The 68550-nt window shown below is 43.7% G+C and overlaps 2 long non-coding RNA genes across 5 annotated transcripts; one reads left to right on the top strand and one right to left on the bottom strand.

Moving 5' to 3' along the window:
* Window positions 1-8079: 8079 nt before the first annotated feature.
* Window positions 8080-52231, top strand: LOC125788881 (uncharacterized). 4 transcript variants are annotated; one of them, XR_007429840.1, is made up of 7 exons: window positions 8080-8194; window positions 10808-11064; window positions 16835-16922; window positions 17085-17149; window positions 43094-43146; window positions 51966-52019; window positions 52139-52231. It is a non-coding gene; the product is annotated as an uncharacterized LOC125788881 (long non-coding RNA). The 4 variants fall into 4 exon arrangements; XR_007429837.1 differs by having other exon boundaries at window positions 8085-8194; window positions 43094-43158; window positions 51848-52019; XR_007429839.1 differs by lacking the exons at window positions 8080-8194; window positions 10808-11064 and adding an exon at window positions 11071-11117 and having other exon boundaries at window positions 16846-16922; window positions 43094-43158; window positions 51848-52019.
* On the bottom strand, window positions 44677-47839 carry LOC125788898 (uncharacterized). The gene is made up of 2 exons (XR_007429870.1): window positions 47696-47839; window positions 44677-44922 (listed from the first exon to the last, which is right to left on the bottom strand). It is a non-coding gene; the product is annotated as an uncharacterized LOC125788898 (long non-coding RNA).
* Window positions 52232-68550: the final 16319 nt, after the last annotated feature.

Here is a 68550-nt window from a genome sequence, read left to right on the forward strand (position 1 = left end):
TGATCAAACAGAAAAGCAATGCTGTTTGACCACCAGGGGGTCGCAAAGCACCCTCTAGGGGTCCGCAGGCTCATCCTCAGAGGGATACTGTAGCTACACCGGTCTAATGGAATAATGGCCACGAGTCATACTGATGTCTTTTGAAGGTTTATTTCTCCTTTTCTCTCTCCCTCTCTCTGGTCCTTCATCGGACACCGTGAAAACTACACAAAACAAAGCAACCGTTCAGCATGTGCTAGCTAGCACAACAATACTGTGTACACATCAGAACACGAGATTAATTACAAAAAGCATATTAAACACATTAATAAACAATATTAAACAGATATACATTTACCGTGTGCGCCTTTAGACCTCGTGTTAGCTATAGTTCTTGTTCTCCCTCTGCTGCTTAGTTAGTCTTCTCTCTCTGCCGCCAAGTTAGTTCTGACCCACAATTCTCCAGTTACCCGCCTAACTAACTAACGTCACGTGACTCATTACGCTCCACAGTAAAGCAACAATAACCTAAAAGTCCTCTTTTTTTAACCAAATATTATTTTGGAGACGTATATTAATTAACACATTTTACCCTCATTTTTAGACCTTTTTAACAACCATATGAAATTAGATGACAATGAATTTATAATGATAAATGAACATAAATATCCTATTTAACATGTCACTCTGACAGTGACACTCCCACCAAATTACTTTGATTTATGATATTCCTTTCCAAAATGAATAAATCTAGTAATTTCCAGAACTGAGTATATAAAACCTTACACTGTAAACTCTGTACAAAAGTGTTTTTAAACTTTAGGAACGACTTTAGTTGTTCTCTACAAGTACAACTAATTTGTTAATTGGCCTTTCAAGAATAGATGTATTCATTACATTCTGTCCTGCTTTTCCTAGCTTTCTAGAGCCTAGTTGTATTGTGGCCTTTCGCACCAGTTCATCTTCGTCTTTACAAACATCAAGTACCCTTCCAAGTCTCCACTCATTGAGGGGAACCTCTTCTTCTTTGACAATGACAATATCCCCAATCTTTACGTTTCGTCTTGGAGAATGCCAGCGTTGTCTGAGGGTGATGTTTCCCAAATATTCCTTCCTCCATCTACTCCAAAATTGCTCAGTCAGATACTGCACTCTACGCCATCTCTTTCTGGCATACAGATCCTCTGCTACACATTTTCCTGGTGGAGGCAGGGGAACAGAACTTTTCATGGTGAGTAAATGATTAGGTGTGAGTGGTTCCAGGCTTTTGGGATCATTGATGTTGTTGGTAGCAAGTGGACGGCTGTTTATAATTGACATGGCTTTGTAGAAGAATGTCCTTAAAGAAGCATCATCTATTCTTCCAGTGCTCTGTGAGAGGACACAATTTAGGACGCTCCTAATAGTTCTGATCTGCCTCTCCCAAACACCTCCCATGTGACTAGCATCAGGTACGTTCATAATGAAGTCACATTGCTTTTCAGCAAGAAAGGCAGTCAGTCTGACTTGGTCCAGTTCCTTCAAAGCCTTTGCCAACTCATTTTTTGCCCCAACAAAATTGGTCCCTTGATCGGATCTGATTTGTCTCACAGCTCCACGGATAGCTATAAAACAGCGTAGTGCATTTATGAAGGCATCAGTTGTTAGATCTTCCAACATTTCAATGTGCACTGCCCTTGAGGATAGACAGGTGAATACAAGGCAATATCTCTTACTCTCTTTACGACCCTGTTTAGAATAAAAGGGTCCGAAACAATCCATCCCACAGAAGGAGAATGGTGGCGAAGGATTGACGCGATCTGCAGGTAGATCTACCATCTTTTGTGTTTCTGTTGGCCTGCGAGCTCTCCTGCATGTCACACATTGCTTAATGTGGTTTGCCACAACCTTGCTGCCACTTAAGACCCAGTAGCCATTTGCTCTCAGTTCATTAAGAGTTTGTCCTCTGCCTTGGTGCTGAGTTTTTTCATGGCAGTAATCTACAATCAGGCGTGTGACCTCACCATCTTTGGGTAGGATTACTGGATGCTTTAGGTCAAGAGGTAAAGAAGCATTCTTTAAGCGCCCTCCCACCCTGAGAACACCATCTAGAATTATTGGGTTAAGCTGATACAACTGATGAGTTTTGGGCAGTTTGCCATGACTCAGTATTTGCATTTCGTCTTCAAAGGCATCCTTTTGTGCCAATTTTACAAGTGCAAGACTAGCCTTTCTTCGATCTTCAACATTAAGAGGCTCTGCTGCCTTAGCTCCCTTTGCTAGATGTTGGATACGTGCAATGACATTCAGTGCTGTATGCCATTTTGAGAATTGTTTGAGTCTGTTTGTGAATTTTTTCTCTTCTGTTACATTTGTGTGTAGCGCTTGTGTCACTTTGACTTCAGGATCCCCCAACAGAAGCTGTGGAACTAACTTTGGTGCGACAATCTCTCTTTCCCACAAGAACTTGGGTCCAGTCAGTCAGTCTGAACTTATCAATTCTACCACCTTGAGGCCTCTGCTAGAGTGATCTGCTGGATTTTGATCAGTGTTGATATAGTGCCACTGAGCTGGGTCAGTCATTTCTCTGATTCTTTGAACTCGATTAGCTACGAAAACCTGAAATCTTTGAGCTTCATTGTTAATGTAGCCCAACACTACCTGTGAGTCAGTCCAAAAATACTCCTGATCAATTTTAAGCTCTAGCTCCTCTTTTAACATGCTGCTTACTGCTGCGGAGACCATGGCAGCAGTTAACTCTAGCCTTGGTATGGTTACCACTTTTGTGAGAGCAACTCTAGCTTTACCCATCACTAGTGAGCAGTGTACTTTGTCTTCGCTCACCACTCGAATGTATGAACACTGTCCATACCCATGGGTGCTAGCATCCGAAAAGTGATGTAGTTCTGTTCTCTGTTCTCTTTTCCTATTTCTTCTGGGATTAAGCACCTTGGTATCTGGAGCTTCTGTAGATTCTCTAGGTCACTAAGCCAGCTCTCCCATCGTGGCTTTAACTCTGTGGGCAGAGGTTCGTCCCACCCAATGCCTCTTTGACACATTTCCTGTAGAACTTTCTTTCCCAGCAGGAGGAAGGGAGCAAGGAAGCCCAGTGGGTCGAACACAGAAGCTACAGTTACAGTCGTGTTGCTGTTTTTTCATCCAAGGTGACCTTAAAGGAAAAGGTGTCACTGTTAGCACTCCACTTTACTCCCAACACACTTTGAACTGGGAGTTCTTCATAACTCAAGTCTACATCTTGAATTCCGCTAGCTCGTTTGGAATTGACTCCAAAACTTCTCTGTTGTTTGAGATGAATTTGTGGAGGTGTAATTTTCCTCTTGCACAGACATTTTGTGCATCTCTCTCTAGTTTGATGGCTGTGTCAACAGATTTTACGCTAAAAAGCCCGTCATCAACATAGAAATTCTTTTTGATAAAGATGGCGGCATCAGGATACTCTTTTTCATTTTGGCTTGCAAGATACTTCAATCCATAATTTGCGCAGCCAGGGGAGGATGCTGCTCCAAAAAGATGGACATTCATGCGGTATTCTTTTGTCACTGATTCTGTGTCACCTTTCTCCCACCACAGAAACCGTAAGTAATCTCTGTCTTCAGGGTTTACGTGAAACCTGTGAAACATTTTTTCCACACAACAAATGACTGCTATTGGATGTTTTCGGAATCTGCAGAGCACTCCTGTGAGCCCATTTGTAAGATCAGGTCCAGCCAGCAAGTGATCATTCAAAGCGGTGCCACCATACTTGCCAGAGCAGTCAAACACTACCCTAATTTTATCTGGCTTGCTAGGGTGATGGACCCCCTGGTGTGGTATATACCACACATTTCCCGCTTTGGGTTGGCATACAGCTCTCTCTGCTTCACCCTCCTTGAAGACACCTTCCATAAACTTGAGGTAGTCATCTCTGAATTTGGAATTCTTCTCAAATTTCCCTTTCAGGCGCTTCAGTCGAACCAGGGCCAAATGCTTGTTGTCTGGCAGTTGTGGATGTGTCTTAAAGGGAAGGGGCATTTCCAGGTGACCATCTGCAGTCTGATGTACTGTCTTATTCAGTAATTGCATGAACTGTATATCATCTTGTGATACACTCTTTTCACCAGGGCTTGTGTCTTTGAAGTCTGATTCGAGTGCTCTGATAACAGTGGCTGGTGTCAATGAGGGAATCTCTTTAACTGTTACACGATGGCACAAACCTGTCACTTCTGTTGACTTTGCAGCCTGTGGTGAACTACCGACAATGCTCCAACCCAGGTCAGTCCTGTTGGCGTATGGCTCATCATCACCTCCAGTGATAACTTGACGTGGAACCAATGCTCTGGAACAGTCATAGCCAATGAGGAGTCCAACCTCACAATCCATTAGTTCTGGCATGTCCTGGGCTATTCCTTTCAGATGTCTCCATCCTTTGGCAGTTTTAGGAGTAGGAATGTGAGAACGTTCAAGTGGAATGAAGTCTCTGGTGTAGGCAGGTGGCAAGTTAATAAAGCATGGTGAGGAAAACCCTCTAACTCTAAGCCCACTTACTCTTTCACTCTGAATGATGGAGTCCCTTCCCATCATAGTGGTAAGCTTTAATTTAACTGGCACTAAATCTGCCCCCATCTTCTCACATACCTCCTTGTCTACAAAGGTGTTGCTACTCTGGGTATCTAGTAAAGCGTAGGCTAAAGTCTCTGTTTCAGGAGAGGTGGTTGTGGAAATCCACACAGGAACTATCATGGAGGTGCTCCCACCATTACATCTGTCAAGACAGCAAGAAAGTGAAGATGTGTTCCCTGGTACTTGTCTAACAGAAGATGTGTTCGCAGAGACAGAGGAGCGGTCTTCATGAAGTGGAGTTGGATGATGTTTCTTGCATATGCCACAAGTAGCTTTATTCTTGCATTCCTTTGAATTGTGTCCCTTCCTAAGACAGCCAAAGCACAGGTTATTGTCAAAGATAAAGCTTCTCTTGTCTTTCATGGACTTGTTGGCAAACATCTGGCATGTGTGGATAGAATGGCTTTCTCCACAGCATATGCACGCATTCCTAGCTGTATTTGCATTTTCAGGTGCCTTCACATTTGTCATAAATGCATTAGCCTTTGGGCGCCTTGTGTCTCTACCAGGCCTTTCCTCAGTATGCTTCAGTGCATGAAAGGATGTCACAGGATTGCACGCAATCTCAGCTTCTTGTGCCATGAATTCAGTAAACTCTTTGAAACTGGGGTATTCCTCTGTTTGACGCAAGCACTTTGTGACGTGATGACTCCAGCGAGAGGTCACGCAGTCATTTAAGACCTGCAGCCCTTTGAAATGAGGCATTGCATTGCTACAGGCAGTTAGGAAATCGCTAAACTGTCTCAGTTTAACTGACTCTCTAGGACCGATCTTTGGCTAGTTGTTTAATTTTTCTCTAAATGCACGTTGAATTACAAATGGGTGGCCATAGCGAGTGTTCAGAGCCTCCCACGCTTGGTTGTAAGCTTCATCATCCTTTCTGTAGAAGCTGCCTTCTAACACGGACCTTGCCTCACCACCAATGTACTTCTGTAGGTAGAACAACCTGTCAGCTGGACTTGTGCATCTCTGTTCTATCAATGTCTTGAAACTTGTGCTCCACTCTAAGAACTTGAGTGGGTCTCCATAGAAGACAGCAGGCTCAGGTGCAGGAAGTCTGGTAAGGACTAGTGTGTCATGTAGGACTTGTGCTAATGACGCTTCATTGTTGAGATGAGCTGTTTGTTCAGTGCTATCATCCTGCCATGTTTGCTCCTTTTTAATTTCTTTTAAAGACAAAGGTATTTGAGGACAATTAGCCACCTTGTTGTGCACTGTTTTGCTTTCTTCGCAGTTCTGATCTGAGTCAGCTTCACTGTATGCTTGGAGCTTGGCAGCTAGAACTTGAAGATCTCTCTGATTTTCTAATTGCTTTAGTTCTTGCCTTTGTGAAGCTATGGCCTCCTCTATTTTTATTTCAGCCCTTTTTGCAGCAAATTGTGCGGCACACTCTGCTCATTTCGCTGCAATGCTTTGCTGTTCTGATGACTGAGAGTGGCTACTACCATCAGTAGATCTGGAGATTGTAGTCCCAAATATTGATTGGGCATACTCTCTATTGAGCACATTATGAAGTCTTGTGTTTTCTGCTTTAGCATCAAACTCCTCTAGCCCCACTTCACTCATCCGTATTTTCATGAGCCTCATAAGATCTGCTGTCACTGCTATGCAGGAATCCATCCTTCTTCTAATCTCAGGTGAAGGTGCTAGTTGAGTTTGTATATTTTCATACAACTCTTTCAATTTTGTCTGTAACCCTTCAATATCATCCATCATGTTAGCTAAATCACTGTCAGAGCACTCTTCCTTAAGTTTATTTCTTGAAGCTCTAAGTTGGTCTTTCCAGCGATCATACAGCTTGATGAATTTGCTCTCCCTATGAAAGGCCTCTTGTTCTTTCAATTCTAGCATTTTGGTGGTGTACTTTCTCTCACGTGAAGATTTTCTGGGTTCAACAGTCTCTGAGGTGGTGTGGGCAGGCTCTACCACTACTATCTTCTCTACTCCTAGGTTAGCTTGACTGTCACCTGTAAGTGACTCTAATCTTTCCTGTTCAACATCATCACATTGTGATTTTAACTGTTCACTAACTTCAACCTTTTTTAATTTTAATACAATTTTCTTCCTCTTACAGCTTATCCAGCAAATATAAACCCTGTCCTAATCATCTGCTTTCTTTTTCTCTCCCCATGTCCTGAGCTGCTGCTACCAGTGCCCATCCCACTCCAGCAGAGTTTTATAAAACCATTCTAACCCCTTTTTCTTCCCTCCCCTCTCTGTTCTCTCTCTCTATCTTTCTCACATGTGCTGAGACGCCTGGCCGGCCGGTCTTCCTGGATGCGTCCGTCTGTGGTTCCAGCTTTCAGGAATCAGCCCTGTCCTTCTACTCAGAATTATCACACAGCCCTTCTAACTTCTGCTTTTTGTTTCTCTTTCTTTCCTTTCTGTTTTCTCTATCTATCTCTTTTACATGTATGGAGATGCCCTGTTCCTGATGTTCCCAGCCTGGCTCTCCACTGCCCGCTGTGTCGTTCTCCGGCTCTGCAACCCTGCACTGATTACCATTAACACACTCAGTATCTGTTTCTGTATTAGCCATAGCTCTATAGTTTGTGCCCATCACATTCTTATATTCATAAATTAGTACCTGTTATATTAGCCATAGTTCACATTAATTCTCTGTACTGTTTTTGTTCTGTTATTTGTTTGTTGTTTGTTATTTGTTTGTACTGAGCGGGTCAACCCGAGTAGGATGGGTTCCTCTGACTGAGTCTTGGTTCCTTCCAAGGTTTCTTCCTCTTAAAGGGAGTTTTTCCTTGCCACTGTGTCACCATAAAATTGGCATCTCTGTGGTGCTGCTCATAAGAGGCGTGGACCTGTTTTTCCTGTAAAGCTGCTTTGTGACAACCTTTGTTGTAAAAAGCGCTATATAAATAAAATTGAATTGAATTGAATTAAAGTTTCTTCATGAATTGACATTGTACAATTTTTTAGAAATGACAGCTTTGTGTAAACATATAACCATACGACCTTAACAGTTATATAGTTGTCTGTTCAGTACATAACGTCAAGTATTTGTTTAAATATAACCCTTATTGAACTTCTTTTAACATGTTCTGTGAACTCTTACTTCAAAGTACCATCACATTATGCACAATAATCACACATTCATAAAACAGTAATGACAACTAGAAAAGGCAAAGTTCGTGAACGAACTTTAAGTTGGCTTGGAAAAGAACGCTAATAACGTTAAAAAGTTAAAATGGTTGCTAAGCTTTTTCCGTCTGAAGAGTGTGAAGAGTCATTGATATGCTGTTAACTTTTGGCTAAACGCTAAATGCTAAAAACGCTGAAATCTAAAAACATTTGGTTAAACGCTGAAATCTAAAAACATTTGGTTAAATGCTGAAATCTAAAAACGTTTGATTAAACGCTGAAATCTAAAAATGTTTGGTTAAACGCTGAAATCTAAAAACATTTAGTTAAACGCTGAAATCTAAAAACATTTGATTAAACGCTGAAATCTAAAAACGTTTGGTTAAACGCTGAAATCTAAAAACGTTTGATTAAACACTGAAATCTAAAAACGCTTGTTTAAATGCTGAAATCGTAAAACTTTTGGTTAAACTTTTGATTGCTAATGTGTTGCTAGGCAGTTGCTATCATTTCTGAAAAGGTTGCTAAGCTATTGCTAGGCAGTTGCTAATGTTTTCCAGGTGGTTGTTAAGCTATTGCTAACTGGTTGCTAGGCAGTTGCTGTCATTATTAAAGGGGTTGTTAAGCTGTTGCTAGGCAGTTGCTAACGTTTTCCAGGTAGTTGCTAAGGTTTTGCTAACTGGTTGCTAGGCAGTTCCTATAATTTCTAAAGTGGTTGCTAGGCAGTTGCTATCGTTTCTAAAGTGGTTGCTGAGCTGTTGCTAGGCAGTTGCTAACGTTTTCCTAGTGGTTGCTAAGGTGTTGCTAAGTGGTTGCTAGGCAGTTGCTATCATTTCTAAAGTGGTTGTTAAGTGGTTGCTAGGCAGTTGCTAACGTTTTCCTAGTGGTTGTTTAGGCGTTGCTAAGTGGTTGCTAGGCAGTTGCTATCGTTTCTAAAGTGGTTGCTAAGTGGTTGCTAGGCAGTTGCTAACGTTTTCCATGTGGTTGCTAAGTGGTTGCTAGGCAGTTGCTATCATTTCTAAAGTGGTTGCTAAGTGGTTGCTAGGCAGTTGCTATCATTTCTAAAGTGGTTGCTAAGTGGTTGCTAGGCAGTTGCCAACGTTTTCCACGTGGTTGCTAAGTGGTTGCTAGGCAGTTGCTAACGTTTTCCAGGTGGTTGCTAAGGTGTTGCTAAGTGGTTGCTAGGCAGTTGCTATCGTTTCTAAAGTGGTTGCTAAGTGGTTGCTAGGCAGTTGCTAACGTTTTCCAGGTGGTTGCTAAGGTGTTGCTAAGTGGTTGCTAGGCAGTTGCTATCGTTTCTAAAGTGGTTGCTAAGTGGTTGCTAGGCAGTTGCTAACGTTTTCCATGTGGTTGCTAAGTGGTTGCTAGGCAGTTGCTATCATTTCTAAAGTGGTTGCTAAGTGGTTGCTAGGCAGTTGCTAACGTTTTCCTAGTGGTTGTTAAGGTGTTGCTAAGTGGTTGCTAGGCAGTTGCTATCGTTTCTAAAGTGGTTGCTACGTGGTTGCTAGGCAGTTGCTAACGTTTTCCATGTGGTTGCTAAGTGGTTGCTAGGCAGTTGCTATCATTTCTAAAGTGGTTGCTAAGTGGTTGGTAGGCAGTTGCTATCATTTCTAAAGTGGTTGCTAAGTGTTTGCTTGGCAGTTGCTAACGTTTTCCAGGTGGTTGCTAAGTGGTTGCTAGGCAGTTGCTATCATTTCTAAAGTGGTTGCTAAGTGGTTGCTAGGCAGTTGCTAACGTTTTCCATGTGGTTGCTAAGTGGTTGCTAGGCAGTTGCTATCATTTCTAAAGTGGTTGCTAAGTGGTTGCTAGGCAGTTGCTAACATTTTCCTAGTGGTTGTTAAGGTGTTGCTAAGTGGTTGCTAGGCAGTTGCTATCGTTTCTAAAGTGGTTGCTACGTGGTTGCTAGGCAAATGCTAACGTTTTCCATGTGGTTGCTAAGTGGTTGCTAGGCAGTTGCTATCATTTCTAAAGTGGTTGCTAGGCAGTTGCTATCATTTCTAAAGTGGTTGCTAAGTGGTTGCTAGGCAGTTGCTAACGTTTTCCAGGTGGTTGCTAAGGTGTTGCTAAGTGGTTGCTAGGCAGTTGCTAACGTTTTCCAGGTGGTTGCTAAACAGTTAATAGATGGTTGCTAAACCCTGGCTGGGGTGCCGGGGTGTCCAAACTTTTGACTGATAGCTGCTCCATACAGCAGCTCCTCCATACACTCACAGTACTGGAGGAGCAGGGGAGAGAAGGGGTTCCGTGCGCAGAGCTGCTCGTGTGTGAGTTAGAACTCTGGGCCCCCCATTCATTTCAATGGGAAAACTTCGTACGACATTTGTACGAAAACCGTACGACGTATCGTCGAAACGTTAAAAATTTCGGAAAGAAAGCGCTAAGTTCTATAGACCGTCCGATTTTTGTGTTTGTATGTCAAAAATTGTTACCTACACAGACGTTCAAAGTTGTCCCCTATTCATTTCCTATGGGAAAAAAAAGCGCACGTTTACGAAGTTTTTACGAAAACCGTACGATGTATCGCTTAAAAAAGCACAAGCAACCTATTCGGGTATAGGTCCTACGATACTGCAAAATTTCGTGGTTCTACGTCAAAAGCCCTAGGAGGAGTAGTCGATTAAATTTTGAGCGCGGAATAATAATAATAACTAGAAAAGGTAAAGTTCGTGAACGAACTTTAAGTTGGCTTGGAAAAGAACGCTAATAACGTTTAAAAGTTAAAATGGTTGCTAAGCTTTTTCCGTCTGAAGAGTGTGAAGAGTCATTGATATGCTGTTAACTTTTGGCTAAACGCTAAATGCTAAAAACGCTGAAATCTAAAAACATTTGGTTAAACACTGAAATCTAAAAACATTTGGTTAAACGCTGAAATCTAAAAACGTTTGATTAAACGCTGAAATCTAAAAACGTTTGGTTAAACGCTGAAATCTAAAAACGTTTAGTTAAACGTTGAAATCTAAAAACGTTTGATTAAACGCTGAAATCTAAAAACGTTTGGTTAAACACTGAAATCTAAAAACGTTTGATTAAACACTGAAATCTAAAAACGCTTGTTTAAATGCTGAAACTGTAAAACTTTTGGTTGTACTTTTGATTGCTAATGTGTTGCTAGGCAGTTGCTATCATTTCTGAAAAGGTTGCTAAGCTGTTGCTAGGCAGTTGCTAATGTTTTCCAGGTGGTTGCTAAGCTATTGCTAACTGGTTGCTAGGCAATTGCTAACATATACCAGGTAGTTGCTAAGGTGTTGCTAGGTGGTTGCTAGGGTGTTGCTAGGTTGTTGCTAAGGTGTTGCTATGGTATCTGGGGTGGTTGCTAAGATGTTGCTACGTGGTTGCTAGGGTGTTGCTATGGTATCCGGGGTGGTTGCTAAGGTGTCGCTAGGTGGTTGCTAGGTGTTGCTATGGTATCTGGGGTGGTTGCTAAGGTGTTTCTAGGTGGTTGCTAGGTGGTTGCTAAGGTGTTGCTATGGTATCCGGGGTGGTTGCTAAGATGTTGCTAGGTGGTTGCTAAGGTGTTGCTATGCGGTTGCTAAGGTGTTGCTATGGTATCCGGGGTGGTTGCTAAGGTGTTGCTAGGTGGTTGCTAGGTGGTTGCTAAGGTGTTGCTAGGTGGTTGCTAAGGTGTTTCTATGGTGTCTGGGGTGGTTGCTAAGGTGTTGCTAGGTGGTTGCTAAGTGGTTGCTAGGTGGTTGCTAAGGTATTGCTAGGTGGTTGCTAAGGTGTTGCTATGGTAACCGGGTGGTTGCTAAGGTGTTGCTAGGTGGTTGCTAGGTGGTTGCTAAGGTGTTGCTAGGTGGTTGCTAAGGTGTTGCTATGGTATCTGGGGTGGTTGCTAAGGTGTTGCTAGGTGGTTGCTATGCAGTTGCTATCATTTCTAAAGTGGTTGCTAAGTGGTTGCTAGGCAGTTGCTAACGTTTTCCTAATGGTTGCTAAGGTGTTGGTAAGAGGTTGCTAGGCTGTTGCTATCATTTCTAAAGTGGTTGCTAGGCAGTTGCTATCGTTTCTAAGGTGGTTGCTAAGTGGTTGCTAACGTTTTCCTAGTGGTTGGTAAGGTGTTGCTAAGTGGTTGCTAGGCAGTTGCTAACGTTTTCCAGGTGTTTGCTAAGTGGTTGCTAACTGGTTGCTAGGCAGTTGCTATAATTTCTAAAGTGGTTGCTAAGTTGTTGCTAAGTGGTTGCTAGGCAGTTGCTAACGTTTTCCAGGTGGTTGCTAAGGTGTTGCTAAGTGGTTGCTAGGCAGTTGCTAACGTTTTCCAGGTGGTTGCTAAGGTGTTGCTAAGTGGTTGCTAGGCAGTTGCTAACGTTTTCCAGGTGGTTGCTAAGGTGGTTGCTAAGCAGTTATTAGGTGGTTGCTAAGCCCTGGCTGTGGTGCCGGGGTGTCCAAACTTTTGACTGATAACTGCTCCATACAGCAGCTCCTCCATACACTCACAGTACTGGAGGAGCAGGGGAGAGAAGGGGTTCCGTGCGCAGAGCTGCTCGTGTGTGAGATGGAACTCTGGGCCCCCCATTCATTTCTATGGGAAAACTTCGTACGACAATTGTACGAAAACCGTACGTCGTATCACTTCGCAACCTCCTATTAATTTAAAGATCTCGATAAGATCTATAAGCTCGCCGAATTTGGTGTTCGTATCTCAAAAATTGTGGCGGTTACGGACGTTTAAAATTTGGCCCCATTCATTCCTATGGGAAAAAAATGCGTACGTTTACGAAGTTTTTACGAAAACCGTACGATGTATCGCTTAAAAAAGCACAAGCAACCTATTCGGGTATAGGTCCTACGATACTGCAAAATTTCGTGGTTCTACGTCAAAAGCCCTAGGAGGAGATAGTGATTAAATTTTGAGCGCGGAATAATAATAATAATAATAAGAAGAAGATTACGAAGAACAATAAGTTGGCTTTTCCAAGCCAACTTAACTAGAAAAGGTAAAGTTCGTGAACGAACTTTAAGTTGGCTTGGAAAAGAACGCTAATAACGTTAAAAAGTTAAAATGGTTGCTAAGCTTTTTCTGTCTGAAGAGTGTGAAGAGTCATTGATATGCTGTTAACGCTAAATGCTAAAAACGCTGACATCTAAAAACATTTGGTTAAACGCTGAAATCTAAAAACATTTGGTTAAACGCTGAAATCTAAAAATGTTTGATTAAACGCTGAAATCTAAAAACGTTTGGTTAAACGATGAAATCTAAAAACATTTGGTTACACGCTGAAATCTAAAAACGCTTGATTAAACGCTGACATCTAAAAACGTTTGGTTAAACGCTGAAATCTAAAAACGCTTGATTAAACGCTGACATCTAAAAACGTTTGGTTAAACGCTGAAATCTAAAAACGCTTGTTTAAATGCTGAAATCGTAAAACTTTTGGTTAAACTTTTGATTGCTAATGTGTTGCTAGGCGGTTGCTATCATTTCTGAAAAGGTTGCTAAGCTGTTGCTAGGCAATTGCTAATGTTTTCCAGGTGGTTGCTAAGCTGTTGCTAACTGGTTGCTAGGCAATTGCTAACATATAACAGGTGGTTGCTAAGGTGTTGCTAGGTGGTTGCTAGGGTGTTGCTAGGTTGTTGCAATCATTTCTAAAGTGGTTGCTAAGTGGTTGCTAGGCAGTTGCTATCGTTTTCCTAGTGGTTGTTAAGGTGTTGCTAAGTGGTTGCTAGGCAGTTGCTATCATTTCTAAAGTGGTTGCTAAGTGGTTGCTAGGCAGTTGCTATCGTTTTCCTAGTGGTTGTTAAGGTGTTGCTAAGTGGTTGCTAGGCAGTTGCTATCATTTCTAAAGTGGTTGCTAGGCAGTTGCTAACGTTTTCCCAATGGTTGTTAAGGTGTTGCTAAGTGGTTGCTAGGCAGTTGCTTTGGTTTCTAAAGTGGTTGCTAAGTGGTTGCTAGGCAGTTGCTAACGTTTTCCAGGTGGTTGCTAAGTGGTTGCTAGGCAGTTGCTAACGTTTTCCAGGTGGTTGCTAGGCAGTTGCTAAGTGGTTGCTAGGCAGTTGCTAACGTTTTCCAAGTGGTTGCTAGGCAGTTGCTAAGTGGTTGCTAGGCAGTTGCTAACATTTTCCAGGTGGTTGCTAAGTGGTTGCTAGGTAGTTGCTAACATATTCCAGGTGGTTGCTAGGCAGCTGCTAATTGGTTGCTAGGCAGTTGCTAACGTTTTCCAGGTGGTTGCTAAGTGGTTGCTAGGCAGTTGCTAACGTTTTCCAGGTGGTTGCTAGGCAGTTGCTAAGTGGTTGCTAGGCAGTTGCTTATGTTTTCCAAGTGGTTAATAGGCAGTTGCTAAGTGGTTGCTAGGCAGTTGCTAACATTTTCCAGGTGGTTGCTAAGTGGTTGCTAGGCAGTTGCTAACGTTTTCCAGGTGGTTGCTAGGCAGTTGCTAAGTTGTTGCTAGGCAGTTGCTAACGTTTTCCAGGTGGTTGCTAAGTGGTTGCTAGGCAGTTGCTAACGTATTCCAGGTGGTTGCTAGGCAGTTGCTAAGTGGTTGCTAGGCAGTTGCTAACATTTTCCAGGTGGTTGCTCAGTGGTTGCTAGGCAGTTGCTAACGTTTTCCAGGTGGTTGCTAAGTGGTTGCTAGGCAGTTGCTAACGTATTCCAGGTGGTTGCTAGGCAGTTGCTAAGAGGTTGCTAGGCAGTGGCTAACGTTTTCCAAGTGGTTGCTAGGCAGTTGCTAAGTGGTTGCTAGGCAGTTGCTAACGTTTTCCAGGTGGTTGCTAAGTGGTTGCTAGGCAGTTGCTAACGTTTTCCAGGTGGTTGCTAGGCAGTTGCTAAGTGGTTACTAGGCAGTTGCTAACGTTTTCCAAGTGGTTGCTAGGCAGTTGCTAAGTGGTTGCTAGGCAGTTGCTAACGTTTTCCAGGTGGTTGCTAAGTGGTTGCTAGGCAGTTGCTAACATTTTCCAGGTGGTTGCTAGGCAGTTGCTAAGTTGTTGCTAGGCAGTTGCTAACGTTTTCCAGGTGGTTGCTAAGTGGTTGCTAGGCAGTTGCTAACGTTTTCCAGGTGGTTGCTAGGCAGTTGCTAAGTTGTTGCTAGGCAGTTGCTAACGTTTTCCAGGTGGTTGCTAAGTGGTTGCTAGGCAGTTGCTAACGTATTCCAGGTGGTTGCTAGGCAGTTGCTAAGTGGTTGCTAGGCAGTTGCTAACATTTTCCAGGTGGTTGCTCAGTGGTTGCTAGGCAGTTGCTAACGTTTTCCAGGTGGTTGCTAAGTGGTTGCTAGGCAGTTGCTAACGTATTCCAGGTGGTTGCTAGGCAGTTGCTAAGAGGTTGCTAGGCAGTGGCTAACGTTTTCCAAGTGGTTGCTAGGCAGTTGCTAAGTGGTTGCTAGGCAGTTGCTAACGTTTTCCAGGTGGTTGCTAAGTGGTTGCTAGGCAGTTGCTAACGTTTTCCAGGTGGTTGCTAGGCAGTTGCTAAGTGGTTACTAGGCAGTTGCTAACGTTTTCCAAGTGGTTGCTAGGCAGTTGCTAAGTGGTTGCTAGGCAGTTGCTAACGTTTTCCAGGTGGTTGCTAAGTGGTTGCTAGGCAGTTGCTAACATTTTCCAGGTGGTTGCTAGGCAGTTGCTAAGTTGTTGCTAGGCAGTTGCTAACGTTTTCCAGGTGGTTGCTAAGTGGTTGCTAGGCAGTTGCTAACGTATTCCAGGTGGTTGCTAGGCAGTTGCTAAGTGGTTGCTAGGCAGTTGCTAACGTTTTCCAGGTGGTTGCTCAGTGGTTGCTAGGCAGTTGCTAACGTTTTCCAGGTGGTTGCTAAGGTGTTGCTAAGTGGTTGCTAGGCAGTTGCTAACGTTTTCCAGGTGGTTGCTAAGGTGGTTGCTAAGCAGTTATTAGGTGGTTGCTAAGCCCTGGCTGGGGTGCCGGGGTGTCCAAACTTTTGACTGATAGCTGCTCCATACAGCAGCTCCTCCATACACTCACAGTACTGGAGGAGCAGGGGAGAGAAGGGGTTCCGTGCGCAGAGCTGCTCGTGTGTGAGATGGAACTCTGGGCCCCCCATTCATTTCTATGGGAAAACTTCGTACGACATTTGTACGAAAACCGTACGACGTATCGTCGAAACGTTAAAATTTTCGGAAAGAACGCGGTAAGTTCTATAGACCGTCCGATTTTTGTCTTTGTATGTCAAAAATTGTTACCTACACAGTCGTTCAAAGTTGTCCCCCATTCATTTCCTATGGGAAAAAAAAGCGTACGTTTACGAAGTTTTTACGAAAACCGTACGATGTATCTCTTAAAAAAGCACAAGCAACCTATTCGGGTATAGGTCCTACGATACTGCAAAATTTCGTGGTTCTACGTCAAAAGCCCTAGGAGGAGATAGTGATTAAATTTTGAGCGCGGAATAATAATAATAACTAGAAAAGGTAAAGTTCGTGAACGAACTTTAAGTTGGCTTGGAAAAGAACGCTAATAACGTTAAAAAGTTAAAATGGTTGCTAAGCTTTTTCCGTCTGAAGAGTGTGAAGAGTCATTGATATGCTGTTAACATTTGGCTAAACGCTAAATGCTAAAAACGCTGAAATCTAAAAACATTTGGTTAAACGCTGAAATCTAAAAACATTTGGTTAAATGCTGAAATCTAAAAACGTTTGATTACACGCTGAAATCTAAAAACGTTTGGTTAAACGCTGAAATCTAAAAACATTTAGTTAAACGCTGAAATCTAAAAACGTTTGATTAAACGCTGAAATCTAAAAACGTTTGGTTAAACGCTGAAATCTAAAAACGTTTGATTAAACAATGAAATCTAAAAACGCTTGTTTAAATGCTGAAATCGTAAAACTTTTGGTTAAACTTTTGATTGCTAATGTGTTGCTAGGCAGTTGCTATCATTTCTGAAAAGGTTGCTAAGCTGTTGCTAGGCAGTTGCTAATGTTTTCCAGGTGGTTGTTAAGCTATTGCTAACTGGTTGCTAGGCAATTGCTAACATATACCAGGTAGTTGCTAAGGTGTTGCTAGGTGGTTGCTAGGGTGTTGCTAGGTTGTTACTAAGGTGTTGCTATGGTATCTGGGGTGGTTGCTAAGATGTTGCTACGTGGTTGCTAGGGTGTTGCTATGGTATCCGGGGTGGTTGCTAAGGTGTTTCTAGGTGGTTGCTAGGTGGTTGCTAAGGTGTTGCTATGGTATCCGGGGTGGTTGCTAAGATGTTGCTAGGTGGTTGCTAAGGTGTTGCTATGCGGTTGCTAGGGTGTTGCTAGGTGGTTGCTAAGGTGTTGCTATGGTATCTGGGGTGGTTGCTAAGGTGTTTCTAAGTGGTTGCTAGGTGGTTGCTAAGGTGTTGCTATGGTATCCGGGGTGGTTGCTAAGATGTTGCTAGGTGGTTGCTAAGGTGTTTCTATGGTATCTGGGGTGGTTGCTAAGGTGTTTCTAGGTGGTTGCTAAGGTGTTGCTATGGTATCCGGGGTGGTTGCTAAGATGTTGCTAGGTGGCTGCTAAGGTGTTGCTATGGTATCTGGGGTGGTTGCTAAGGTGTTTCTAGGTGGTTGCTAGGTGGTTGCTAAGGTGTTGCTATGGTATCCGGGGTGGTTGCTAAGATGTTGCTAGGTGGTTGCTAAGGTGTTGCTATGCGGTTGCTAAGGTGTTGCTATGGTATCTGGGGTGGTTGCTACGGTGTTGCTAGGTGGTTGCTAAGGTGTTGCTAGGTGGTTGCTAAGGTGTTGCTAGGTGGTTGCTAGGCAGTTGCTATCATTTCTAAAGTGGTTGCTAAGTGGTTGCTAGGCAGTTGCTAACGTTTTCCTAATGGTTGCTAAGGTGTTGGTAAGTGGTTGCTAGGCAGTTGCTATCATTTCTAAAGTGGTTGCTAAGTGGTTGCTAGGCAGTTGCTAACGTTTTCCAGGTGGTTGCTAAGGTGTTGCTAAGTGGTTGCTAGGCAGTTGCTAACGTTTTCCAGGTGGTTGCTAAGGTGTTGCTAAGTGGTTGCTAGGCAGTTGCTATCGTTTCTAAAGTGGTTGCTAGGCAGTTGCTAACGTTTTCCATGTGGTTGCTAAGTGGTTGCTAGGCAGTTGCTATCACTTCTAAAGTGGTTGCTAAGTCGTTGCTAGGCAGTTGCTAACGTTTTCCTAGTGGTTGTTAAGGTGTTGCTAAGTGGTTGCTAGGCAGTTGCTATCATTTCTAAAGTGGTTGCTAGGCAGTTGCTAACGTTTTCCATGTGGTTGCTAAGTGGTTGCTAGGCAGTTGCTATCATTTCTAAAGTGGTTGCTAAGTGGTTGCTAGGCAGTTGCTAACATTTTCCAAGTGGTTGCTAGGCAGTTGCTAAGTGGTTGCTAGGCAGTTGCTAACATTTTCCAGGTGGTTGCTAAGTGGTTGCTAGGTAGTTGCTAACATATTCCAGGTGGTTGCTAGGCAGCTGCTAAGTGGTTGCTAGGCAGTTGAAAATGTTTTCCAGGTGGTTGCTAAGTGGTTGCTAGGCAGTTGCTAACGTTTTCCAGGTGGTTGCTAGGCAGTTGCTAAGTGGTTGCTAGGCAGTTGCTAACGTTTTCCAAGTGGTTGCTAGGCAGTTGCTAAGTGGTTGCTAGGCAGTTGCTAACGTTTTCCAGGTGGTTGCTAAGTGGTTGCTAGGCAGTTGCTAACGTTTTCCAGGTGGTTGCTAGGCAGTTGCTAAGTGGTTGCTAGGCAGTTGCTAACGTTTTCCAGGTGGTTGCTCAGTGGTTGCTAGGCAGTTGCTAACGTTTTCCAGGTGGTTGCTAAGTGGTTGCTAGGCAGTTGCTAACGTATTCCAGGTGGTTGCTAGGCAGTTGCTAAGTGGTTGCTAGGCAGTTGCTAAGTGGTTGCTAGGCAGTTGCTAACGTTTTCCAGGTGGTTGCTAAGTGGTTGCTAGGCAGTTGCTAACGTTTTCCAGGTGGTTGCTAGGCAGTTGCTAAGTGGTTGCTAGGCAGTTGCTAACGTTTTCCAAGTGGTTGCTAGGCAGTTGCTAAGTGGTTGCTAGGCAGTTGCTAACGTTTTCCAGGTGGTTGCTAAGGTGTTGCTAAGTGGTTGCTAGGCAGTTGCTAATGTTTTCCAGGTGGTTGCTAGGCAGTTGCTTTCATTTCTAAAGTGGTTGCTAAGTGGTTGCTAGGCAGTTGCTTTCATTTCTAAAGTGGTTGCTAAGCTGTAGCTAGGCAGTTTCTAACATTTTCCTGGTGGTTGCTAAGGTGTTGCTAACTGGTTGCTAAGCAGTTGCTATAATTTCTAAAGTGGTTGCTAAGTGGTTGCTAGGCAGTTGCTAACGTTTTCCAGGTGGTTGCTAAGGTGGTTGCTAAGCAGTTAATAGGTGGTTGCTAAGCCCTGGCTGGGGTGCCGGGGTGTCCAAACTTTTGACTGATAGCTGCTCCATACAGCAGCTCCTCCATACACTCACAGTACTGGAGGAGCAGGGGAGAGAAGGGGTTCCGTGCGCAGAGCTGCTCGTGTGCGAGATGGAACTCTGGGCCCCCATTCATTTCTATGGGAAAACTTCGTACGACAATTGTACGAAAACCATACGTCGCATCATTTCGTAAAGCATATTTTCGGAAAGAACGCGGTAAGATTTATAGACCAGCTGAATTACGTCTTCGTATCTCAAAAATTGTGACGTTCACGGCCGTTCAAAATTCTCCCCCATTCATTCCTATGGGAAAAAAAAGCGTACGTTTACGAAGTTTTTACGAAAACCGTACGATATATCGCTTCAAAAAGCACAAGCAACCTAATCGGGTATAGGTCCGACGATCCTGTAAAGTTTCGAGTTTCTACGTTAAAAGCCCTAGGAGGAGATAGTGATTAAATTTTGCGAAGAGAATAATAATAATAAAATGGAATAAGAAGATTACGAAGAACAATAAGTTGGCTTTTCCAAGCCAACTTAACTAGAAAAGGTAAAGTTCGTGAACGAACTTTAAGTTGGCTTGGAAAAGAACGCTAATAACGTTAAAAAGTTAAAATGGTTGCTAAGCTTTTTCCGTCTGAAGAGTGTGAAGAGTCATTGATATGCTGTTAACGCTAAATGCTAAAAACGCTGACATCTAAAAACATTTGGTTAAACGCTGAAATCTAAAAACGTTTGGTTAAACGCTGAAATCTAAAAATGTTTGATTAAACGCTGAAATCTAAAAACGTTTGGTTAAACGATGAAATCTAAATACATTTGGTTAAACGCTGAAATCTAAAAACCTTTGATTAAACGCTGACATCTAAAAACATTTCGTTAAACGCTGAAATCTAAAAACGCTTGTTTAAATGCTGAAATCGTAAAACTTTTGGTTAAACTTTTGATTGCTAATGTGTTGCTAGGCGGTTGCTATCATTTCTGAAAAGGTTGCTAAGCTGTTGCTAGGCAATTGCTAATGTTTTCCAGGTGGTTGCTAAGCTGTTACTAACTGGTTGCTAGGCAATTGCTAACATATAACAGGTGGTTGCTAAGGTGTTGCTAGGTGGTTGCTAGGGTGATGCTAGGTTGTTGCTATCATTTCTAAAGTGGTTGCTAAGTGGTTGCTAGACAGTTGCTATCGTTTTCCTAGTGGTTGTTAAGGTGTTGCTAAGTGGTTGCTAGGCAGTTGCTATCATTTCTAAAGTGGTTGCTAAGTGGTTGCTAGGCAGTTGCTATCGTTTTCCTAGTGGTTGTTAAGGTGGTGCTAAGTGGTTGCTAGGCAGTTGCTATCATTTCTAAAGTGGTTGCTAGGCAGTTGCTAACGTTTTCCCAATGGTTGTTAAGGTGTTGCTAAGTGGTTGCTAGGCAGTTGCTTTCGTTTTCCAGGTGGTTGCTAAGTGGTTGCTAGGCAGTTGCTAACGTTTTCCAGGTGGTTGCTAGGCAGTTGCTAAGTGGTTGCTAGGCAGTTGCTAACGTTTTCCAAGTGGTTGCTAGGCAGTTGCTAAGTGGTTGCTAGGCAGTTGCTAACATTTTCCAGGTGGTTGCTAAGTGGTTGCTAGGTAGTTGCTAACATATTCCAGGTGGTTGCTAGGCAGCTGCTAAGTGGTTGCTAGGCAGTTGCTAACGTTTTCCAGGTGGTTGCTAAGTGGTTGCTAGGCAGTTGCTAACGTTTTCCAGGTGGTTGCTAGGCAGTTGCTAAGTGGTTGCTAGGCAGTTGCTAACGTTTTCCAGGTGGTTGCTAAGTGGTTGCTAGGCAGTTGCTAACGTTTTCCAGGTGGTTGCTAGGCAGTTGCTAAGTTGTTGCTAGGCAGTTGCTAACGTTTTCCAGGTGGTTGCTAAGTGGTTGCTAGGCAGTTGCTAACGTTTTCCAGGTGGTTGCTAGGCAGTTGCTAAGTGGTTGCTAGGCAGTTGCTAACGTTTTCCAGGTGGTTGCTCAGTGGTTGCTAGGCAGTTGCTAACGTTTTCCAGGTGGTTGCTAAGTGGTTGCTAGGCAGTTGCTAACGTATTCCAGGTGGTTGCTAGGCAGTTGCTAAGTGGTTGCTAGGCAGTTGCTAACGTTTTCCAAGTGGTTGCTAGGCAGTTGCTAAGTGGTTGCTAGGCAGTTGCTAACGTTTTCCAGGTGGTTGCTAAGTGGTTGCTAGGCAGTTGCTAACGTTTTCCAGGTGGTTGCTAGGCAGTTGCTAAGTGGTTGCTAGGCAGTTGCTAACGTTTTCCAAGTGGTTGCTAGGCAGTTGCTAAGTGGTTGCTAGGCAGTTGCTAACGTTTTCCAGGTGGTTGCTAAGTGGTTGCTAGGCAGTTGCTAACATTTTCCAGGTGGTTGCTAGGCAGTTGCTAAGTTGTTGCTAGGCAGTTGCTAACGTTTTCCAGGTGGTTGCTAAGTGGTTGCTAGGCAGTTGCTAACGTATTCCAGGTGGTTGCTAGGCAGTTGCTAAGTGGTTGCTAGGCAGTTGCTAACGTTTTCCAGGTGGTTGCTCAGTGGTTGCTAGGCAGTTGCTAACGTTTTCCAGGTGGTTGCTAAGGTGTTGCTAAGTGGTTGCTAGGCAGTTGCTAACGTTTTCCAGGTGGTTGCTAAGGTGGTTGCTAAGCAGTTATTAGGTGGTTGCTAAGCCCTGGCTGGGGTGCCGGGGTGTCCAAACTTTTGACTGATAGCTGCTCCATAAAGCAGCTCCTCCATACACTCACAGTACTGGAGGAGCAGGGGAGAGAAGGGGTTCCGTGCGCAGAGCTGCTCGTGTGTGAGATGGAACTCTGGGCCCCCCATTCATTTCAATGGGAAAACTTCGTACGACATTTGTACGAAAACCGTACGACGTATCGTCAAAACGTTAAAAATTTCGGAAAGAACGCGGTAAGTTCTATAGACCGTCCGATTTTTGTCTTTGTATGTCAAAAATTGTTACCTACACAGACGTTCAAAGTTGTCCCCTATTCATTTCCTATGGGAAAAAAAAGCGCACGTTTACGAAGTTTTTACGAAAACCGTACGATATATCGCTTCAAAAAGCACAAGCAACCTATTCGGGTATAGGTCCTACGATACTGCAAAATTTCGTGGTTCTACGTCAAAAGCCCTAGGAGGAGTAGTCTATTAAATTTTGAGCGCGGAATAATAATAATAACTAGAAAAGGTAAAGTTCGTGAACGAACTTTAAGTTGGCTTGGAAAAGAACGCTAATAACGTTAAAAAGTTAAAATGGTTGCTAAGCTTTTTCCGTCTGAAGAGTGTGAAGAGTCATTGATATGCTGTTAACGCTAAATGCTAAAAACGCTGACATCTAAAAACATTTGGTTAAACGCTGAAATCTAAAAACGTTTGGTTAAACGCTGAAATCTAAAAATGTTTGATTAAACGCTGAAAGCTAAAAACGTTTGGTTAAACGATGAAATCTAAATACATTTGGTTAAACGCTGAAATCTAAAAACCTTTGATTAAACGCTGACATCTAAAAACATTTCGTTAAACGCTGAAATCTAAAAACGCTTGTTTAAATGCTGAAATCGTAAAACTTTTGGTTAAACTTTTGATTGCTAATGTGTTGCTAGGCGGTTGCTATCATTTCTGAAAAGGTTGCTAAGCTGTTGCTAGGCAATTGCTAATGTTTTCCAGGTGGTTGCTAAGCTGTTACTAACTGGTTGCTAGGCAATTGCTAACATATAACAGGTGGTTGCTAAGGTGTTGCTAGGTGGTTGCTAGGGTGATGCTAGGTTGTTGCTATCATTTCTAAAGTGGTTGCTAAGTGGTTGCTAGACAGTTGCTATCGTTTTCCTAGTGGTTGTTAAGGTGTTGCTAAGTGGTTGCTAGGCAGTTGCTATCATTTCTAAAGTGGTTGCTAAGTGGTTGCTAGGCAGTTGCTATCGTTTTCCTAGTGGTTGTTAAGGTGGTGCTAAGTGGTTGCTAGGCAGTTGCTATCATTTCTAAAGTGGTTGCTAGGCAGTTGCTAACGTTTTCCCAATGGTTGTTAAGGTGTTGCTAAGTGGTTGCTAGGCAGTTGCTTTCGTTTTCCAGGTGGTTGCTAAGTGGTTGCTAGGCAGTTGCTAACGTTTTCCAGGTGGTTGCTAGGCAGTTGCTAAGTGGTTGCTAGGCAGTTGCTAACGTTTTCCAAGTGGTTGCTAGGCAGTTGCTAAGTGGTTGCTAGGCAGTTGCTAACATTTTCCAGGTGGTTGCTAAGTGGTTGCTAGGTAGTTGCTAACATATTCCAGGTGGTTGCTAGGCAGCTGCTAAGTGGTTGCTAGGCAGTTGCTAACGTTGTCCAGGTGGTTGCTAAGTGGTTGCTAGGCAGTTGCTAACGTTTTCCAGGTGGTTGCTAGGCAGTTGCTAAGTGGTTGCTAGGCAGTTGCTAACGTTTTCCAGGTGGTTGCTAAGTGGTTGCTAGGCAGTTGCTAACGTTTTCCAGGTGGTTGCTAGGCAGTTGCTAAGTTGTTGCTAGGCAGTTGCTAACGTTTTCCAGGTGGTTGCTAAGTGGTTGCTAGGCAGTTGCTAACGTTTTCCAGGTGGTTGCTAGGCAGTTGCTAAGTGGTTGCTAGGCAGTTGCTAACGTTTTCCAGGTGGTTGCTCAGTGGTTGCTAGGCAGTTGCTAACGTTTTCCAGGTGGTTGCTAAGTGGTTGCTAGGCAGTTGCTAACGTATTCCAGGTGGTTGCTAGGCAGTTGCTAAGTGGTTGCTAGGCAGTTGCTAACGTTTTCCAAGTGGTTGCTAGGCAGTTGCTAAGTGGTTGCTAGGCAGTTGCTAACGTTTTCCAGGTGGTTGCTAAGTGGTTGCTAGGCAGTTGCTAACGTTTTCCAGGTGGTTGCTAGGCAGTTGCTAAGTGGTTGCTAGGCAGTTGCTAACGTTTTCCAAGTGGTTGCTAGGCAGTTGCTAAGTGGTTGCTAGGCAGTTGCTAACGTTTTCCAGGTGGTTGCTAAGTGGTTGCTAGGCAGTTGCTAACATTTTCCAGGTGGTTGCTAGGCAGTTGCTAAGTTGTTGCTAGGCAGTTGCTAACGTTTTCCAGGTGGTTGCTAAGTGGTTGCTAGGCAGTTGCTAACGTATTCCAGGTGGTTGCTAGGCAGTTGCTAAGTGGTTGCTAGGCAGTTGCTAACGTTTTCCAGGTGGTTGCTCAGTGGTTGCTAGGCAGTTGCTAACGTTTTCCAGGTGGTTGCTAAGGTGTTGCTAAGTGGTTGCTAGGCAGTTGCTAACGTTTTCCAGGTGGTTGCTAAGGTGGTTGCTAAGCAGTTATTAGGTGGTTGCTAAGCCCTGGCTTGGGTGCCGGGGTGTCCAAACTTTTGACTGATAGCTGCTCCATAAAGCAGCTCCTCCATACACTCACAGTACTGGAGGAGCAGGGGAGAGAAGGGGTTCCGTGCGCAGAGCTGCTCGTGTGTGAGATGGAACTCTGGGCCCCCCATTCATTTCAATGGGAAAACTTCGTACGACATTTGTACGAAAACCGTACGACGTATCGTCAAAACGTTAAAAATTTCGGAAAGAACGCGGTAAGTTCTATAGACCGTCCGATTTTTGTCTTTGTATGTCAAAAATTGTTACCTACACAGACGTTCAAAGTTGTCCCCTATTCATTTCCTATGGGAAAAAAAAGCGCACGTTTACGAAGTTTTTACGAAAACCGTACGATATATCGCTTCAAAAAGCACAAGCAACCTATTCGGGTATAGGTCCTACGATACTGCAAAATTTCGTGGTTCTACGTCAAAAGCCCTAGGAGGAGTAGTCGATTAAATTTTGAGCGCGGAATAATAATAATAACTAGAAAAGGTAAAGTTCGTGAACGAACTTTAAGTTGGCTTGGAAAAGAACGCTAATAACGTTAAAAAGTTAAAATGGTTGCTAAACGCTAAATGCCAAAAACACGGAAATTTAAAAATGTTTGGTTAAACGCTGAAAACTAAAAATGTTTGGTTAAACCCTGAAATCTAAAAACATTTGGATAAATGCTAAAATCTTGAAAGTGGTTGCTAGGCAGTTGCTAACGTCTTACAGGTGGTTGCTAAGCTGTTGCTAAGCGGTTGCTAGTTATTTGCTAATGTATTACACATGGTTGCTAAGTGGTTGCAAGGCGGTTGCTAAACAGTTGCTTACGTTTTCCAGGTGGTGGCTAAAATGTAGCTAACTGGTTGCTAGGCAGTTGCTAAGTGGTTGCTAGGCAGTTGCTAACGTTTTCCAGGTGGTTGCTAAGTGGTTCCTAGGCAGTTGCTAATGTTTTCCAGGTGGTTGCTAAGTGGTTGCTAGGCAGTTGCTAACATATTCCAGGTGGTTGCTAGGCAGTTGCTAAGTGGTTGCTAGGCAGTTGCTAACGTTTTCCAAGTGGTTGCTAGGCAGTTGCTTAGTGGTTGCTAGGCAGTTGCTAACGTTTTCCAGGTGGTTGCTAAGTGGTTGCTAGGCAGTTGCTAACATATTCCAGGTGGTTGCTAGGCAGTTGCTAAGTGGTTGCTAGGCAGTTGCTAACGTTTTCCAGGTGGTTGCTAAGTGGTTGCTAGGCAGTTGCTAACGTATTCCAGGTGGTTGCTAGGCAGTTGCTAAGTGGTTGCTAGGCAGTTGCTAACGTTTTCCAGGTGGTTGCTAAGTGGTTGCTAGGCAGTTGCTAACGTTTTCCAGGTGGTTGCTAAGTGGTTGCTAGGCAGTTGCTAACGTTTTCCAGGTGGTTGCTAGGCAGTTGCTAAGTGGTTGCTAGGCAGTTGCTAACGTTTTCCAAGTGGTTGCTAGGCAGTTGCTAACTGGTTGCTAGGCAGTTGCTAACATTTTCCAGGTGGTTGCTAAGTGGTTGCTAGGCAGTTGCTAACGTTTTCCAGGTGGTTGCTAGGCAGTTGCTAACGTTTTCCAGGTGGTTGCTAAGTGGTTGCTAGGCAGTTGCTAACGTATTCCAGGTGGTTGCTAGGCAGTTGCTAAGTGGTTGCTAGGCAGTTGCTAACGTTTTCCAGGTGGTTGCTCAGTGGTTGCTAGGCAGTTGCTAACGTTTTCCAGGTGGTTGCTAAGTGGTTGCTAGGCAGTTGCTAACGTATTCCAGGTGGTTGCTAGGCAGTTGCTAAGTGGTTGCTAGGCAGTTGCTAACGTTTTCCAAGTGGTTGCTAGGCAGTTGCTAAGTGGTTGCTAGGCAGTTGCTAACGTTTTCCAGGTGGTTGCTAGGCAGTTGCTAAGTGGTTGCTAGGCAGTTGCTAACGTTTTCCAAGTGGTTGCTAGGCAGTTGCTAAGTGGTTGCTAGGCAGTTGCTAACGTTTTCCAGGTGGTTGCTAAGTGGTTGCTAGGCAGTTGCTATAATTTCTAAAGTGGTTACTAAGTGGTTGCTAGGCAGTTGCTAACGTTTTCCAGGTGGTTGCTAGGCAGTTGCTAACGTTTTCCAGGTGGTTGCTAAGGTGGTTGCTAAGCAGTTATAAGGTGGTTGCTAAACCCTGGCTGGGGTGCAGGGGTGTCCAAACTTTTGACTGATAGCTGCTCCATACAGCAGCTCCTCCATACACTCACAGTACTGGAGGAGCAGGGGAGAGAAGGGGTTCCGTGCGCAGAGCTGCTCGTGTGTGAGTTAGAACTCTGGGCCCCCCATTCATTTCTATGGGAAAACTTCGTACGACATTTGTACGAAAACCGTACGACGTATCGTCAAAACGTTAAAATTTTCGGAAAGAACACGGTAAGTTCTATAGACCATCCGATTTTTGTCTTTGTATGTCAAAAATTGTTATCTACACAGACGTTCAAAGTTGTCCCCCATTCATTTCCTATGGGAAAAAAAAGCGTACGTTTACGAAGTTTTTACGAAAACCGTACGATGTATCGCTTAAAAAAGCACAAGCAACCTATTCGGGTATAGGTCCTACGATACTGCAAAGTTTCGTAGTTCTACGTCAAAAGCCCTAGGAGGAGATAGTGATTAAATTTTGAGCGCGGAATAATAATAATAATAATAATAACTAGAAAAGGCAAAGTTCGTGAACGAACTTTAAGTTGGCTTGGAAAAGAGCGCTAATAACGTTGAAAAGTTAAAATGGTTGACAGAAACTTAAAAAGCTGTTTCTGTCTGAAGAGTGTGAAGAGTCGTTGCTATGCTGTTAACTTTTGGCTAAAAGCTAAATACCAAAAACGCTGTAATCTAAAAACGTTTGGTTAAACGCTTAAATCTAAAAACATTTGGTTAAACGCTGAAATCTAAAAACCTTTGGTTAATTGCTTACATCTAGAAATGTTTTGTAAGATGCTGAAATCCAAAAACTTTTGGTTAAACACTGAAATCTTAAAACGTTTGTTTAACAGCTGAAATCTAAAAACTTTTGGTTAAACGCTGAAATCTTAAAACGTTTGTTTTTATGTTGAAATCTCGAAACTTTTGGTTAAATGCTGAAATCTAAAAACTTTTGGTTAAATGTTGAAATCTAAAAAATTTTGGTTAAGTGCTGAAATCTAAAACTTTTGGTTACATGCTGAAATCTAAAAACTTTCCAGGTGGTTGCTAAGGTGTTGCTATAGTATCTGGGGTGGTTGCTGAGGTGTTGCTAGGTGGTTGCTAAGGTGTTGCTATGGTATCCAGGGTGGTTGCTAAGGAGTTGCTAGGTGGTTGCTAAGGTGTTGCTATGGTATCCAGGGTGGTTGCTAAGGTGTTGCTATGGTATCCAGGGTGGTTGCTAAGGTGTTGCTAGGCAGTTGCTAAGTGGTTGCTAGGCAGTTGCTAACGTTTTCCAAGTGGTTGCTAGGCAGTTGCTAAGTGGTTGCTAGGCAGTTGCTAACATTTTCCAGGTGGTTGCTAAGTGGTTGCTAGGTAGTTGCTAACATATTCCAGGTGGTTGCTAGGCAGCTGCTAAGTGGTTGCTAGGCAGTTGCTAACGTTTTCCAGGTGGTTGCTAAGTGGTTGCTAGGCAGTTGCTAACGTTTTCCAGGTGGTTGCTAGGCAGTTGCTAAGTGGTTGCTAGGCAGTTGCTAACGTTTTCCAAGTGGTTGCTAGGCAGTTGCTAAGTGGTTGCTAGGCAGTTGCTAACGTTTTCCAGGTGGTTGCTAAGTGGTTGCTAACTGGTTGCTAGGCAGTTGCTATCATTTCTAAAGTAGTTGCTAAGTGGTTGCTAGGCAGTTGCTAACGTTTTCCTAGTGGTTGCTAAGTGGTTGCTAGGTAGTTGCTAACATATTCCAGGTGGTTGCTAGGCAGCTGCTAAGTGGTTGCTAGGCAGTTGCTAACGTTTTCCAGGTGGTTGCTAAGTGGTTGCTAGGCAGTTGCTAACGTTTTCCAGGTGGTTGCTAGGCAGTTGCTAAGTGGTTGCTAGGCAGTTGCTAACGTTTTCCAAGTGGTTGCTAGGCAGTTGCTAAGTGGTTGCTAGGCAGTTGCTAACGTTTTCCAGGTGGTTGCTAAGTGGTTGCTAGGCAGTTGCTAACGTTTTCCAGGTGGTTGCTAGGCAGTTGCTAAGTGGTTGCTAGGCAGTTGCTAACGTTTTCCAGGTGGTTGCTCAGTGGTTGCTAGGCAGTTGCTAACGTTTTCCAGGTGGTTGCTAAGTGGTTGCTAGGCAGTTGCTAACCTATTCCAGGTGGTTGCTAGGCAGTTGCTTAGTGGTTGCTAGGCAGTTGCTAACATTTTCCAAGTGGTTGCTAGGCAGTTGCTAAGTGGTTGCTAGGCAGTTGCTAACGTTTTCCAGGTGGTTGCTAAGTGGTTGTTAGGCAGTTGCTAACATTTTCCAGGTGGTTGCTAGGCAGTTGCTAAGTGGTTGCTAGGCAGTTGCTAACGTTTTCCAAGTGGTTGCTAGGCAGTTGCTAAGTGGTTGCTAGACAGTTGCTAACGTTTTCCAGGTGGTTGCTAAGTGGTTGCTAGGCAGTTGCTAACATTTTCCAGGTGGTTGCTAGGCAGTTGCTAAGTTGTTGCTAGGCAGTTGCTAACGTTTTCCAGGTGGTTGCTAAGTGGTTGCTAGGCAGTTGCTAACGTATTCCAGGTGGTTGCTAGGCAGTTGCTAAGTGGTTGCTAGGCAGTTGCTAACGTTTTCCAGGTGGTTGCTAGGCAGTTGCTAGGCAGTTGCTAATGTTTTCCAGGTGGTTGCTAAGTGGTTGCTAGGCAGTTGCTAACGTATTCCAGGTGGTTGCTAGGCAGTTGCTAAGTGGTTGCTAGGCAGTTGCTAACGTTTTCCAAGTGGTTGCTAGGCAGTTGCTAAGTGGTTGCTAGGCAGTTGCTAACGTTTTCCAGGTGGTTGCTAAGGTGTTGCTAAGTGGTTGCTAGGCAGTTGCTAACGTTTTCCAGGTGGTTGCTAAGGTGGTTGCTAAGCAGTTATTAGGTGGTTGCTAAGCCCTGGCTGGGGTGCCGGGGTGTCCAAACTTTTGACTGATAGCTGCTCCATACAGCAGCTCCTCCATACACTCACAGTACTGGAGGAGCAGGGGAGAGAAGGGGTTCCGTGCGCAGAGCTGCTCGTGTGTGAGATGGAACTCTGGGCCCCCCATTCATTTCTATGGGAAAACTTCGTACGACATTTGTACAAAAACCGTACGACGTATCGTCGAAACGTTAAAATTTTCGGAAAGAACGCGCTAAGTTCTATAGACCGTCCGATTTTTATCTTTGTATGTCAAAAATTGTTACCTACACAAACGTTCAAAGTTGTCCCCCATTCATTTCCTATGGGAAAAAAAAGCGTACGTTTACGAAGTTTTTACGAAAACCGTACGACGTATCGCTTAAAAAAGCACAAGCAACCTATTCGGGTATAGGTCCTACGATACTGCAAAGTTTCGTGGTTCTACGTCAAAAGCCCTAGGAGGAGATGCGTATAGAAATTTGAGCGCGGAATAATAATAATAACTAGAAAAGGAAAGTTCGATAACGAACTTTAAGTTGGCTTGGAAAAGTACGTTAATAACGTTGAAAAAGTTAAAATGGTTGCTAAGATATTTCTGTCTAAAGCGTGTGAAGAGTGGTTGCTTTGCTGTTGACTTTCAGCTAAATGTTAAAGTCCAAAAAGTTTTGGCTAACATGGTGAAAAGCTAATAATTGTCTTATAAAGTAATATAAACACTTTACTTTATATATACCTATATAAAGTAAAGTGTTGCTAAGTGGTTGCTAGGTAGTTACTAGGCAGTTGCTAATGTATTCCACATCGTTGCTTAGTGTTTGCTAATTGGTTGCTAAGCAGATTCTTACATATTCCAGGTGTTTGCTAAGCTGTTGCTAACTGGTTGCTAGGCAATTGCTAATGTATTCCACATGGTTGTTAAGTGGTTGCTAGGCAGTTTCTAATATTTTCCAGGTGGTTGCTAAGTGGTTGCTAACTGGTTGCTATGCAGTTGCTAACATATTCCACATGGTTTCCAAGTGGTTGCTAAGGTGTTGATATGGTATCCGGGTTGGTTGCTAAGGTGTTGCTAGGTGGTTGCTAAGGTGTTGCTATGGTATCCAGGGTGGTTGGTAAGGTGTTGCTAGGTGGTTGCTAGGTGGTTGCTAAGGTGTTGCTATGGTATCCGGGGTGTTGCCAAGGTGTTGCTAGGTGGTTGCTAAGGTGTTGCTATGCGGTTGCTAAGGTGTTGCTATGGTATCTGCGGTGGTTGCTAAGGTGTTGCTAGGTGGTTGTTAGGGTGTTGCTATGGTATCTGGGGTGGTTGCTAAGGTGTTGCTAGATGGTTGCTAAGGTGTTGCTATGGTATCCGGGGTGGTTGCTAAGGTGTTGCTAGGTGGTTGCTAAGGTGTTGTTATGGTATCCTGGGTGGTTGCTAAGGTGTTGCTAGGTGGTTGCTAGGCGGTTGCTAAGGTGTTGTTATGGTATCCAGGGTGGTTGCCAAGGTGTTGCTAGGTGGTTGCTAGGGTGTTGCTAGGCGGTTGCTAAGCGGTTGCTATGGTATCCGGGGTGGTTGCTAAGGTGTTGCTAGGTGGTTGCTAAGGTGTTGCTAGGTGGTTGCTAAAGTGTTGCTATGGTATCCGGGATGCTTGCTAAGGTGTTGCTAGGCGGTTGCTATGGTATCCGGGTTAGTTGCTAAGGAGTTGCTAGGTGGTTGCTAGGTGGTTGCTAAGGTGTTGCTAGATGGTTGCTAAGGTGTTGCTATGGTATCCGGGGTGGCTGCTAAGGTGTTGCTAGGTGGTTGCTAGGTGGTTGCTATGGTATCCGGGGTGGTTGCTAAGGTGTTGCTAGGTGGTTGCTAGGCGGTTGCTAAGGTGTTGCTATGGTATCCGAGGTGGTTGCTAAATGGTTACTAGGCAGTTGCTAACGTATTCCACATGGTTGCTAAGTGGTTGCTAGGCACTTGCTAATGTTTTCCAGGTGGTTGCTAAGGTGTATCTAAATGGTTGCTAGGCAGTTGCTAATATTTCTAAAGTGGTTGCTAAGCAGTTGCTAGGCAGTTGCTAACGTTTTCCAGGTGGTTGCTAAGGTGTTGCTAACTGGTTGCTAGGCAGTTGCTAACGTATTCCACATGGTTGCTAAGTGGTTGCTAGGCAGTTGTGATCATTTCTAAAGTGGTTGCTAAGTGGTTTCTAGGCAGTTGCTAACATTTTCCAGGTGGTTGCTAAGGTGTTGCTAACTGGTTGCTAGGCAGTTGCTAACATATTCCAGATGGTTGCTGAGCGGTTGTGATCATTTCTAAAGTGGTTGCTAGGCAGTTGCTAATGTTTACCAGGTGGTTGCTAAGGTGTTGATAACTGGTTGCTAGGTTGTTGCTATCATTTCTAAAATGGTTGAAGTAGAGAAAAAGAGAGAGTGTTAAATGTAGAAGTACAGAAAAAGGGAGAGCAAGAAATAAAGAAGTAGGGAGAAAATCGCGAGAAAAAGAGAAAGAACACGCGAGAATGTGAGAAAAAGAGTGACAAGTTGAGAGAAATATTGAGCGAGAAAAAGAGAATTAGAGAAAAAGGGACATCGAGAAATAAAGAAGTAGAGAAAGAAAGAGGAAGTAGTAGAGAGATAGATAGAAAGAGAAAGCAAGACATAGAAAAGTAGAGTGAAAGAGAAGTAGAGAGAAGAGCGAGAAATAAAGAAAGAGTAAGAGAGAATAGAGAAATAGAAAAGTAGCGAGAAAGAGAAATTGAGACGTAGAGAGAGAGAGTGAGAAAGAGAGAAAGAAAGAGTGAGAAATAGAGAAGTAGAGAGTAAAAGAGAGAGTGAGAAATAGAGACGTAGAGAGAGAGTGAGAAAGAGAGTGAGAAATTCAGAAGTAGAGTGAGAAAGAGAGTGAGAAATAGAGAAGTAGAGAGCAAAAGAGAGTGAGAAATAGAGAAGTAGAGAGAGAGTGAGAAAGAGAGAAAGAGAGAGTGAGAAATAAAGAAATGTAAAGAGCAAAAGAGAGAGTGAGAAATAGAGAAGTAGAGAGAAAAAGATATAGAGACATAGAGCGTGAGAAAGAGATATATAGAGAGCAAAAGAGAGTGAGAAATAGAGAAGTAGAGAGCAAAAGAGAGAGTGAGAAATAGAGACGTAGAGAGAGAGTGAGAAAGAGAGAGTGAGAAATAGAGAAGTAGAGAGCAAAACAGAGAGTGAGAAGTAGAGAGCAAAAGAGAGAGCGAGAAGCAGAGAGCAAAAGAGAGAGTGAGAAATAGAGAAGTAGAAAGCAAAAGAGAGTGAGAAATAGAGAAGTAGAGAGCAAAAGAGAGTGTGAGAAGTAGAGAGCAAAAGAGAGAGTGAGAAATAGAGAAGCAGAGAGCAAAAGAGAGAGTGAGAAGTAGAGAGCAAAAGAGAGAGTGAGAAGTAGATAAGTAGAGAGCAAAAGAGAGAGTGAAAAGTAGAGAGAGAGTGAGAAAGAGAGAGTGAGAGAAGTAGAGAGAGAGTGAGAAAGAGAGAGTGAGAGAAGTAGAGAGAGAGTGAGAAAGAGAGAGTGGTTGCTAAACAGTTAATAGGTGGTTGCAAAGCGCTGGCTGGGGTGCCCGGGGTGTCCAAACTTTTGACTGATAGCTGCTCCATACAGCAGCTCCTCCATACACTCACAGTACTGGAGGAGCAGGGGAGAGAAGGGGTTCCGTGCGCAGAGCTGCTCGTCTGTGAGATGGAACTCTGGGCCCCCCATTCATTTCTATGGGAAAACTTCGTACGACAATTGTACGAAAACCGTACGTCGTATCGCTTCGCAACCTATTATTAATTTAAAGATCTTGATAAGATCTATTAGCTCGCCGAATTTGGTCTCCGTATCTCAAAAATTGTGACCGTCACGGACGTTCAAAATTCTCCCCCATTCATTCCTATGGGGAAAAAATGCGTACGTTTACGAAGTTTTTACGAAAACCGTACGATAAATCGCTCCAAAAAGCACAAGCAACGTAATTCACTATAGGTCCTACAATCCGTGAAAGTTTCGTGATTCTACGATAAAAGCTCTAGGAGGAGTAGCGTACAGAAAAAAAGGCGTAAGAATAATAATAATAACTAGAAAAGGAAAGTTCGATAACGAACTTTAAGTTGGCTTGGAAAAGTACGTTAATAACGTTGAAAAAGTTAAAATGGTTGCTAAGATATTTCTGTCTAAAGCGTGTGAAGAGTGGTTGCTTTGCTGTTGACTTTCAGCTAAATGTTAAAGTCTAAAAAGTTTTGGCTAACATGGTGAAAAGCTAATAATTGTCTTATAAAGTAATATAAACACTTTACTTTATATATACCTATATAAAGTAAAGTGTTGCTAAGTGGTTGCTAGGTAGTTACTAGGCAGTTGCTAATGTATTCCACATCGTTGCTTAGTGTTTGCTAATTGGTTGCTAAGCAGATTCTTACATATTCCAGGTGTTTGCTAAGCTGTTGCTAACTGGTTGCTAGGCAATTGCTAATGTATTCCACATGGTTGTTAAGTGGTTGCTAGGCAGTTTCTAATATTTTCCAGGTGGTTGCTAAGTGGTTGCTAACTGGTTGCTATGCAGTTGCTAACATATTCCACATGGTTTCCAAGTGGTTGCTAAGGTGTTGATATGGTATCCGGGTTGGTTGCTAAGGTGTTGCTAGGTGGTTGCTAAGGTGTTGCTATGGTATCCAGGGTGGTTGGTAAGGTGTTGCTAGGTGGTTGCTAGGTGGTTGCTAAGGTGTTGCTATGGTATCCGGGGTGTTGCCAAGGTGTTGCTAGGTGGTTGCTAAGGTGTTGCTATGCGGTTGCTAAGGTGTTGCTATGGTATCTGGGGTGGTTGCTAAGGTGTTGCTAGGTGGTTGTTAGGGTGTTGCTATGGTATCTGGGGTGGTTGCTAAGGTGTTGCTAGATGGTTGCTAAGGTGTTGCTATGGTATCCGGGGTGGTTGCTAAGGTGTTGCTAGGTGGTTGCTAAGGTGTTGCTAGGTGGTTGCTAGGCGGTTGCTAAGGTGTTGTTATGGTATCCAGGGTGGTTGCCAAGGTGTTGCTAGGTGGTTGCTAGGGTGTTGCTAGGCGTTTGCTAAGCGGTTGCTATGGTATCCGGGGTGGTTGCTAAGGTGTTGCTAGGTGGTTGCTAAGGTGTTGCTAGGTGGTTGCTAAAGTGTTGCTATGGTATCCGGGATGCTTGCTAAGGTGTTGCTAGGCGGTTGCTATGGTATCCGGGTTAGTTGCTAAGGAGTTGCTAGGTGGTTGCTAGGTGGTTGCTAAGGTGTTGCTAGATGGTTGCTAAGGTGTTGCTATGGTATCCGGGGTGGCTGCTAAGGTGTTGCTAGGTGGTTGCTAGGTGGTTGCTATGGTATCCGGGGTGGTTGCTAAGGTGTTGCTAGGTGGTTGCTAGGCGGTTGCTAAGGTGTTGCTATGGTATCCGAGGTGGTTGCTAAATGGTTACTAGGCAGTTGCTAACGTATTCCACATGGTTGCTAAGTGGTTGCTAGGCACTTGCTAATGTTTTCCAGGTGGTTGCTAAGGTGTATCTAACTGGTTGCTAGGCAGTTGCTAATATTTCTAAAGTGGTTGCTAAGCAGTTGCTAGGCAGTTGCTAACGTTTTCCAGGTGGTTGCTAAGGTGTTGCTAACTGGTTGCTAGGCAGTTGCTAACGTATTCCACATGGTTGCTAAGTGGTTGCTAGGCAGTTGTGATCATTTCTAAAGTGGTTGCTAAGTGGTTTCTAGGCAGTTGCTAACATTTTCCAGGTGGTTGCTAAGGTGTTGCTAACTGGTTGCTAGGCAGTTGCTAACATATTCCAGATGGTTGCTGAGCGGTTGTGATCATTTCTAAAGTGGTTGCTAGGCAGTTGCTAATGTTTACCAGGTGGTTGCTAAGGTGTTGATAACTGGTTGCTAGGTTGTTGCTATCATTTCTAAAATGGTTGAAGTAGAGAAAAAGAGAGAGTGTTAAATGTAGAAGTACAGAAAAAGGGAGAGCAAGAAATAAAGAAGTAGGGAGAAAATCGCGAGAAAAAGAGAAAGAACACGCGAGAATGTGAGAAAAAGAGTGACAAGTTGAGAGAAATATTGAGCGAGAAAAAGAGAATTAGAGAAAAAGGGACATCGAGAAATAAAGAAGTAGAGAAAGAAAGAGGAAGTAGTAGAGAGATAGATAGAAAGAGAAAGCAAGACATAGAAAAGTAGAGTGAAAGAGAAGTAGAGAGAAGAGCGAGAAATAAAGAAAGAGTAAGAGAGAATAGAGAAATAGAAAAGTAGCGAGAAAGAGAAATTGAGACGTAGAGAGAGAGAGTGAGAAAGAGAGAAAGAAAGAGTGAGAAATAGAGAAGTAGAGAGTAAAAGAGAGAGTGAGAAATAGAGACGTAGAGAGAGAGTGAGAAAGAGAGTGAGAAATTCAGAAGTAGAGTGAGAAAGAGAGTGAGAAATAGAGAAGTAGAGAGCAAAAGAGAGTGAGAAATAGAGAAGTAGAGAGAGAGTGAGAAAGAGAGAAAGAGAGAGTGAGAAATAAAGAAATGTAAAGAGCAAAAGAGAGAGTGAGAAATAGAGAAGTAGAGAGAAAAAGATATAGAGACATAGAGCGTGAGAAAGAGATATATAGAGAGCAAAAGAGAGTGAGAAATAGAGAAGTAGAGAGCAAAAGAGAGAGTGAGAAATAGAGACGTAGAGAGAGAGTGAGAAAGAGAGAGTGAGAAATAGAGAAGTAGAGAGCAAAACAGAGAGTGAGAAGTAGAGAGCAAAAGAGAGAGCGAGAAGCAGAGAGCAAAAGAGAGAGTGAGAAATAGAGAAGTAGAAAGCAAAAGAGAGTGAGAAATAGAGAAGTAGAGAGCAAAAGAGAGTGTGAGAAGTAGAGAGCAAAAGAGAGAGTGAGAAATAGAGAAGCAGAGAGCAAAAGAGAGAGTGAGAAGTAGAGAGCAAAAGAGAGAGTGAGAAGTAGATAAGTAGAGAGCAAAAGAGAGAGTGAAAAGTAGAGAGAGAGTGAGAAAGAGAGAGTGAGAGAAGTAGAGAGAGAGTGAGAAAGAGAGAGTGAGAGAAGTAGAGAGAGAGTGAGAAAGAGAGAGTGGTTGCTAAACAGTTAATAGGTGGTTGCAAAGCGCTGGCTGGGGTGCCCGGGGTGTCCAAACTTTTGACTGATAGCTGCTCCATACAGCAGCTCCTCCATACACTCACAGTACTGGAGGAGCAGGGGAGAGAAGGGGTTCCGTGCGCAGAGCTGCTCGTCTGTGAGATGGAACTCTGGGCCCCCCATTCATTTCTATGGGAAAACTTCGTACGACAATTGTACGAAAACCGTACGTCGTATCGCTTCGCAACCTATTATTAATTTAAAGATCTTGATAAGATCTATTAGCTCGCCGAATTTGGTCTCCGTATCTCAAAAATTGTGACCGTCACGGACGTTCAAAATTCTCCCCCATTCATTCCTATGGGGAAAAAATGCGTACGTTTACGAAGTTTTTACGAAAACCGTACGATAAATCGCTCCAAAAAGCACAAGCAACGTAATTCACTATAGGTCCTACAATCCGTGAAAGTTTCGTGATTCTACGATAAAAGCTCTAGGAGGAGTAGCGTACAGAAAAAAAGGCGTAAGAATAATAATAATAATAAGAAGAAAACGAAGAACAATAAGTTGGCTTTTCCAAAGCCAACTTAATAAGAAGAAAACGAAGAACAATAAGTTGGCTTTTCCAAAGCCAACTTAATAATAAGATTACGAAGAACAATAAGTTGGCTTTTCCAAGCCAACTTAACTAGAAAAGGTAAAGTTCGTGAACGAACTTTAAGTTGGCTTGGAAAAGAACGCTAATAACGTTAAAAAGTTAAAATGGTTGCTAAGCTTTTTCCGTCTGAAGAGTGTGAAGAGTCATTGATATGCTGTTAACGCTAAATGCTAAAAACGCTGACATCTAAAAACATTTGGTTAAACGCTGAAATCTAAAAGCATTTGGTTAAACGCTGAAATCTAAAAATGTTTGATTAAACGCTGAAATCTAAAAACGTTTGGTTAAACGATGAAATCTAAAAACATTTGGTTAAACGCTGAAATCTAAAAACGTTTGATTAAACGCTGACATCTAAAAACGTTTGGTTAAACGCTGAAATCTAAAAACGCTTGTTTAAATGCTGAAATCGTAAAAGGAGTTGTAATAGGCAGTTGGTATCGTTTCTAAAGTGGTTGCTAGGCAGTTGCTAACGTTTTCCAGGTGGTTGCTAAGGTGTTGCTAAGTGGTTGCTAGGCAGTTGCTATCGTTTCTAAAGTGGTTGCTAAGTGGTTGCTAGGCAGTTGCTAACATTTTCCACATGGTTGCTAAGTGGTTGCTAGGCAGTTGCTACCGTTTTCCAGGTGGTTGCTAAGGTGTTCCTAAGTGGTTGCTAGGCAGTTGGTATCGTTTCTAAAGTGGTTGCTAGGCAGTTGCTAACGTTTTCCAGGTGGTTGCTAAGGTGTTGCTAAGTGGTTGCTAGGCAGTTGCTATCGTTTCTAAAGTGGTTGCTAAGTGGTTGCTAGGCAGTTGCTAACGTTTTCCATGTGGTTGCTAAGTGGTTGCTATGCAGTTGCTATCATTTCTAAAGTGGTTGCTAAGTGGTTGCTAGGCAGTTGCTAACGTTTTCCTAGTGGTTGTTAAGGTGTTGCTAAGTGGTTGCTAGGCAGTTGCTATCGTTTCTAAAGTGGTTGCTACGTGGTTGCTAGGCAGTTGCTAACATTTTCCATGTGGTTGCTAAGTGGTTTCTAGGCAGTTGCTATCATTTCTAAAGTGGTTGCTAAGTGGTTGCTAGGCAGTTGCTATCATTTCTAAAGTGGTTGCTAAGTGTTTGCTTGGCAGTTGCTAACGTTTTCCAGGTGGTTGCTAAGTGGTTGCTAGGCAGTTGCTATCATTTCTAAAGTGGTTGCTAAGTGGTTGCTAGGCAGTTGCTAACATTTTCCACGTGGTTGCTAAGTGGTTGCTAGGCAGTTGCTACCGTTTTCCAGGTGGTTGCTAAGGTGTTCCTAAGTGGTTGCTAGGCAGTTGGTATCGTTTCTAAAGTGGTTGCTAGGCAGTTGCTAACGTTTTCCAGGTGGTTGCTAAGGTGTTGCTAAGTGGTTGCTAGGCAGTTGCTATCGTTTCTAAAGTGGTTGCTAAGTGGTTGCTAGGCAGTTGCTAACATTTTCCACGTGGTTGCTAAGTGGTTACTAGGCAGTTGCTACCGTTTTCCAGGTGGTTGCTAAGGTGTTCCTAAGTGGTTGCTAGGCAGTTGGTATCGTTTCTAAAGTGGTTGCTAGGCAGTTGCTAACGTTTTCCAGGTGGTTGCTAAGGTGTTGCTAAGTGGTTGCTAGGCAGTTGCTATCGTTTCTAAAGTGGTTGCTAAGTGGTTGCTAGGCAGTTGCTAACGTTTTCCATGTGGTTGCTAAGTGGTTGCTATGCAGTTGCTATCATTTCTAAAGTGGTTGCTAAGTGGTTGCTAGGCAGTTGCTAACGTTTTCCTAGTGGTTGTTAAGGTGTTGCTAAGTGGTTGCTAGGCAGTTGCTATCGTTTCTAAAGTGGTTGCTACGTGGTTGCTAGGCAGTTGCTAACATTTTCCATGTGGTTGCTAAGTGGTTTCTAGGCAGTTGCTATCATTTCTAAAGTGGTTGCTAAGTGGTTGCTAGGCAGTTGCTATCATTTCTAAAGTGGTTGCTAAGTGTTTGCTTGGCAGTTGCTAACGTTTTCCAGGTGGTTGCTAAGTGGTTGCTAGGCAGTTGCTATCATTTCTAAAGTGGTTGCTAAGTGGTTGCTAGGCAGTTGCTAACGTTTTCCATGTGGTTGCTAAGTGGTTGCTAGGCAGTTGCTATCATTTCCAAAGTGGTTGCTAAGTGGTTGCTAGGCAGTTGCTAACGTTTTCCTAGTGGTTGTTAAGGTGTTGCTAAGTGGTTGCTAGGCAGTTGCTATCGTTTCTAAAGTGGTTGCTACGTGGTTGCTAGGCAGTTGCTAACGTTTTCCATGTGGTTGCTAAGTGGTTGCTAGGCAGTTGCTATCATTTCTAAAGTGGTTGCTAAGTGGTTGCTAGGCAGTTGCTATCATTTCTAAAGTGGTTGCTAAGTGGTTGCTAGGCAGTTGCTAACGTTTTCCAGGTGGTTGCTAAGGTGTTGCTAAGTGGTTGCTAGGCAGTTGCTAACGTTTTCCAGGTGGTTGCTAAACAGTTAATAGATGGTTGCTAAACCCTGGCTGGGGTGCCGGGGTGTCCAAACTTTTGACTGATAGCTGCTCCATACAGCAGCTCCTCCATACACTCACAGTACTGGAGGAGCAGGGGAGAGAAGGGGTTCCGTGCGCAGAGCTGCTCGTGTGTGAGTTAGAACTCTGGGCCCCCCATTCATTTCAATGGGAAAACTTCGTACGACATTTGTACGAAAACCGTACGACGTATCGTCGAAACGTTAAAAATTTCGGAAAGAAAGCGGTAAGTTCTATAGACCGTCCGATTTTTGTCTTTGTATGTCAAAAATTGTTACCTACACAGACGTTCAAAGTTGTCCCCTATTCATTTCCTATGGGAAAAAAAAGCGCACGTTTACGAAGTTTTTACGAAAACCGTACGATGTATCGCTTAAAAAAGCACAAGCAACCTATTCGGGTATAGGTCCTACGATACTGCAAAATTTCGTGGTTCTACGTCAAAAGCCCTAGGAGGAGTAGTCGATTAAATTTTGAGCGCGGAATAATAATAATAACTAGAAAAGGTAAAGTTCGTGAACGAACTTTAAGTTGGCTTGGAAAAGAACGCTAATAACGTTAAAAAGTTAAAATGGTTGCTAAGCTTTTTCCGTCTGAAGAGTGTGAAGAGTCATTGATATGCTGTTAACGCTAAATGCTAAAAACGCTGACATCTAAAAACATTTGGTTAAACGCTGAAATCTAAAAACGTTTGGTTAAACGCTGAAATCTAAAAATGTTTGATTAAACGCTGAAATCTAAAAACGTTTGGTTAAACGATGAAATCTAAATACATTTGGTTAAACGCTGAAATCTAAAAACCTTTGATTAAACGCTGACATCTAAAAACATTTCGTTAAACGCTGAAATCTAAAAACGCTTGTTTAAATGCTGAAATCGTAAAACTTTTGGTTAAACTTTTGATTGCTAATGTGTTGCTAGGCGGTTGCTATCATTTCTGAAAAGGTTGCTAAGCTGTTGCTAGGCAATTGCTAATGTTTTCCAGGTGGTTGCTAAGCTGTTACTAACTGGTTGCTAGGCAATTGCTAACATATAACAGGTGGTTGCTAAGGTGTTGCTAGGTGGTTGCTAGGGTGATGCTAGGTTGTTGCTATCATTTCTAAAGTGGTTGCTAAGTGGTTGCTAGACAGTTGCTATCGTTTTCCTAGTGGTTGTTAAGGTGTTGCTAAGTGGTTGCTAGGCAGTTGCTATCATTTCTAAAGTGGTTGCTAAGTGGTTGCTAGGCAGTTGCTATCGTTTTCCTAGTGGTTGTTAAGGTGGTGCTAAGTGGTTGCTAGGCAGTTGCTATCATTTCTAAAGTGGTTGCTAGGCAGTTGCTAACGTTTTCCCAATGGTTGTTAAGGTGTTGCTAAGTGGTTGCTAGGCAGTTGCTTTCGTTTTCCAGGTGGTTGCTAAGTGGTTGCTAGGCAGTTGCTAACGTTTTCCAGGTGGTTGCTAGGCAGTTGCTAAGTGGTTGCTAGGCAGTTGCTAACGTTTTCCAAGTGGTTGCTAGGCAGTTGCTAAGTGGTTGCTAGGCAGTTGCTAACATTTTCCAGGTGGTTGCTAAGTGGTTGCTAGGTAGTTGCTAACATATTCCAGGTGGTTGCTAGGCAGCTGCTAAGTGGTTGCTAGGCAGTTGCTAACGTTTTCCAGGTGGTTGCTAAGTGGTTGCTAGGCAGTTGCTAACGTTTTCCAGGTGGTTGCTAGGCAGTTGCTAAGTGGTTGCTAGGCAGTTGCTAACGTTTTCCAGGTGGTTGCTAAGTGGTTGCTAGGCAGTTGCTAACGTTTTCCAGGTGGTTGCTAGGCAGTTGCTAAGTTGTTGCTAGGCAGTTGCTAACGTTTTCCAGGTGGTTGCTAAGTGGTTGCTAGGCAGTTGCTAACGTTTTCCAGGTGGTTGCTAGGCAGTTGCTAAGTGGTTGCTAGGCAGTTGCTAACGTTTTCCAGGTGGTTGCTCAGTGGTTGCTAGGCAGTTGCTAACGTTTTCCAGGTGGTTGCTAAGTGGTTGCTAGGCAGTTGCTAACGTATTCCAGGTGGTTGCTAGGCAGTTGCTAAGTGGTTGCTAGGCAGTTGCTAACGTTTTCCAAGTGGTTGCTAGGCAGTTGCTAAGTGGTTGCTAGGCAGTTGCTAACGTTTTCCAGGTGGTTGCTAAGTGGTTGCTAGGCAGTTGCTAACGTTTTCCAGGTGGTTGCTAGGCAGTTGCTAAGTGGTTGCTAGGCAGTTGCTAACGTTTTCCAAGTGGTTGCTAGGCAGTTGCTAAGTGGTTGCTAGGCAGTTGCTAACGTTTTCCAGGTGGTTGCTAAGTGGTTGCTAGGCAGTTGCTAACATTTTCCAGGTGGTTGCTAGGCAGTTGCTAAGTTGTTGCTAGGCAGTTGCTAACGTTTTCCAGGTGGTTGCTAAGTGGTTGCTAGGCAGTTGCTAACGTATTCCAGGTGGTTGCTAGGCAGTTGCTAAGTGGTTGCTAGGCAGTTGCTAACGTTTTCCAGGTGGTTGCTCAGTGGTTGCTAGGCAGTTGCTAACGTTTTCCAGGTGGTTGCTAAGGTGTTGCTAAGTGGTTGCTAGGCAGTTGCTAACGTTTTCCAGGTGGTTGCTAAGGTGGTTGCTAAGCAGTTATTAGGTGGTTGCTAAGCCCTGGCTGGGGTGCCGGGGTGTCCAAACTTTTGACTGATAGCTGCTCCATAAAGCAGCTCCTCCATACACTCACAGTACTGGAGGAGCAGGGGAGAGAAGGGGTTCCGTGCGCAGAGCTGCTCGTGTGTGAGATGGAACTCTGGGCCCCCCATTCATTTCAATGGGAAAACTTCGTACGACATTTGTACGAAAACCGTACGACGTATCGTCAAAACGTTAAAAATTTCGGAAAGAACGCGGTAAGTTCTATAGACCGTCCGATTTTTGTCTTTGTATGTCAAAAATTGTTACCTACACAGACGTTCAAAGTTGTCCCCTATTCATTTCCTATGGGAAAAAAAAGCGCACGTTTACGAAGTTTTTACGAAAACCGTACGATATATCGCTTCAAAAAGCACAAGCAACCTATTCGGGTATAGGTCCTACGATACTGCAAAATTTCGTGGTTCTACGTCAAAAGCCCTAGGAGGAGTAGTCGATTAAATTTTGAGCGCGGAATAATAATAATAATAAGAAGATTACGAAGAACAATAAGTTGGCTTTTCCAAGCCAACTTAACTAGAAAAGGTAAAGTTCGTGAACGAACTTTAAGTTGGCTTGGAAAAGAACGCTAATAACGTTAAAAAGTTAAAATGGTTGCTAAGCTTTTTCCGTCTGAAGAGTGTGAAGAGTCATTGACATGCTGTTAACTTTTGGCTAAACGCTAAATGCTAAAAACGCTGAAATCTAAAAACATTTGGTTAAACGCTGAAATCTAAAAACATTTGGTTAAATGCTGAAATCTAAAAACGTTTGATTAAACGCTGAAATCTAAAAACGTTTGGTTAAACGCTGAAATCTAAAAACGTTTGATTAAACACTGAAATCTAAAAACGCTTGTTTAAATGCTGAAATCGTAAAACTTTTGGTTAAACTTTTGATTGCTAATGTGTTGCTAGGCAGTTGCTATCATTTCTGAAAAGGTTGCTAAGCTGTTGCTAGGCAGTTGCTAATGTTTTCCAGGTGGTTGTTAAGCTATTGCTAACTGGTTGCTAGGCAATTGCTAACATATACCAGGTAGTTGCTAAGGTGTTGCTAGGTGGTTGCTAGGGTGTTGCTAGGTTGTTGCTAAGGTGTTGCTATGGTATCTGGGGTGGTTGCTAAGGTGTTTCTAGGTGGTTGCTAGGTGGTTGCTAAGGTGTTGCTATGGTATCCGGGGTGGTTGCTAAGATGTTGCTAGGTGGTTGCTAAGGTGTTGCTATGCGGTTGCTAAGGTGTTGCTATGGTATCTGGGGTGGTTTCTACAGTGTTGCTAGGCAGTTGCTAACGTTTTCCAGGTGGTTGCTAAGGTGTTGCTAAGTGGCTGCTAGGCAGTTGCTAACGTTTTCCAGGTGGTTGCTAAGGTGTTGCTAAGTGGTTGCTAGGCAGTTGCTATCGTTTCTAAAGTGGTTGCTAGGCAGTTGCTAACGTTTTCCATGTGGTTGCTAAGTGGTTGCTAGGCAGTTGCTATCATTTCTAAAGTGGTTGCTAAGTGGTTGCTAGGCAGTTGCTAACGTTTTCCTAGTGGTTGTTAAGGTGTTGCTAAGTGGTTGCTAGGCAGTTGCTATCATTTCTAAAGCGGTTGCTAGGCAGTTGCTAACGTTTTCCATGTGGTTGCTAAGTGGTTGCTAGGCAGTTGCTATCATTTCTAAAGTGGTTGCTAGGCAGTTGCTAACGTTTTCCAAGTGGTTGCTAGGCAGTTGCTAAGTGGTTGCTAGGCAGTTGCTAACATTTTCCAGGTGGTTGCTAAGTCGTTGCTAGGTAGTTGCTAACATATTCCAGGTGGTTGCTAGGCAGCTGCTAAGTGGTTGCTAGGCAGTTGCTAACGTTTTCCAGGTGGTTGCTAAGTGGTTGCTAGGCAGTTGCTAACGTTTTCCAGGTGGTTGCTAGGCAGTTGCTAAGTGGTTGCTAGGCAGTTGCTAACGTTTTCCAAGAGGTTGCTAGGTAGTTGCTAAGTGGTTGCTAGGCAGTTGCTAACGTTTTCCAGGTGGTTGCTAAGTGGTTGCTAGGCAGTTGCTAACGTTTTCCAGGTGGTTGCTAGGCAGTTGCTAAGTGGTTGCTAGGCAGTTGCTAACGTTTTCTAGGTGGTTGCTAAGTGGTTGCTAGGCAGTTGCTAACGTTTTCCAGGTGGTTGCTAAGTGGTTGCTAGGCAGTTGCTAACGTATTCCAGGTGGTTGCTAGGCAGTTGCTAAGTGGTTGCTAGGCAGTTGCTAACGTTTTCCAAGTGGTTGCTAGGCAGTTGCTAAGTGGTTGCTAGGCAGTTGCTAACGTTTTCCAGGTGGTTGCTAAGTGGTTGCTAGGCAGTTGCTAACGTTTTCCAGGTGGTTGCTAAGTGGTTGCTAGGCAGTTGCTAACGTTTTCCAAGTGGTTGCTAGGCAGTTGCTAAGTGGTTGCTAGGCAGTTGCTAACGTTTTCCAGGTGGTTGCTAAGGTGTTGCTAAGTGGTTGCTAGGCAGTTGCTAACATTTTCCAGGTGGTTGCTAAGGTGGTTGCTAAGCAGTTATTAGGTGGTTGCTAAGCCCTGGCTGGGGTGCCGGGGTGTCCAAACTTTTGACTGATAGCTGCTCCATACAGCAGCTCCTCCATACACTCACAGTACTTGAGGAGCAGGGGAGAAAGGGGTTCCGTGCGCAGAGCTGCTCGTGTGTGAGATGGAACTCTGGGCCCCCCATTCATTTCAATGGGAAAACTTCGTACGACATTTGTACGAAAACCGTACGACGTATCGTCGAAACGTTAAAATTTTCGGAAAGAACGCGGTAAGGTCTATAGACCGTCCGATTTTTGTATTTGTATGTCAAAAATTGTGGCGGTTACGGACGTTTAAAATTTCGCCCCATTCATTCCTATGGGAAAAAAATGCGTACGTTTACGAAGTTTTTACGAAAACCGTACGATGTATCGCTTAAAAAAGCACAAGCAACCTATTCGGGTATAGGTCCTACGATACTGCAAAGTTTCGTGGTTCTACGTCAAAAGCCCTAGGAGGAGATAGTGATTAAATTTTGAGCGCGGAATAATAATAATAATAATAATAATAAGAAGATTACGAAGAACAATAAGTTGGCTTTTCCAAGCCAACTTAATAAGAAGATTACGAAGAACAATAAGTTGGCTTTTCCAAGCCAACTTAATAAGAAGATTACGAAGAACAATAAGTTGGCTTTTCCAAGCCAACTTAACTAGAAAAGGTAAAGTTCGTGAACGAACTTTAAGTTGGCTTGGAAAAGAACGCTAATAACGTTAAAAAGTTAAAATGGTTGCTAAGCTTTTTCCGTCTGAAGAGTGTGAAGAGTCATTGATATGCTGTTAACGCTAAATGCTAAAAACGCTGACATCTAAAAACATTTGGTTAAACGCTGAAATCTAAAAACGTTTGGTTAAACGCTGAAATCTAAAAATGTTTGATTAAACGCTGAAATCTAAAAACGTTTGGTTAAACGATGAAATCTAAATACATTTGGTTAAACGCTGAAATCTAAAAACCTTTGATTAAACGCTGACATCTAAAAACATTTCGTTAAACGCTGAAATCTAAAAACGCTTGTTTAAATGCTGAAATCGTAAAACTTTTGGTTAAACTTTTGATTGCTAATGTGTTGCTAGGCGGTTGCTATCATTTCTGAAAAGGTTGCTAAGCTGTTGCTAGGCAATTGCTAATGTTTTCCAGGTGGTTGCTAAGCTGTTACTAACTGGTTGCTAGGCAATTGCTAACATATAACAGGTGGTTGCTAAGGTGTTGCTAGGTGGTTGCTAGGGTGATGCTAGGTTGTTGCTATCATTTCTAAAGTGGTTGCTAAGTGGTTGCTAGACAGTTGCTATCGTTTTCCTAGTGGTTGTTAAGGTGTTGCTAAGTGGTTGCTAGGCAGTTGCTATCATTTCTAAAGTGGTTGCTAAGTGGTTGCTAGGCAGTTGCTATCGTTTTCCTAGTGGTTGTTAAGGTGGTGCTAAGTGGTTGCTAGGCAGTTGCTATCATTTCTAAAGTGGTTGCTAGGCAGTTGCTAACGTTTTCCCAATGGTTGTTAAGGTGTTGCTAAGTGGTTGCTAGGCAGTTGCTTTCGTTTTCCAGGTGGTTGCTAAGTGGTTGCTAGGCAGTTGCTAACGTTTTCCAGGTGGTTGCTAGGCAGTTGCTAAGTGGTTGCTAGGCAGTTGCTAACGTTTTCCAAGTGGTTGCTAGGCAGTTGCTAAGTGGTTGCTAGGCAGTTGCTAACATTTTCCAGGTGGTTGCTAAGTGGTTGCTAGGTAGTTGCTAACATATTCCAGGTGGTTGCTAGGCAGCTGCTAAGTGGTTGCTAGGCAGTTGCTAACGTTTTCCAGGTGGTTGCTAAGTGGTTGCTAGGCAGTTGCTAACGTTTTCCAGGTGGTTGCTAGGCAGTTGCTAAGTGGTTGCTAGGCAGTTGCTAACGTTTTCCAGGTGGTTGCTAAGTGGTTGCTAGGCAGTTGCTAATGTTTTCCAGGTGGTTGCTAGGCAGTTGCTAAGTTGTTGCTAGGCAGTTGCTAACGTTTTCCAGGTGGTTGCTAAGTGGTTGCTAGGCAGTTGCTAACGTTTTCCAGGTGGTTGCTAGGCAGTTGCTAAGTGGTTGCTAGGCAGTTGCTAACGTTTTCCAGGTGGTTGCTCAGTGGTTGCTAGGCAGTTGCTAACGTTTTCCAGGTGGTTGCTAAGTGGTTGCTAGGCAGTTGCTAACGTATTCCAGGTGGTTGCTAGGCAGTTGCTAAGTGGTTGCTAGGCAGTTGCTAACGTTTTCCAAGTGGTTGCTAGGCAGTTGCTAAGTGGTTGCTAGGCAGTTGCTAACGTTTTCCAGGTGGTTGCTAAGTGGTTGCTAGGCAGTTGCTAACGTTTTCCAGGTGGTTGCTAGGCAGTTGCTAAGTGGTTGCTAGGCAGTTGCTAACGTTTTCCAAGTGGTTGCTAGGCAGTTGCTAAGTGGTTGCTAGGCAGTTGCTAACGTTTTCCAGGTGGTTGCTAAGTGGTTGCTAGGCAGTTGCTAACATTTTCCAGGTGGTTGCTAGGCAGTTGCTAAGTTGTTGCTAGGCAGTTGCTAACGTTTTCCAGGTGGTTGCTAAGTGGTTGCTAGGCAGTTGCTAACGTATTCCAGGTGGTTGCTAGGCAGTTGCTAAGTGGTTGCTAGGCAGTTGCTAACGTTTTCCAGGTGGTTGCTCAGTGGTTGCTAGGCAGTTGCTAACGTTTTCCAGGTGGTTGCTAAGGTGTTGCTAAGTGGTTGCTAGGCAGTTGCTAACGTTTTCCAGCTGGTTGCTAAGGTGGTTGCTAAGCAGTTATTAGGTGGTTGCTAAGCCCTGGCTGGGGTGCCGGGGTGTCCAAACTTTTGACTGATAGCTGCTCCATAAAGCAGCTCCTCCATACACTCACAGTACTGGAGGAGCAGGGGAGAGAAGGGGTTCCGTGCGCAGAGCTGCTCGTGTGTGAGATGGAACTCTGGGCCCCCCATTCATTTCAATGGGAAAACTTCGTACGACATTTGTACGAAAACCGTACGACGTATCGTCAAAACGTTAAAAATTTCGGAAAGAACGCGGTAAGTTCTATAGACCGTCCGATTTTTGTCTTTGTATGTCAAAAATTGTTACCTACACAGACGTTCAAAGTTGTCCCCTATTCATTTCCTATGGGAAAAAAAAGCGCACGTTTACGAAGTTTTTACGAAAACCGTACGATATATCGCTTCAAAAAGCACAAGCAACCTATTCGGGTATAGGTCCTACGATACTGCAAAATTTCGTGGTTCTACGTCAAAAGCCCTAGGAGGAGTAGTCGATTAAATTTTGAGCGCGGAATAATAATAATAACTAGAAAAGGCAAAGTTCGTGAACGAACTTTAAGTTGGCTTGGAAAAGTACGCTAATAACGTTGAAAAGTTAAAATGATTGCTAAGTGGTTGCTAGGTAGTTGTGATCATTACTAAAGTGGTTGCTAAGCGTTTGCTAGGCAGTTGCTAACGTTTTCCAGGTGGTTGCTTAGGTGTTGCTAAGCAGTTGCTAGGCAGTTGCTAACGTATTCCACACGGTTGCTAAGCAGTTGCTAACGTTTTCCAAGTGGTGGCTAAAGTATAGCTAACTGGTTGCTAGGCAGTTGCTATCATTTCTAAAGTGGTTGCTAAGCAGTTGCTAGGCAGTTGCTAACATATTCCACATGGTTGCTAAGTGGTTGCTAGGCAGTTGCTAACATTTTCCAGGTGGCTGATAAGATGTTGTTAAGTGGTTGCTAGGCAGTTGCTATAATTTCTAAAGTGGTTGCTAGGCAGTTGCTATAATTTCTAAAGTGGTTGCTAGGCAGTTGCTAACGTTTTCCTAGTGGTTGCTAAGGTGTTGCTAAGTGGTTGCTAGGCAGTTGCTATCATTACTAAAGTGGTTGCTAAGTGGTTGCTAGGCAGTTGCTAACGTTTTCGTAGTGGTTGCTAAGGTGTTGCTAAGTGGTTGCTAGGCAGTTGCTATCGGTTCTAAAGTGGTTGCTAAGCAGTTGCTAGGCAGTTGCTAACATATTCCACATGGTTGCTAAGTGGTTGCTAGGCAGTTGCTAACATTTTCCAGGTGGTTGCTAAGATGTTGTTAAGTGGTTGCTAGGCAGTTGCTATAATTTCTAAAGTGGTTGCTAGGCAGTTTCTAACGTTTCCCTAGTGGTTGCTAAGGTGTTGCTAAGTGGTTGCTAGGCAGTTGCTATCATTACTAAAGTGGTTGCTAAGTGGTTGCAAGGCAGTTACTAACGTTTTCCTAGTGGTTGCTAAGGTGTTGCTAAGTGGTTGCTAGGCAGTTGCTAACGTTTTCCTAGTGGTTGCTAAGGTGTTGCGAAGTGGTTGCTAGGCAGTTGCTATCATTTCTAAAGTGGTTGCTAAGTGGTTGCTAGGCAGTTGCTAACATTTTCCAAGTGGTTGCTAAGGTGTAGCTAACTGGTTGCTAGGCAGTTGCTATAATTTCTAAAGTGGTTGCTAGGCAGTTGCTAACGTTTTCCTAGTGGTTGCTAAGTTGTTGCTAAGTGGTTGCTAGGCAGTTGCTATCATTACTAAAGTGGTTGCTAAGTGGTTGCTAGGCAGTTGCTAACGTTTTCCTAGTGGTTGCTAAGGTGTTGCTAAGTGGTTGCTAGGCAGTTGCTATCGGTTCTAAAGTGGTTGCTAAGCAGTTGCTAGGCAGTTGCTAACATATTCCACATGGTTGCTAAGTGGTTGCTAGGCAGTTGCTATAATTTCTAAAGTGGTTGCTAGGCAGTTTCTAATGTTTCCCTAGTGGTTGCTAAGGTGTTGCTAAGTGGTTGATAGGCAGTTGCTATCATTACTAATGTGGTTGCTAAGCAGTTGCTAACGTTTTCCTAGTGGTTGCTAAGGTGTTGCTAAGTGGTTGCTAGGCAGTTGCTATCATTACTAAAGTGGTTGCTAAGTGGTTGCAAGGCAGTTACTAACGTTTTCCTAGTGGTTGCTAAGGTGTTGCTAAGTGGTTGCTAGGCAGTTGCTAACGTTTTCCTAGTGGTTGCTAAGGTGTTGCTAAGTGGTTGCTAGGCAGTTGCTATCATTTCTAAAGTGGTTGCTAAGTGGTTGCTAGGCAGTTGCTAACGTTTTCCAAGTGGTTGCTAAGGTGTAGCTAACTGGTTGCTAGGCAGTTGCTATCATTTCTAAAGTGGTTGCTAAGTGGTTGCTAGGCAGTTGCTAACGTTTTCCAAGTGGTTGCTAAGGTGTAGCTAACTGGTTGCTAGGCAGTTGCTATCATTTTTAAAGTAGTTGCTAGGCAGTTGCCAACACATTCCACATAGTTGCTAAGTGGTTGCTAGACAGTTTGCTATCATTTCTAAAGTGGTTGCTAAGCGGTTGCTAGGCAGTTGCTAACCTTTTCCAGGTGGTTGCTAAGGTGTAGCTAACTGGTTGCTAGGCAGTTGCTAACGTATTCCACATGGTTGCTAAGTAGTTGCCAAGTGGTTGCTAGGCAGTTGCTAACGTTTTCCAGGTGGTTGCTAAGGTGTTGCTAACTGGTTGCTAGGCAGTTGCCATCATTTCTAAAGTGGTTGCTAAATGGTTGCTAGGCAGTTGCTAACATTTTCCAGGTGGTTGCTAAGGTGTAGCTAACTGGTTGCTAGGCAGCTGCTATTATTTTTAAAGTAGTTGCTAGGCAGTTGCTAACGTATTCCACATGGTTGCTAAGTGGTTGCTAGACAGTTGCTATCATTTCTAAAGTGGTTGCTAAGTGGTTGCTAGGCAGTTGCTAACGTTTTCCGGGTGGTTGCTAAGGCAGTTGCTAAGGCAGCAGCTAACTGGTTGCTAGGCAGTTGCTATCAATTTAAAGTAGTTGCTAGGCAGTTGCCAACATATTCCAAATGGTTGCTAAGTGGTTGCTAGACAGTTGCTGTCATTTCTAAAGTGGTTGCTAAGCAGTTGCTAGGCAGTTGCTAACGTTTTCCAGGTGGTTGCTAACTGGTTGCTAGGCAGTTGCTAATTTATTCCACATGGTTGCTACGTGGTTGCTAGGCAGTTTCTAATATTTTCCAGGTGGTTGCTAAGGTGTTGCAAGGCAGTTGCCATCATTTATAAAGTGGTTGCTAAGTGGTTGCTAGGCAGTTGCTAAAGTTTTCCAGGTGGTTGCTAAGGTGGTTGCTAAGCAGTTAATAGGTGGTTGCAAAGCCCTGACTGGGGTGCCGGGGTGTCCAAACTTTTGAGAATTAGCTGCTCCATACAGCAGCTCCTCCATACACTCACAGTACTGGAGGAGCAGGGGAGAGAAGGGGTTCCGTGCGCAGAGCTGCTCGTGTGTGAGATGGAACTCTGGTCCCCCCATTCATTTCTATGGGGCAACTTCGTACGACATTTGTACGAAATCCGTACGACATATCGTTTCGTAAAGCATATTTTCGGAAAGAACTCACTAAGTTCTATAGACCATCCGAATTTCGTCTTCGTATCTCAAAAATTGTGACGCTCACAGCCATTCAAAATTCTTCTAGTTCATTGTCTATGGAAAAAAGGGCGTACGTTTACGAAGTTTTTACGAAAATCGTACGATGTATCGCTCCAAAAAGCACAAGCACACCCCGCGGCTATAAGTTCTACCATTGTGTGAAGTTTCGTGGTTCTAGCTCGAAAGCTCTAGGAGGAGTAGTTGTTTATAAAACGTGGCGAGAATAATAATAATAATAATAATAATAAAAAAAATAAGAAGATTACGAAGAACAATAAGTTGGCTTTTCCAAGCCAACTTAATAAGAAGATTACGAAGAACAATAAGTTGGCTTTTCCAAGCCAACTTAACTAGAAAAGGTAAAGTTCGTGAACGAACTTTAAGTTGGCTTGGAAAAGAATGCTAATAACGTTAAAAAGTTAAAATGGTTGCTAAGCTTTTTCCGTCTGAAGAGTGTGAAGAGTCATTGACATGCTGTTAACTTTTGGCTAAACGCTAAATGCTAAAAACGCTGAAATCTAAAAACATTTGGTTAAACGCTGAAATCTAAAAACATTTGGTTAAACGCTGAAATCTAAAAACGTTTGATTAAACGCTGAAATCTAAAAACGTTTGGTTAAACGCTGAAATCTAAAAACATTTGGTTAAACGCTGAAATCTAAAAACGTTTGATTAAACGCTGAAATCTAAAAACGTTTGGTTAAACGCTGAAATCTAAAAACACTTGTTTAAATGCTGAAATCGTAAAACTTTTGGTTAAACTTTTGATTGCTAATGTGTTGCTAGGCAGTTGCTATCATTTCTGAAAAGGTTGCTAAGCTGTTGCTAGGCAGTTGCTAATGTTTTCCAGGTGGTTGCTAAGCTATTGCTAACTGGTTGCTAGGCAATTGCTAACATATACCAGGTAGTTGCTAAGGTGTTGCTAGGTGGTTGCTAGGGTGTTGCTTGGTTGTTGCTAAGGTGTTGCTATGGTATCTGGGGTGGTTGCTAAGATGTTGCTACGTGGTTGCTAGGGTGTTGCTATGGTATCCGGGGTGGTTGCTAAGGTGTCGCTAGGTGGTTGCTAGGGTGTTGCTAGGTGGTTGCTAAGGTGTTGCTATGGTATCTGGGGTGGTTGCTAAGGTGTTTCTAAGTGGTTGCTAGGTGGTTGCTAAGGTGTTGCTATGGTATCTGGGGTGGTTGCTAAGATGTTGCTAGGTGGTTGCTAAGGTGTTTCTATGGTATCTGGGGTGGTTGCTAAGGTGTTTCTAGGTGGTTGCTAGGTGGTTGCTAAGGTGTTGCTATGGTATCTGGGGTGGTTGCTAAGGTGTTTCTAGGTGGTTGCTAGGTGGTTGCTAAGGTGTTGCTATGGTATCCGGGGTGGTTGCTAAGATGTTGCTAGGTGGTTGCTAAGGTGTTGCTATGCGGTTGCTAAGGTGTTGCTATGGTATCTGGGGTGGTTGCTAAGGTGTTGCTAGGTGGTTGCTAAGGTGTTGCTATGGTATCTGGGGTGGTTGCTAAGGTGTTGCTAGGTGGTTGCTAAGGTGTTGCTATGGTATCTGGGGTGGTTGCTAAGGTGTTGCTAGGTGGTTGTTAGGCAGTTGCTATCATTTCTAAAGTGGTTGCTAAGTGGTTGCTAGGCAGTTGCTAACGTTTTCCTAATGGTTGCTAAGGTGTTGGTAAGTGGTTGCTAGGCTGTTGCTATCATTTCTAAAGTGGTTGCTAGGCAGTTGCTATCGTTTCTAAGGTGGTTGCTAAGTGGTTGCTAACGTTTTCCTAGTGGTTGTTAAGGTGTTGCTAAGTGGTTGCTAGGCAGTTGCTAACGTTTTCCAGGTGTTTGCTAAGTGGTTGCTAACTGGTTGCTAGGCAGTTGCTATAATTTCTAAAGTGGTTGCTAAGTTGTTGCTAAGTGGTTGCTAGGCAGTTGCTAACGTTTTCCAGGTGGTTGCTAAGGTGTTGCTAAGTGGTTGCTAGGCAGTTGCTAACGTTTTCCAGGTGGTTGCTAAGCAGTTAATAGGTGGTTGCTAAAACCTGGCTGGGGTGCCGGGGTGTCCAAACTTTTGACTGATAGCTGCTCCATACAGCAGCTCCTCCATACACTCACAGTACTGGAGGAGCAGGGGAGAGAAGGGGTTCCGTGCGCAGAGCTGCTCGTGTGTGAGATGGAACTCTGGGCCCCCCATTCATTTCTATGGGAAAACTTCGTACGACAATTGTACGAAAACCGTACGTCGTATCACTTCGCAACCTATTATCGCTAATGTTTTCCAGGTGGTTGCTAAGCTGTTGCTAACTGGTTGCTAGGCAATTGCTAACATATAACAGGTGGTTGCTAAGGTGTTGCTAGGTGGTTGCTAGGGTGTTGCTAGGTGGTTGCTAAGGTGTTGCTATGGTATCCGGGGTGGTTGCTAAGGTGTTGCTAGGGTGTTGCTAGGTGGGTGCTTGGGTGTTGCTAGGTGGTTGCTAAGGTGTTGCTATGGTATCTCGGGTGGTTGCTAAGGTGTTGCTAGGTGGTTGCTAGGGTGTTGCTATGATATCTGGGGTGGTTGCTAAGGTGTTGCTAGGTGGTTGCTAGGGTGTTGCTAGGTGGTTGCTAAGGTGTTGCTATGGTATCTGGGGTGGTTGCTAAGGTGTTGCTAGGTGGTTGCTAGGGTGTTGCTAGGTGGTTGCTAGGTGGTTGCTAAGGTGTTGCTATGCGGTTGCTAAGGTGTTGCTATGGTACCTGGGGTGGTTGCTAAGGTGTTGCTAGGTGGTTGCTAGGGTGTTGCTATGGTATCCGGGGTGGTTGCTAAGGTGTTGCTAGGTGGTTTCTAAGGTGTTGCTAGGTGTTGCTAGGTGGTTGCTAGGCAGTTGCTATAATTTCTAAAGTGGTTGCTAAGTGGTTGCTAGGCAGTTGCTAACGTTTTCCTAATGGTTGCTAAGGTGTTGGTAAGTGGTTGCTAGGCTGTTGCTATCATTTCTAAAGTGGTTGCTAGGCAGTTGCTATCGTTTCTAAGGTGGTTGCTAAGTGGTTGCTAACGTTTTCCTAGTGGTTGTTAAGGTTATGCTAAGTGGTTGCTAGGCAGTTGCTAACGTTTTCCAGGTGGTTGCTAAGGTGTTGCTAAGTGGTTGCTAGGCAGTTGCTAACGTTTTCCAGGTGGTTGCTACACAGTTAATAGATGGTTGCTAAACCCTGGCTGTGGTGCCGGGGTGTCCAAACTTTTGACTGATAGCTGCTCCATACAGCAGCTCCTCCATACACTCACAGTACTGGAGGAGCAGGGGAGAGAAGGGGTTCCGTGCGCAGAGCTGCTCGTGTGCGAGTTAGAACTCTGGGCCCCCCATTCATTTCAATGGGAAAACTTCGTACGACATTTGTACGAAAACCGTACGACGTATCGTCGAAACGTTAAAAATTTCGGAAAGAAAGCGGTAAGTTCTATAGACCGTCCGATTTTTGTCTTTGTATGTCAAAAATTGTTACCTACACAGACGTTCAAAGTTGTCCCCTATTCATTTCCTATGGGAAAAAAAAGCGCACGTTTACGAAGTTTTTACGAAAACCGTACGATGTATCGCTTAAAAAAGCACAAGCAACCTATTCGGGTATAGGTCCTACGATACTGCAAAATTTCGTGGTTCTACGTCAAAATCCCTAGGAGGAGATAGTGATTAAATTTTGCGAATAGAATAATAAGAATAAGACTAGAAAAGGTAAAGTTCGTGAACGAACTTTAAGTTGGCTTGGAAAAGAACGCTAATAACATTAAAAAGTTAAAATGGTTGCTAAGCTTTTTCCGTCTGAAGAGTGTGAAGAGTCATTGATATGCTGTTAACTTTTGGCTAAACGCTAAATGCCGAAAACGCTGAAATCTAAAAACGTTTGGTTAAACGCTGAAATCTAAAAACGTTTGGTTAAACGCTGAAATCTAAAAACGTTTGATTAAACGCTGAAATCTAAAAACGTTTGATTAAACGCTGAAATCTAAAAACGTTTGGTTAAACGCTGAAATCTAAAAACATTTGGTTAAACGCTGAAATCTATAAACGTTTGATTAAACGCTGAAATCTAAAAATGTTTTTAAACGCTGAAATCTAAAAACGCTTGTTTAAATGCTGAAATCGTAAAACTTTTGGTTAAACTTTTGATTGCTAATGTGTTGCTAGGCGGTTGCTATCATTTCTGAAGTGGTTGCTAAGCTGTTGCTAGGCAGTTGCTAATGTTTTCCAGGTGGTTGCTAAGCTGTTGCTAACTGGTTGCTAGGCAATTGCTAACATATACCAGGTGGTTGCTAGGTGGTTGCTAGGGTGTTGCTAGGTTGTTGCTAAGGTGTTGCTATGGTATCCGGGGTGGTTGCTAAGATGTTGCTAGGTGGTTGCTAAAGTGTTGCTAGGTGGTTGCTAAGGTGTCTATGGTATCCAGGGTGGTTGCTAATGTGTTGCTAGGTGGTTGCTAGGGTCTTGCTAGGTGGTTGCTAAGGTGTTGCTATGGTATCTGGGGTGGTTGCTAAGGTGTTGCTAGGTGGCTGCTAGGGTGTTGCTAGTTGGTTGCTAGGTGGTTGCTAAGGTGTTGCTATGCGGTTGCTAAGGTGTTGCTATGGTATCCGGGGTGGTTGCTAGGGTGTTGCTAGGTGGTTGCTAGGTGGTTGCTAAGCTGTTGCTAGGCAGTTGCTAACGTTTTCCTAGTGGTTGCTAAGGTGTTGCTAAGTGGTTGCTAGGCAGTTGCTATCGTTTCTAAAGTGGTTGCTAAGTGGTTGCTAGGCAGTTGCTAACGTTTACCTAGTGGTTGCTAAGATGTTGCTAGGCAGTTGCTATCATTTCTAAAGTGGTTGCTAATTGGTTGCTAGGCAGTTGCTAATGTTTTCCTAGTGGTTGCTAAGGTGTTGCTAAGTGGTTGCTAGGCAGTTACTATCATTTCTTAAGTGGTTGCTAAGTGGTTGCTAGGCAGTTGCTATCGTTTCTAAAGTGGTTGCTAAGCTGTTGCTAGGCAGTTGCTAACGTTTTCCTAGTGGTTGCTAAGGTGTTGCTAAGTGGTTGCTAGGCAGTTGCTATCGTTTCTAAAGTGGTTGTTAAGTGGTTGCTAGGCAGTTGCTAACGTTTTCCTAGTGGTTCTTTAGGCGTTGCTAAGTGGTTGCTAGGCAGTTGCTATCGTTTCTAAAGTGGTTGCTAAGTGGTTGCTAGGCAGTTGCTAACGTTTTCCATGTGGTTGCTAAGTGGTTGCTAGGCAGTTGCTATCATTTCTAAAGTGGTTGCTAAGTGGTTGCTAGGCAGTTGCTATCATTTCTAAAGTGGTTGCTAAGTGGTTGCTAGGCAGTTGCTAACGTTTTCCAGGTGGTTGCTAAGGTGTTGCTAAGTGGTTGCTAGGCAGTTGCTATCCTTTCTAAAGTGGTTGCTAAGTGGTTGCTAGGCAGTTGCTAACGTTTTCCATGTGGTTGCTAAGTGGTTGCTAGGCAGTTGCTATCATTTCTAAAGTGGTTGCTAAGTGGTTGCTAGGCAGTTGCTAACGTTTTCCTAGTGGTTGTTAAGGTGTTGCTAAGTGGTTGCTAGGCAGTTGCTATCGTTTCTAAAGTGGTTGCTACGTGGTTGCTAGGCAGTTGCTAACGTTTTCCATGTGGTTGCTACGTGGTTGCTAGGCAGTTGCTATCATTTCTAAAGTGGTTGCTAAGTGGTTGCTAGGCAGTTGCTATCATTTCTAAAGTGGTTGCTAAGTGTTTGCTTGGCAGTTGCTAACGTTTTCCAGGTGGTTGCTAAGGTGTTGCTAAGTGGTTGCTAGGCAGTTGCTAACGTTTTCCAGGTGGTTGCTAAACAGTTAATAGATGGTTGCTAAACCCTGGCTGGGGTGCCGGGGTGTCCAAACTTTTGACTGATAGCTGCTCCATACAGCAGCTCCTCCATACACTCACAGTACTGGAGGAGCAGGGGAGAGAAGGGGTTCCGTGCGCAGAGCTGCTCGTGTGCGAGTTAGAACTCTGGGCCCCCCATTCATTTCAATGGGAAAACTTCGTACGACATTTGTACGAAAACCATACGACGTATCGTCGAAACGTTAAAAATTTCGGAAAGAAAGCGGTAAGTTCTATAGACCGTCCGATTTTTGTCTTTGTATGTCAAAAATTGTTACCTACACAGACGTTCAAAGTTGTCCCCTATTCATTTCCTATGGGAAAAAAAAGCGCACGTTTACGAAGTTTTTACGAAAACCGTACGATGTATCGCTTAAAAAAGCACAAGCAACCTATTCGGGTATAGGTCCTACGATACTGCAAAATTTCGTGGTTCTACGTCAAAAGCCCTAGGAGGAGTAGTCGATTAAATTTTGAGCGCGGAATAATAATAATAACTAGAAAAGGCAAAGTTCGTGAACGAACTTTAAGTTGGCTTGGAAAAGTACGCTAATAACGTTGAAAAGTTAAAATGGTTGCTAAGTGGTTGCTAGGCAGTTATGATCATTTCTAAAGTGGTTGCTAAGCGTTTGCTAGGCAGTTGCTAACGTTTTCCAGGTGGTTGCTTAGGTGTTGCTAAGCAGTTGCTAGGCAGTTGCTAATGTATTCCACATGGTTGCTAAGTGGTTGCTAGGTGGTTGCTAAGCAGTTGCTAACGTTTTCCAAGTGGTGGCTAAAGTGTAGCTAACTGGTTCCTAGGCAGTTGCTATCATTTCTAAAGTGGTTGCTAAGCAGTTGCTAGGCAGTTGCTAACATATTCCACATGGTTGCTAAGTGGTTGCTAGGCAGTTGCTAACATTTTCAAAGTGGTTGCTAAGATGTTGTTAAGTGGTTGCTAGGCAGTTGCTATGATTTCTAAAGTGCTTGCTAGGCAGCTGCTAACGTTTTCCTAGTGGTTGCTAAGGTGTTGCTAAGTGGTTGCTAGGCAGTTGCTATCATTACTAAAGTGGTTGCTAAGTGGTTGCTAGGCAGTTGCTAATGTTTTCCTACTGGTTGCTAAGGTGTTGCTAACTGATTGCTAGGCAGTTGCTATCGTCTCTAAAGTGGTTGCTAAGTGGATGCTAGGCCGTTGCTATCATTTCTAAAGTGGTTGCTAAGCAGTTGCTAGGCAGTTGCTAACATATTCCACATGGTTGCTAAGTGGTTGCTAGGCAGTTGCTATCGTTTCTAAACTGGTTGCTAAGTGGTTGCTAGGCCGTTTCTATCGTTTCTAAAGTGGTTGCTAAGCAGTTGCTAGGCAGTTGCTAACATATTCCACATGGTTGATTAGTGGTTGCTAGGCAGTTGTTAACATTTTCCAGGTGGTTGCTAAGATGTTGTTAAGTGGTTGCTAGGCAGTTGCTATAATTTCTAAAGTGGTTGCTAGGCAGTTGCTAACGTTTTCCTAGTGGTTGCTAAGGTGTTGCTAAGTGGTTGCTAGGCAGTTGGTATCATTACTAAAGTGGTTGCTAAGTGGTTGCTAGGCAGTTGCTAATGTTTTCCTAGTGGTTGCTAAGGTGTTGCTAAGTGGTTGCTAGGCAGTTGCTATCGTCTCTAAAGTGGTTGCTAAGCAGTTGCTAGGCAGTTGCTAACATATTCCACATGGTTGCTAAGTGGTTGCTAGGCAGTTGCTATCGTTTCTAAAGTGGTTGCTAAGCAGTTGCTAGGCAGTTGCTAACATATTCCACATGGTTGCTAAGTGGTTGCTAGGCAGTTGCTATCGTTTCTAAACTGGTTGCTAAGTGGTTGCTAGGCCGTTGCTATCGTTTCTAAAGTGGTTGCTAAGCAGTTGCTAGGCAGTTGTTAACATATTCCAAATGGTTGCTAAATGGTTGCTAGGCAGTTGTTAACATTTTCCAGGTGGTTGCTAAGATGATGTTAAGTGGTTGCTAGGCAGTTGCTATAATTTCTAAAGTGGTTGCTAGGCAATTGCTAACGTTTTCCTAGTGGTTGCTAAGGTGTTGCTAGGTGGTTGCTAGGTGGTTGCTAAGGTGTTGCTAGGTGGTTGCTAAGGTGTTGCTATGGTATCTGAGGTGGTTGCTAAGGTGTTGCTAGGCGGTTGCTAGGTGGTTGCTAAGTGGTTGCTAAGGTATTGCTAGGTGGTTGCTAAGGTGTTGCTATGGTAACCGGGGTGGTTGCTAAGGTGTTGCTAGGTGGTTGCTAGGTGGTTGCTAAGGTGTTGCTAGGTGGTTGCTAAGGTGTTGCTATGGTATCTGGGGTGGTTGCTAAGGTGTTGCTAGGTGGTTGCTAGGCAGTTGCTATCATTTCTAAAGTGGTTGCTAAGTGGTTGCTAGGCAGTTGCTAACATTTTCCAGGTGGTTGCTAAGGTGTTGCTAAGTGGTTGCTAGGCAGTTGCTAACGTTTTCCAGGTGGTTGCTAAGGTGTTGCTAAGTGGTTGCTAGGCAGTTGCTATCGTTTCTAAAGTGGTTGCTAAGTGGTTGCTAGGCAGTTGCTAACGTTTTCCATGTGGTTGCTAAGTGGTTGCTAGGCAGTTGCTATCATTTCTAAAGTGGTTGCTAAGTGGTTGCTAGGCAGTTGCTAACGTTTTCCTAGTGGTTGTTAAGGTGTTGCTAAGTGGTTGCTAGGCAGTTGCTATCATTTCTAAAGTGGTTGCTAGGCAGTTGCTAACGTTTTCCATGTGGTTGCTAAGTGGTTGCTAGGCAGTTGCTATAATTTCTAAAGTGGTTGCTAAGTGGTTGCTAAGCAGTTGCTAACGTTTTCCAAGTGGTTGCTAGGCAGTTGCTAAGTGGTTGCTAGGCAGTTGCTAACATTTTCCAGGTGGTTGCTAAGTGGTTGCTAGGTAGTTGCTAACATATTCCAGGTGGTTGCTAGGCAGCTGATAAGTGGTTGCTAGGCAGTTGCTAACGTTTTCCAGGTGGTTGCTAAGTGGTTGCTAGGCAGTTGCTAACGTTTTCCAGGTGGTTGCTAGGCAGTTGCTAAGTGGTTGCTAGGCAGTTGCTAACGTTTTTCAGGTGGTTGCTAAGGTGGTTGCTAAGCAGTTAATAGGTGGTTGCTAAGCCTTGGCTGGGGTGCCGGGGTGTCCAAACTTTTGACTGATAGCTGCTCCATACAGCAGCTCCTCCATACACTCACAGTACTAGAGGAGCAGGGGAGAGAAGGGGTTCCGTGCGCAGAGCTGCTCGTGTGCGAGATGGAACTCTGGGCCCCCCATTCATTTCTATGGGAAAACTTCGTACGACAATTGTACGAAAACCGTACGTCGCATCATTTCGTAAAGCATATTTTCGGAAAGAACGCGGTAAGTTTTATAGACCAGCTGAATTACGTCTTCGTATCTCAAAAATTGTGACGTTCACGGCCGTTCAAAATTCTCCCCCATTCATTCCTATGGGAAAAAAAAGCGTACGTTTACGAAGTTTTTACGAAAACCGTACGATATATCGCTTCAAAAAGCACAAGCAACCTAATCGGGCATAGGTCCGACGATCCTGTAAAGTTTCGAGTTTCTACGTTAAAAGCCCTAGGAGGAGATAGTGATTAAATTTTGCGAAGAGAATAATAATAATAACTAGAAAAGGTAAAGTTCGTGAACGAACTTTAAGTTGGCTTGGAAAAGAACGCTAATAACGTTAAAAAGTTAAAATGGTTGCTAAGCTTTTTCCGTCTGAAGAGTGTGAAGAGTCATTGATATGCTGTTAACTTTTGGCTAAACGCTAAATGCTAAAAACGCTGAAATCTAAAAACATTTGGTTAAACACTGAAATCTAAAAACGTTTGATTAAATGCTGAAATCTAAAAACGTTTGGTTAAACGCTGAAATCTAAAAACATTTAGTTAAACGCTGAAATCTAAAAACGTTTGATTAAACGCTGAAATCTAAAAACGTTTGGTTAAACACTGAAATCTAAAAACGCTTGTTTAAATGCTGAAATCGTAAAACTTTTGGTTAAACTTTTGGTTGCTAATGTGTTGCTAGGCAGTTGCTATCATTTCTGAAAAGGATGCTAAGCTGTTGCTAGGCAGTTGCTAACGTTTCCAGGTGGTTGCTAGGCAGTTGCTAAGTGGTTGCTAGGCAGTTGCTAACGTTTTCCAAGTGGTTGCTAGGCAGTTGCTAAGTGGTTGCTAGGCAGTTGCTAACGTTTTCCAGGTGGTTGCTAAGTGGTTGCTAGGCAGTTGCTAACGTTTTCCAGGTGGTTGCTAGGCAGTTGCTAAGTTGTTGCTAGGCAGTTGCTAACGTTTTCCAGGTGGTTGCTAAGTGGTTGCTAAGCAGTTGCTAACGTATTCCAGGTGGTTGCTAGGCAGTTGCTAAGTGGTTGCTAGGCAGTTGCTAACGTTTTCCAGGTGGTTGCTCAGTGGTTGCTAGGCAGTTGCTAACGTTTTCCAGGTGGTTGCTAAGTGGTTGCTAGGCAGTTGCTAATGTATTCCAGGTGGTTGCTAGGCAGTTGCTAAGTGGTTGCTAGGCAGTTGCTAACGTTTTCCAAGTGGTTGCTAGGCAGTTGCTAAGTGGTTGCTAGGCAGTTGCTAACGTTTTCCAGGTGGTTGCTAAGTGGTTGCTAGGCAGTTGCTAACGTTTTCCAGGTGGTTGCTAGGCAGTTGCTAAGTGGTTGCTAGGCAGTTGCTAACGTTTTCCAAGTGGTTGCTAGGCAGTTGCTAAGTGGTTGCTAGGCAGTTGCTAACGTTTTCCATATGGTTGCTAAGTGGTTGCTAGGCAGTTGCTAACATTTTCCAGGTGGTTGCTAGGCAGTTGCTAAGTTGTTGCTAGGCAGTTGCTAACGTTTTCCAGGTGGTTGCTAAATGGTTGCTAGGCAGTTGCTAACGTATTCCAGGTGGTTGCTAGGCAGTTGCTAAGTGGTTGCTAGGCAGTTGCTAACGTTTTCCAGGTGGTTGCTGAGTGGTTGCTAGGCAGTTGCTAACGTTTTCCAGGTGGTTGCTAAGTGGTTGCTAGGCAGTTGCTAACGTATTCCAGGTGGTTGCTAGGCAGTTGCTAAGTGGTTGCTAGGCAGTTGCTAACGTTTTCCAAGTGGTTGCTAGGCAGTTGCTAAGTGGTTGCTAGGCAGTTGCTAACGTTTTCCAGGTGGTTGCTAAGTGGTTGCTAGGCAGTTGCTAACGTTTTCCAGGTGGTTGCTAGGCAGTTGCTAAGTGGTTGCTAGGCAGTTGCTAACGTTTTCCAAGTGGTTGCTAGGCAGTTGCTAAGTGGTTGCTAGGCAGTTGCTAACGTTTTCCAGGTGGTTGCTAAGTGGTTGCTAGGCAGTTGCTAACATTTTCCAGGTGGTTGCTAGGCAGTTGCTAAGTTGTTGCTAGGCAGTTGCTAACGTTTTCCAGGTGGTTGCTAAGTGGTTGCTAGGCAGTTGCTAACGTATTCCAGGTAGTTACTAAGTGGTTGCTTGAGAGTTGCTAACGTTTTCCAGGTGGTTGCTAAGGTGTTGCTAAGGTGTTGCTAAGTGGTTGCTAGGCAGTTGCTAATGTTTTTCATGTGGTTGCTAAGTGGTTGCTAGGCAGTTGCTATCATTTCTAAAGTGGTTGCTAAGTGATTGCTAGGCAGTTGCTATCATTTCTAAAGTGGTTACTAAGTGGTTGCTAGGCAGTTGCTAACATTTTCCATGTGGTTGCTAAGTGGTTGCTAGGCAGTTGCTATCATTTCTAAAGTGGTTGCTAAGTGGTTGCTAGGCAGTTGCTAACGTTTTCCATATGGTTGCTAAGTGGTTGCTAGGCAGTTGCTATCATTTCTAAAGTGGTTGCTAAGTGGTTGCTAGGCAGTTGCTAACATTTTCCAGGTGGTTGCTAATAGTTGTTGTATCGTTGCTAGGCAGTTCCTATTGTTTCTAAAGTGGTTGCTAAGTGGTTGCTAGGCAGTTGTTGACGTTTTCCAGGTGGTTGCTATCTGGTTGCTAGGCAGTTGCTATCATTTCTAAAGTGGTTGCTAGGTGGTTGCTAGGCAGTTGCTTACGTTTTCCAGGTGGTTGCTAAGGTGGTTACTAAGCAGTTAATAGGTGGTTGCTAAACACTGGCTGTGGTGCCGGGGTGTCCAAACTTTTGACTGATAGCTGCTCCATACAGCAGCTCCTCCATACACTCACAGTACTGGAGGAGCAGGGGAGAGAAGGGGTTCCGTGCGCAGAGCTGCTCGTGTGCGAGATGGAACTCTGGGCTCCCCATTCATTTCTATGGGAAAACTTCGTACGACAATTGTACGAAAACCGTACGTCGCATCATTTCGTAAAGCATATTTTCGGAAAGAACGCGGTAGGTTTTATAGACCAGCCGAATTACGTCTTCGTATCTCAAAAATTGTGACGTTCACGGCCGTTCAAATTTCTCCCCCATTCATTCCTATGGGAAAAAAACGCTCACGTTTACGAAGTTTTTACGAAAACCGTACGATATATCGCTTCAAAAAGCACAAGCAACCTGAACCGGTATAGGTCCGACGATCCTGTAAAGTTTCGAGGTTCTACGTTAAAAGCCCTAGGAGGAGATAGTGATTAAATTTTGCGAATAGAATAATAATAATAACTAGAAAAGGTAAAGTTCGTGAACGAACTTTAAGTTGGCTTGGAAAAGAACGCTAATAACGTTAAAAAGTTAAAATGGTTGCTAAGCTTTTTCTGTCTGAAGAGTGTGAAGAGTCATTGATATGCTGTTAACGCTAAATGCTAAAAACGCTGAAATCTAAAAACGTTTGGTTAAACGATGAAATCTACAAACATTTGGTTAAACGCTGAAATCTAAAAACGTTTGATTAAACGCTGACATCTAAAAACGTTTGGTTAAACGCTGAAATCTAAAAACGCTTGTTTAAATGCTGAAATCGTAAAACTTTTGGTTAAACTTTTGATTGCTAATGTGTTGCTAGGCGGTTGCTATCATTTCTGAAAAGGTTGCTAAGCTGTTGCTAGGCAATTGCTAATGTTTTCCAGGTGGTTGCTAAGCTGTTGCTAACTGGTTGCTAGGCAATTGCTAACATATAACAGGTGGTTGCTAAGGTGTTGCTAGGTGGTTGCTAGGGTGTTGCTAGGTTGTTGCTATCATTTCTAAAGTGGTTGCTAAGTGGTTGCTAGGCAGTTGCTATCGTTTTCCTAGTGGTTGTTAAGGTGTTGCTAAGTGGTTGCTAGGCAGTTGATATCATTTCTAAAGTGGTTGCTAAGTGGTTGCTAGGCAGTTGCTATCGTTTTCCTAGTGGTTGTTAAGGTGTTGCTAAGTGGTTGCTAGGCAGTTGCTATCATTTCTAAAGTGGTTGCTAGGCAGTTGCTAACGTTTTCCCAATGGTTGTTAAGGTGTTGCTAAGTGGTTGCTAGGCAGTTGCTTTCATTTCTAAAGTGGTTGCTAAGTGGTTGCTAGGCAGTTGCTAACGTTTTCCAGGTGGTTGCTAAGTGGTTGCTAGGCAGTTGCTAACGTTTTCCAGGTGGTTGCTAGGCAGTTGCTAAGTGGTTGCTAGGCAGTTGCTAACGTTTTCCAAGTGGTTGCTAGGCAGTTGCTAAGTGGTTGCTAGGCAGTTGCTAACATTTTCCAGGTGGTTGCTAAGTGGTTACTAGGTAGTTGCTAACATATTCCAGGTGGTTGCTAGGCAGCTGCTAAGTGGTTGCTAGGCAGTTGCTAACGTTTTCCAGGTGGTTGCTAAGTGGTTGCTAGGCAGTTGCTAACGTTTTCCAGGTGGTTGCTAGGCAGTTGCTAAGTGGTTGCTAGGCAGTTGCTAACGTTTTCCAAGTGGTTGCTAGGCAGTTGCTAAGTGGTTGCTAGGCAGTTGCTAACGTTTTCCAGGTGGTTGCTAAGTGGTTGCTAGGCAGTTGCTAACGTTTTCCAGGTGGTTGCTAGGCAGTTGCTAAGTTGTTGCTAGGCAGTTGCTAACGTTTTCCAGGTGGTTGCTAAGTGGTTGCTAGGCAGTTGCTAACGTATTCCAGGTGGTTGCTAGGCAGTTGCTAAGTGGTTGCTAGGCAGTTGCTAACGTTTTCCAGGTGGTTGCTCAGTGGTTGCTAGGCAGTTGCTAACGTTTTCCAGGTGGTTGCTAAGTGGTTGCTAGGCAGTTGCTAACGTATTCCAGGTGGTTGCTAGGCAGTTGCTAAGTGGTTGCTAGGCAGTTGCTAACGTTTTCCAAGTGGTTGCTAGGCAGTTGCTAAGTGGTTGCTAGGCAGTTGCTAACGTTTTCCAGGTGGTTGCTAAGTGGTTGCTAGGCAGTTGCTAACGTTTTCCAGGTGGTTGCTAGGCAGTTGCTAAGTGGTTGCTAGGCAGTTGCTAACGTTTTCCAAGTGGTTGCTAGGCAGTTGCTAAGTGGTTGCTAGGCAGTTGCTAACGTTTTCCAGGTGGTTGCTAAGTGGTTGCTAGGCAGTTGCTAACATTTTCCAGGTGGTTGCTAGGCAGTTGCTAAGTTGTTGCTAGGCAGTTGCTAACGTTTTCCAGGTGGTTGCTAAGTGGTTGCTAGGCAGTTGCTAACGTATTCCAGGTAGTTACTAAGTGGTTGCTTGAGAGTTGCTAACGTTTTCCAGGTGGTTGCTAAGGTGTTGCTAAGGTGTTGCTAAGTGGTTGCTAGGCAGTTGCTAATGTTTTTCATGTGGTTGCTAAGTGGTTGCTAGGCAGTTGCTATCATTTCTAAAGTGGTTGCTAAGTGATTGCTAGGCAGTTGCTATCATTTCTAAAGTGGTTACTAAGTGGTTGCTAGGCAGTTGCTAACATTTTCCATGTGGTTGCTAAGTGGTTGCTAGGCAGTTGCTATCATTTCTAAAGTGGTTGCTAAGTGGTTGCTAGGCAGTTGCTAACGTTTTCCATATGGTTGCTAAGTGGTTGCTAGGCAGTTGCTATCATTTCTAAAGTGGTTGCTAAGTGGTTGCTAGGCAGTTGCTAACATTTTCCAGGTGGTTGCTAATAGTTGTTGTATCGTTGCTAGGCAGTTCCTATTGTTTCTAAAGTGGTTGCTAAGTGGTTGCTAGGCAGTTGTTGACGTTTTCCAGGTGGTTGCTATCTGGTTGCTAGGCAGTTGCTATCATTTCTAAAGTGGTTGCTAGGTGGTTGCTAGGCAGTTGCTTACGTTTTCCAGGTGGTTGCTAAGGTGGTTACTAAGCAGTTAATAGGTGGTTGCTAAACACTGGCTGTGGTGCCGGGGTGTCCAAACTTTTGACTGATAGCTGCTCCATACAGCAGCTCCTCCATACACTCACAGTACTGGAGGAGCAGGGGAGAGAAGGGGTTCCGTGCGCAGAGCTGCTCGTGTGCGAGATGGAACTCTGGGCTCCCCATTCATTTCTATGGGAAAACTTCGTACGACAATTGTACGAAAACCGTACGTCGCATCATTTCGTAAAGCATATTTTCGGAAAGAACGCGGTAGGTTTTATAGACCAGCCGAATTACGTCTTCGTATCTCAAAAATTGTGACGTTCACGGCCGTTCAAATTTCTCCCCCATTCATTCCTATGGGAAAAAAACGCTCACGTTTACGAAGTTTTTACGAAAACCGTACGATATATCGCTTCAAAAAGCACAAGCAACCTGAACCGGTATAGGTCCGACGATCCTGTAAAGTTTCGAGGTTCTACGTTAAAAGCCCTAGGAGGAGATAGTGATTAAATTTTGCGAATAGAATAATAATAATAACTAGAAAAGGTAAAGTTCGTGAACGAACTTTAAGTTGGCTTGGAAAAGAACGCTAATAACGTTAAAAAGTTAAAATGGTTGCTAAGCTTTTTCTGTCTGAAGAGTGTGAAGAGTCATTGATATGCTGTTAACGCTAAATGCTAAAAACGCTGAAATCTAAAAACGTTTGGTTAAACGATGAAATCTACAAACATTTGGTTAAACGCTGAAATCTAAAAACGTTTGATTAAACGCTGACATCTAAAAACGTTTGGTTAAACGCTGAAATCTAAAAACGCTTGTTTAAATGCTGAAATCGTAAAACTTTTGGTTAAACTTTTGATTGCTAATGTGTTGCTAGGCGGTTGCTATCATTTCTGAAAAGGTTGCTAAGCTGTTGCTAGGCAATTGCTAATGTTTTCCAGGTGGTTGCTAAGCTGTTGCTAACTGGTTGCTAGGCAATTGCTAACATATAACAGGTGGTTGCTAAGGTGTTGCTAGGTGGTTGCTAGGGTGTTGCTAGGTTGTTGCTATCATTTCTAAAGTGGTTGCTAAGTGGTTGCTAGGCAGTTGCTATCGTTTTCCTAGTGGTTGTTAAGGTGTTGCTAAGTGGTTGCTAGGCAGTTGATATCATTTCTAAAGTGGTTGCTAAGTGGTTGCTAGGCAGTTGCTATCGTTTTCCTAGTGGTTGTTAAGGTGTTGCTAAGTGGTTGCTAGGCAGTTGCTATCATTTCTAAAGTGGTTGCTAGGCAGTTGCTAACGTTTTCCCAATGGTTGTTAAGGTGTTGCTAAGTGGTTGCTAGGCAGTTGCTTTCATTTCTAAAGTGGTTGCTAAGTGGTTGCTAGGCAGTTGCTAACGTTTTCCAGGTGGTTGCTAAGTGGTTGCTAGGCAGTTGCTAACGTTTTCCAGGTGGTTGCTAGGCAGTTGCTAAGTGGTTGCTAGGCAGTTGCTAACGTTTTCCAAGTGGTTGCTAGGCAGTTGCTAAGTGGTTGCTAGGCAGTTGCTAACATTTTCCAGGTGGTTGCTAAGTGGTTACTAGGTAGTTGCTAACATATTCCAGGTGGTTGCTAGGCAGCTGCTAAGTGGTTGCTAGGCAGTTGCTAACGTTTTCCAGGTGGTTGCTAAGTGGTTGCTAGGCAGTTGCTAACGTTTTCCAGGTGGTTGCTAGGCAGTTGCTAAGTGGTTGCTAGGCAGTTGCTAACGTTTTCCAAGTGGTTGCTAGGCAGTTGCTAAGTGGTTGCTAGGCAGTTGCTAACGTTTTCCAGGTGGTTGCTAAGTGGTTGCTAGGCAGTTGCTAACGTTTTCCAGGTGGTTGCTAGGCAGTTGCTAAGTTGTTGCTAGGCAGTTGCTAACGTTTTCCAGGTGGTTGCTAAGTGGTTGCTAGGCAGTTGCTAACGTATTCCAGGTGGTTGCTAGGCAGTTGCTAAGTGGTTGCTAGGCAGTTGCTAACGTTTTCCAGGTGGTTGCTCAGTGGTTGCTAGGCAGTTGCTAACGTTTTCCAGGTGGTTGCTAAGTGGTTGCTAGGCAGTTGCTAACGTATTCCAGGTGGTTGCTAGGCAGTTGCTAAGTGGTTGCTAGGCAGTTGCTAACGTTTTCCAAGTGGTTGCTAGGCAGTTGCTAAGTGGTTGCTAGGCAGTTGCTAACGTTTTCCAGGTGGTTGCTAAGTGGTTGCTAGGCAGTTGCTAACGTTTTCCAGGTGGTTGCTAGGCAGTTGCTAAGTGGTTGCTAGGCAGTTGCTAACGTTTTCCTAGTGGTTGCTAAGGTGTTGCTAAGTGGTTGCTAGGCAGTTGCTATCGTTTCTAAAGTGGTTGCTAAGCTGTTGCTAGGCTGTTTCTAACGTTTTCCTGGTGGTTGCTAAGGTGTTGCTAACTGGTTGCTAGGCAGTTGCTATCATTTCTAAAGTGGTTGCTAAGTGGTTGCTAGGCAGTTGCTAACGTTTTCCAGGTGGTTGCTAAGGTGTTGCTAAGTGGTTGCTAGGCAGTTGCTAACGTTTTCCAGGTGGTTGCTAAGGTGTTGCTAACTGGTTGCTAGGCAGTTGCTATAATTTCTAAAGTGGTTGCTAAGTGGTTGCTAGGCAGTTGCTAACGTTTTCCTAGTGGTTGCTAAGGTGTTGCTAAGTGGTTGCTAGGCAGTTGCTATCGTTTCTAAAGTGGTTGCTAAGCTGTTGCTAGGCTGTTTCTAATGTTTTCCAGGTGGTTGCTAAGGTGTTGCTAACTGGTTGCTAGGCAGTTGCTATAATTTCTAAAGTGGTTGCTAAG

This window comes from Astyanax mexicanus, unplaced genomic scaffold (genome assembly GCF_023375975.1).
Source record: "Astyanax mexicanus isolate ESR-SI-001 unplaced genomic scaffold, AstMex3_surface scaffold_31, whole genome shotgun sequence".
In the NCBI taxonomy this organism is placed as follows: domain Eukaryota; kingdom Metazoa; phylum Chordata; class Actinopteri; order Characiformes; family Acestrorhamphidae; genus Astyanax; species Astyanax mexicanus.